At 39.6% G+C, this 72,089-nt stretch overlaps 2 protein-coding genes across 2 annotated transcripts; both read left to right on the top strand.

Annotated features, from left to right (window-relative positions):
• Nucleotides 1–3,956: 3,956 nt before the first annotated feature.
• Nucleotides 3,957–14,116, top strand: sostdc1a (sclerostin domain containing 1a). The gene is made up of 3 exons (XM_042490432.1): nucleotides 3,957–4,032; nucleotides 8,893–9,453; nucleotides 13,007–14,116. The coding sequence occupies exons 2-3, from the start codon at nucleotides 9,249–9,251 to the stop codon at nucleotides 13,450–13,452; spliced, it is 651 nt and encodes a 216-aa protein (XP_042346366.1). The 5' UTR covers nucleotides 3,957–4,032; nucleotides 8,893–9,248; the 3' UTR covers nucleotides 13,453–14,116.
• Nucleotides 14,117–15,214: 1,098 nt separating this feature from the next.
• Nucleotides 15,215–70,210, top strand: crppa (CDP-L-ribitol pyrophosphorylase A). Its single transcript, XM_042490192.1, has 10 exons — nucleotides 15,215–15,556; nucleotides 17,638–17,902; nucleotides 22,640–22,789; nucleotides 28,832–28,936; nucleotides 30,651–30,696; nucleotides 32,594–32,691; nucleotides 39,433–39,510; nucleotides 39,648–39,740; nucleotides 45,760–45,891; nucleotides 68,085–70,210. Exons 1-10 carry the CDS (start codon nucleotides 15,306–15,308, stop codon nucleotides 68,187–68,189), a joined length of 1,323 nt encoding a protein of 440 aa, XP_042346126.1. The 5' UTR covers nucleotides 15,215–15,305; the 3' UTR covers nucleotides 68,190–70,210.
• Nucleotides 70,211–72,089: the final 1,879 nt, after the last annotated feature.

The raw sequence follows: 72,089 nt of genomic DNA, 5'->3' as shown, positions 1-72,089 counted from the left end.
GGTTATAGATTTTAATTTTTAAGGCTAAAAATCAACCTCAAATTTTAGGCCACCTCTTTCTGCTTTAGGTTTTAAGGTTTCAAAAAATACAGAGGCCCTTTTAAATTAATTACATTTTCACATATAATTTTCACATTTGGGGCAGAAATTACAGATTCACCAGAAATAGACTTGATATAGTTGTTGTGAAGGTAAAGTTCAGTCAAGCAGCAGCTGAGCGAACGACAGCTGAGCTCTCTGATCTGAAAGAGACAAAATAAAAATCAGCCTCAAATTAAACTTTAAAAATCCCTCTTTTGCTGACAAACTTTAAGGTTGGTGTAAACAGCTTTACATCAACCTTGTTGTTATTCAGCCACAGCTTCCTTAGAAAGTGAAATCTTGAGAAGTCAGGGACACTGGTGAGTTTTCTGTTACACAAAACAAAAAAATCATCTAAATTTCCTTTTATTTGTGAAATTATGTAGCAATGGAAATTTTAATTTTCGGCTTTAAAAAAAAGTTTGTCTTACTTTGTAGCCAGACCGAGTTTCCAAACATCAGCGTTCCTCCTTATTCCAGACTTCTGCAGAGACTCCTTTACGTCCTGAATTTAAGGTCAAAGAGGAAGACGGAGAAAAGTTTTAACAGTTACATTTCTGCATGTTTGTAATCTAAAAAGTGTTAAAATAAAGCCGTCTACCTCGGCCACCTCCATTGTGTGCGCCATTGGATCCTCACACCTGTTGCCAGGAAACACCTGTTGAAATCACACAACAAACAAAAAATAATTATTCTCTTTTATTTTAAAAAATATGTCAATTTTATGTCCGTTTGTCTTCCATGAATAGACTGTGGTAGAATTACATAACTTTCCTGTTCAGTTTGGTACCAAACTAAAAATCTCAATTATCAATCTGCAGGGAGGTCAGATATCCAGCAGAGGGCAGTGTTTCACCAAAATTCACAGGCAAAAAAAGTTCAATTTAGTTTTTTAGGTTCATTCACATTGTGGTTCCAAAACATGTGCAACAGAGGCCCAAAATGGTTTGTCTTTGCACTTAAGACAAACATTTAAATTCACAAAAAAACGACACCCAATACTGGAAATAGAGGAAGAACATCAGTAATTCTATAAAAGTAATCCATCCAGACTTTATTATCACACAGGCGAAGTCTCCAGAGGTGGACCGGCACTTCATACATTTACTACTGTTTTTTATTTTCCAATTTTGGATTTCAAATTGAATATCAAAGAACAAACACAGAGACAAAATTAAAGTTTAAAAAAAAGTTTTAGAAAAAGAGATAGAAAAAAGTTAAAACAATTTTTAAAAAAAAAGAAAAAAACCTAAAAAACTAATAAAATCAAAATTAAATTATCATATTAACTTTTTTTTGCTGAATTTTTTTTAAAAAAAAAAATACTTGAAATAAAATAAGTGTGGCTAAAAAATCGATACGCAAAGAATGATAGAAAAATTCAGTAAAAATACTATTATTTATAGTAACAGTGAAGACTATACATGTGTTTACTGTCACACATACCAGTGTGACCATATGATGAGTACACAAGATAATTACGCTAATCAAGTATCAGTATAGTTTTCTTGATTTTTTCTCCCCTTTTTATTTGTTTTCTTGTCACCTGTTACTAATTTCTTGCAATTTGTTTGACATTTCTTGACAAGTTGCTCATTGACTTTTCCCCCATGTTTTTTTTTTTTTTTTACAGAAATCAAACCAACTGGATCGGTTTCAGAGGTTTAAATGCTCGTGAAAGGCGTCTCAACACGCCACAAAAAGGGATTCAGGTAAAATTTTTTAAGCTAAGAACTGGATTAAGGATAACACCCAAATATTTGAATTCATCCACATTTTTGATTTCTCCTCAGCAGGTGAGGCCAGTCTGTCATTAAACTTCACAGCTCCTGTTATTGTTTCCTCTCTTTTGTTGTTGTTCTCATTCACTCCGCTTCCGACAGGAAAAAAAAGGACAACATGACACACACACACACAACACTGCTTACGCTCCGACGCCCCTCCGAGCTCTTTATGGGAGCGGGCTCACTGAACGCAGGAGAGTGAATGCGATCGGCTTTCTTTCCTTTCAGCCGCAGTGAAACCCAGCAGCAGGAACTCGGTTGCCCCTAACCCTCATGGGAAATGAAAGGTGGCTGGGTTAATGGCGTATTGACATGCAGCATGGCGGGAGAGTGTGCATGATCAGGAAGTCCCGCATGCAGTAATGAGAGGTGTGACGAGGGTCGACCGGAGGGGAACAAAAAGAACGCACAACAAAAAGCCGAGAGACAGAGAGAGAGAGAGAGAGAGAGAGAGACATAGAGAGAGAGACAGAGACAGACACAGAGAGAGAGACAGAGAGAGACAGAGAGAGAGAGAGAGAGACAGAGAGAGAGAGAGAGAGAGACAGAGAGAGACAGAGAGAGACAGAGAGACAGACACAGAGAGAGACAGAGACAGAGAGAGACACAGAGAGAGAGAGAGAGAGAGAGAGAGAGAGAGACAGAGAGAGAGAGACAGAGACAGACACAGAGAGAGAGACAGAGAGAGAGAGAGAGAGACAGAGAGATACAGAGACAGAGAGAGACAGAGACAGAGAGAGACAGAGACAGAGAGAGACAGAGAGAGACACAGAGACAGAGAGAGAGAGAGAGAGAGAGAGAGAGAGAGACAGAGAGAGAGAGAGAGACACAGAGAGAGAGAGAGAGAGAGAGAGAGAGAGAGAGAGAGAGACAGACAGAGAGAGAGAGAGAGAGAGAGAGAGACAGAGAGAGACAGAGAGAGAGAGAGAGACAGAGAGAGAGACAGAGAGAGAGAGAGAGAGAGAGAGAGAGAGAGAGAGAGAAGAGAGAGAGAGAGAGACAGAGAGAGAGACAGACAGAGAGAGAGACAGAGAGAGACAGAGAGAAGAGAGAGAGAGAGAGACAGAGAGATACAAAGAGAGACAGAGAGAGAGAGAGAGACAGAGACAGACACAGAGACAGACAGAGAGACAGAGAGACAGAGAGAGACACAGAGACAGAGACAGAGAGAGAGAGTGATCGAGCCTTTAATATTAGTACAGCATATATACTCATGGGACACAGAGACAGCAGATTTAAAGGTCCAGTGTGAAGGATTTAGGATAAAATAAGATAATCCTTTATTGGTCCCACCGTGGGGAAATGTGCTGTATCACCACGTTTCATCGTAGTGTTTCTACAGTAGCCCAAAACGGACAAACCAAACGCTGCCTCTAGAAAAGGACATTTTTCCTGTCTGTCTTCTTAGTAGTTAGCATCACCTCCGCGATGAACAGCTTTACAAAAACACTGATTTTTTTAACGTGAAACTGCTTTATTCTTTGTTTTTACTGGTTTAAATCACCAGGTTCGTTTGTTTTGGAGAGAAAAAGACCTCTGAGGAAAATTTTTCTTAAGTTCTTAAGTTATCAAAAAACAGATGAACACACATAAGCAGGAATTGGGCTGGCGGCCTATTTCTGACACGTAAAACAACATAAAAAAAATTAAACATTATACATATTATTATTATTATTATTATTATTATTATTATTATTAAATTATTATTATTATTATTATTAAAAATAAGCAATAATAATAATAAATCATCTCCCACAAAAAACATCCTGAAAAATTAACACTGAAGGATTTTGACCAGGTGAGAAATTTTATTTGATTGCAGTCTGCATTCTTCACCACTTAAATCCCCTTAAATCTGACACACAGGACCTTTAATTATAATAAAGTAGAGCTGACATTGTTATTTCATAGCATATAGCACAACAGAATAATTCTGTAAGTTTCTGTCCTGTCTTGTTGCACTTATATCTTGGGTCTTCCATCTAGATTTTTCTTTTCATTAATGTTTTTGTAATTGTTTTTATCCTTTTCACAGGGGATTGGCTGATGAGTTTCACCAGGTCAGCTTTACCTGCTTCCACACCTCACAATGAGGACGTAGAGATGAGTTTTGTTGAAAACTTTTAATCAGTGCTCCATGTTCTGAAAGGAATACAAAGGCCTAAAAGTAAGTAAAGTATATCTATATTTCTTTTCCTCATCTTATATTGGAAAACTATGTATAACTTTCTGTTACATTATTGGCTTTGTGGAAGAAATCAAGTCAAGTCAAAATACTTGTTAAAGTCCAAGAAGTTTGCAAGTCTTGTTTGAGTTTTTTCAAGTCGAGTCTTAAGTCTTTAAATTTGTGACTCAAGGTTTAGTCACATGCCTCCGGTCGACACCTGATTTTTCACACCACACTAGGAAAACAGTCTCTTTATGTAACCCAATCACCAGAAAAATGTTGGCATTGAACATTTCTGCAAGTCTTGTCACATTTGTATGTTATTATGTAGCAGACCTTTATGTTTCAGCAATGCTGTGGTTAACATGTGGTGAGGTTGACATTAAAACTGCTCGGATATAATTAGAAGAAAATCATGTTTTGACATTAAGTGTCCAGTTTGGGGGCCCGATCCCCACTGGAAAAGCAATGATTGGTATAAAACAACCCCTTTTCATGCCACTATTCATGCTGGAAAAACAACGATGGTTCAGTTTATGTTTTGGCTTAAAATATCCTTTTTGGGGAAACAATTCCTGCTGGAAAATCGTCAGTGTTTTGGTAAAAAACAAATAATTTTTGTGTCTAAATTACTGCAGCGAAAACAGCAACAGGTAGCAACAAAACATCCACATTTGGTGCCTCAAAATCCCGCAGCTTGGCAGGTGTCTCACCTTAGTAACACGCCACTCAAAATCCCGTCCACCTCCCGATGACAAAGTCACTTTACAAATGTTGATTTGATGCATATGAAACATGCTAATGTAACATATTTGTGGTTTGCAAAAACGTGCAATGCCAACATTTTCCTCTGTGAATGTTTCATGGAGCTGGCTGTGTTGCACGGAGGCAGCGTCACGCTGAATAAGGACAAGAGCCAAACGCAAACCACGAAACACGGCCCCAGACCAGAAATACACAAATGTTAGTTGACAGGTGTGTCCACATAGTTTTGGCCATGTAGTGCGTCACTAATTGAACTTTGTTACCTCCTTACTTTCTGTCCTCGTAACTTTGATGCAGTTACCGTTTTTTCCCTTTATTCTTGTCCCCAGCTAGCAGGGAACATTTATTGACTAATGTTACCTACAAACAGTAATAATGTTTTAAAGAAAACACCGTTTAAAGAATGTTTTAAGGATGTTTATCAAATAATGTTTCTGTAAAAGATGTAAAATGTAAAATAAAACATCCCCAGAGTGTTACATGAGAACAAAGAAAGAACATTTTTACAGAAACATTCAGAGCATGTTTTCAGTATGTTATTAAGGCCTGAGATTTCAGAACATGTTTATGAAACTTTCCTGTAATGTGATATGTTAACAAAAAAACAAACATTTTTACATTTGACATTTTTTTGATGTTTATGAAGAATGTTACCTGAACTTTAAGAAGAACATTCAGGGAACTAAAAGAAAACTTGCTACTGAAAACATTACTAAAATATTGCATTGTACCATTGTCAGAACGTTTTAGAGCCAATAATTGTGAGCTGGTTTAATTTATTTCCTCTTTTGTTATTCCTTCCATTTTTTGTCCTTTCTTTCTACTCTTCCCACCTTCATGTTTCCTCTATTTCTTTCCCTCTTTCGTAAATTATTTATTTTCTTTCTTTCAATGTTTTTGTGAAAATAACCAAAATTGGAGGTATTTCCAACTGACTGAGAATTAAAGTAGTCATTGTGAAGCAATTAGGTTTTTCAGATATTGTGTACTTTTAACACCGTGGTATTACTAAATTTGAATTTGTCCTCCAAAACTGATGAGAACAACCTTTTGCTCAGGAAAGACAGACTTGTCCTCAGGCATGCTCCGCTCTCTGTCCTGAAAAGGGACCACAGTCCTAAAAAAAAAAAAAAAAAGTGCTCGTGTGATAATAAAACCAAGTGATCTGCGTATCAGCTTTCATTCACACGAGCAACAATTAGTGTCTCTGCACGACGCTTCTTTTCACATCAGTAAGACGAGCCAGGAGTGAATGTTCCCCTCAGAGGTAATTACACCTCGCCTTGTTTTGCACAGCGGACACACAAAGACTCCAGTTAGTCTGGGCGCTCAGATCATTAGACGTGTAACTGACAGGGACCGAGAGGCAGCAGGCAGGGCGAGGATGGCGCACACACACACACACACACACACACACACACACACACACACACAGACAATATCAGCTTTCTTTCTCCAATTAAACAAGAGAGAAAGAGGCAAGTCACAACGTGGAGAAGATCCAACAGGAGAAGGTAAAACATGCGTCTGTGTGTCTGAAATCATCAGCTGTGAACACACGTGTGATTAATGCTCCGTCACTACTGATTAATGAGCAGCTGTGGGCTGATCACAGCCAGATAATGTTTGCAGTAATGTCTCTGATTTGTCTGACAACACAGCAGATGTCTGAGAGACTTTGGGCTTTAAACTGTTTCAGCGGAAACGCAGCAAAATAACTCAGTAATTGATCATCTGAGTTTTTCTGCATTTGTGCTCATTTGGCCTGAAAGTACAACATAAGAGTCTTTGTAATCGATCCAACAATAACGTCCTAGATCTGTCTCTCTGTCGCTGTCTACCTTTATCAAAATGAAAACAGCCAATCAGTGTCAAATTTGGCAACTAAAAGCTGGACAACTGAATGATAAAATCAGACAATCATACGTATATTATAGTTATTTTGCAATGTTTTTCTGAAGTTAATCATGTTTATTGAGCACAGGAATGTTCTTGCATAATAATCAGAACAAACTCTTTTCCGTGTGCATGAGAAAAGTTGTTTAATGCTAAATATCATCTTTCAGTAGGTGCACTTGATGCTCTCCAGCCCGTTTTCACTCTGAATTCATCACATGGTGCCGCTCTGCTCTTTAGGCGTACGAACATGACGCTAAAAACCACCTTCTGTGAAAACGGCTGGACGGCGTCAGATGAGAACACACTCGTACAGAGCCGCTGGTGTTGAACGTCACTGACAGTGTGGCACCATGTGACGAGTTTGGTAGAGAAAGTGTTGCAGCTGTGCTCTCTGCTGTTTAAAAAACAATGTGGATGGAGACGTCACCGTGTGTGATCTTGCACCCAAATTTCATCAAGAAAACTGAGAGTATTCTAAAGTCATTTTTAAACCTCCGTATTAGCAATAACCAAGGCATCATAGTTTTGAGTCGTCCGTCTGTCCCTCCTCTCTTAAACACGATATCTCAAGAACGCCTCGAAGGAATACTTGAGATATGGCACAAACGTTCTCTTCGGCCACGTTAAGATGAAAACGGCCCCAATAAAAACGGAAAAGGCTCTCTTTTGCGTTTATAAAAAAATCCCAGTCATACGATAACATTGTGAAAACAATCCTTGTGTACACAGATCCGCAAAAACAACTGGAAACTCTGTAGTGTGCATGCCAGGCCAGAAGTTGGTGGTGTAACTTTATGATTACACACCATAGAAGAACACCGCACGCGTGCAAGAAGTGCGGCTGTGAAGTCAGCGTTTTCACGGGATTCGAGCACGGCCAGTTTACACGCAACAGCAGAGGTTGCGTTTTCAAAAGATTACACTCTGTAACCCGGTTTCAAAAGTTTGCATTTTCAGACCCCAAAAACACAGCTGTCGTATGAACGAAAGGCCAAACCGCACAAAAGTTTAAAGTTTCATGCAAGAGTAAACGGCCCCTAAACTTCTGCATTCTGATGAATGTCATCAATTTTAATTATAATCAATTTTAATTTTGTCAAAATAAAATTCCTTTGCTAGTATAATGTTTTAATTTGGAGGTAAAATTGCACGTTTTGAATGATGACACAGACACATCCCCACTTGCCCCGCCCAAAAAAACTACACCCATCTACACATCCAACCAGCACACTGATCGTCCTTTTTTGGAGATAATTGATGCAGGTGGACCTAAGAGGTCGCTGCAATCAGCTTCAGCTGCTGCTGCTCTGAGTGTGAGGAGAGCAGACAGTTTGTGACCTCCAGCATTGACTGATGCAGAACTTTATTTTTTGTTCTTTCTTTCGAGTGTTTTTGGTTTGTTTGATGAAAAAAAGGAACAAAGGACAACACTGGAGCAGCAGGTGCTGAACTGTAAACAGCTGTCTAGCAGGCTGAATTTTGTACTTTTCCTACATCAATTTATACTGGAAATAACTTTAATTTTGTTCAAATAAAAGTCCCCTGCTACTTTCATGTTGTTGCCAGAGGATAAATGCACAGGTCCAAATTTGAGTAGTACGTGTCCACTGCTTCCACCCTAAAATCTACACCTGACATCATGAGAGGCTCATAGAAAAACTCCTCACTGGTTTTACAAAGTGCTGCTGAGTGTTGAAGACATTATTTTATTCCATAGTCGCAGCTAACTGAGCAACTGCAGATTTGATTTTGAGTTTAGTGAGGGAGGGAACATTTAATTTAATGTGAATTAAGCTAATTAATACTGAGATTCAAACAAGCAACATTTGGGTCACAGAAACTCTGCTACTGTAACAAAGAACTACTTTAGATTTTATATGAAAACCAGAAGGATGAGAAAAGTAAAAAGTTGCTGTTGTAAATATAAACAAGGCAGACTGTGCTTTGGTAAAAAGTAACATCTGAAAAACTAAAAATACAATCCAAGAACAGCAGGAGTCACCAAAGGCAAAGTATCACCAGACACCAGCTGCAAAAAATGACTTGAAAAGTAGTTTAGCCAATATGCTCAGATATCAAAGGGTTAATGTCAGATATTGACTTTTTGTCTTCATCTTAATAAAGGTTGATGGACTGTAAAAACAGCAACTGAAAAAAAGTCCTAAATTTTTCTCTTTTCTCCCTCTGAAACATCAGATATTTTAAAGGCTACCAAGAACCAAAAACCACGTGTTAATGTGCCAATCGCACGCGCTTAATCTCATCATCATCATCATCATCATCATCGTCATGGGCTGAGATCTCCTCTACAGCATCTAGGATCAAATTTGAAACCCTCCACAATAAAAGCAGTGGGCGGGGTTATTTTAAGAGCGTACATTGGTGGCGACCAATCGCAGCCTCCCAACAGATGCGCACCTGAGTAGCTGCCAGAGCGCGAGGCGGGCCGGCTCTATAAAACCACCAGTCTCACATGCCTCTCATCCAGCATCAGTCTGCTCCCCGTCGGACCTACACCTCCCTCCTGTCTCCCCCCTCTCCCAGACACAGCCATGCACCTGAGCGCGCACGAGTCGTGCCACTGTTTGGTCGTACTTTGCATCCTGCTGAGGAGTTGTCAAGCCTTCAAGAACGACGCCACGGAGCTCCTCTTCTCGCACGTGAGCGCGCCGGTGCCGGAGGTTCAAAGTAACGTGACCCTGAACCGCGCGCGGACCGGCGGGAGAGGACCGACCAGCGGGGCGCACGAGAGAGGCGGTGAGGACCGGAGGATGCTCCGATTTATGATTTACTCTCTCTCTCTCCCTCCCTCTCTCTCTCTCTCTGTCTCCGTGTGTGTGTGTGTGTGTGTGTGTGTGTGTGTTCGTTTGTTTGCTGCACTTTTAAATAAGCCACAGTGACCTTGTTGTACTTGAAATATACTTTTAGGAAAGTATTCTGTCACACTGTAATGTCTTTTTTTTTTTGCTTTAAACATAGGGGAAATCCCAATGACCAACTTGGTTAAGAAATGTTCCAACAACTGCGGAAAAAAGAAAAATATAATAAATTTTAGAATTATATATTTTATTTAATTTTTCAGAATTCTTATTAAGCACCTTTTCCAGTTCATTTCGGAAAAAAAACCCTTTTTGTGCTATTCTTTTTATTGCAAATTTTTGGGTAATTTCCTCACACATTGCCTTCTGCCCATGTTTTTGAAAGCAATCAAGCCAATCTGCTCAGGTTTCAGAGGGTTAATAGGCTACTATCTATCTCTAAGATCTGGCCATCTGTGTAGATTTCGGGGCGGGGGGCACAGGGGCACCTCCCCCTTACTATTTAGAACTTGCAACTAAAGTGCATTAAAATAGCAGAGGGCTTTTACTTTGACAAAATTAAAAACATTTCAAGTATTCATTCACGTGATGCAGGTAAGGCACAAATTGGTGCATAAAAATGATCCAGAATGCAGGAAATCAGTGAATGTCGCTCAAAATTTTCTTGTGGCGAACCTTCAAACTGTGTCCATCCAATTTTTTAACCAAAACTTATGCCCTTGCCTTTTCAGGACACTGTCACTTCACCAGTTCAGAAAAAAGAACAAATTGGTGCATAGCGACCTATTTCACATTTTAAGTCATGCCTCCATTATTAATATGCACATGTGACTGTTATTGCCACATACAATATTTGCATGTTTCCATTAACCCTCAAATTTCACAAACTGAAATTGCAAATATAAAATACGTCAATTTAAAAAACAAAAAACTATTTTGTGAAAGCGCAATGGAAACACATTTTTAGCTCTTATATGTCACATGATGCTATGGCTATGTGCTTTTCACTAGGAACTGGCTCCCACATGATGCAGCAGTTGGTATTGCATCGCATAACTCTTCAAAGTTCAGATTGTCCCAGAAATCCCTCATACATGGCCCCTCCCAAGTATAAGGGGCTCGTAGCCTAACACGCCTACGTCGATTTTGATTGGAAACAATGACGGCTAGTCTGTTGGCTGTAATAGAAATTAACCTGCCAATTTTTTTGAACATCCATCGTCATGCTGCAGTTGCAGATTATCACTAAAAGGAAACGCAGTCATCTTCCAGTTGTGTTTTATCAACACTTCGGAAATATCGCTTAAGTTTTGCACAAATCTGTAGTGGAAACCCACCTACTGAGATCATACAGTGCCCCTGCAGCTGTAGTCGTGACTCCTCGCCTATCACCACAGTGAGCTGAGGCAACACTCAGTGTATCACACACACACACACACACACACACCTGGCTCTGGTCCAGGCAGGTACAAGTAGCCGACTGCAGCTGAATGGAGACGAACATGAAGCCTCTGATTTTGGTTCTTAGCGCTCCCAGCAGAGAAGGAGGGAAGGAGGGAGTTAATTCATCAAACGCTGTCACAGAGAAGGGTGGAGGGAGGGGTCGTTGTCACTGTCGCTGTATGAATGGACCTGATCTTGGGTTACAGTGATGGAGGGGCGAGTGGGGGACACTGTGTGTAGCCCGCAGCTGAATAACGCAGTCGTACCTGCCGCTGCTGCACAGAGCTAATCCTCCTGTTAAATCCCTGCCACACTGATAAAAAAGAAAGTTTTTCCTTTTCACATGCAGTAATTCCTCTGCTTTTTTGAAGTCGAAAGGTCAAAATGATATTGTGCGCCTCGCCGAAGGGGCTCAAAGCCAGCGTGATGTACAGTGTAAAGGGCTGGGCAGTAATCCTTCACTATTATCATGCATTAACCTTTCAATATCGTGATGATATAATGACATGGAGTTATGTGATGTGTAATTTTGTTGTCTCATTAGTGGTTTAGTTGACTTCGAATTTAAATCTCTTAGAGACCAAACCGTCGCAGCTCCAGTGTAAGATTTAGTTGATTAATCACAATGGATCAACAGCTAATTTAAAGGGATTGTTGGGATTTTTGAAGTGTCAGTGCTTCACCTTTCAATCAGACAGCCTGTTCCAAAGGGGACGCTATTTAATTCCACATCCCGGCTCTTGTCACAGCCACCAGACTCCTTTGAGAAAAGCAGTAATTTTAGCTCTCTGAACACAGGAGCTGCTGGTCTACTGCTGCTTCAGTTAGTTAGTTTGTGTTATTGTGTGACTTTGGTGAATCTGAACTAAACCTTTTAAACACCAAAATCACGCATAACTCAAACAAAGTAAATGTTTGAGGCAGCAGTAGACCAGCAGCTCCTGTGTTCAGCAATGTTAAATCACTATTTTTCTCAATGGAGTCTGGCAATGAAGGGCGCGATATAACGGCTTCTTTTCCTGTTGGAAATCCCTGCCTGATAGTAAGTAAAGCAGAGAAAATACTCTAGATATAGCGTCCATTTACTGGTATTTTTAAAAAAAAAAATTTTAAGGTTGGACTTTTTTTAAGTGGCTGAAATTAGTTTGCTGCTGCCCCCGACCACAGCAGTGGACTGCTTTGCCTCCATGTTGGACTTCAGCCTGGTTCTAATTGGATGACGGACATCACTGTATATAATACATAGTTTATGCACAAGAAACCCATATAGCCACACTTTAAATCATCTGAACCATTCCTTTAATAATCCGATCATTGTTTTAGTTGTGTTATTAGTCAACTTTCTCTTGTTTCAGCTTCTTGAATGTGAAGATTTGCTGCCTTTGTTTTTTATACACGATGGTCAGCTCAGTATTTTTGGCTTTTGGACTGTTGGTCGGACAAAACAAGACATCTGAAGATTGGCCCAAGTTAACAGGCTTTTTTGAAATTTTTTACTGACATATTGTAGACAAGATTATTACTTGATTAATACAGAAAATAATTAGGGATGCAGGATTATATCAGCACGTCATCAATATCGGCAGATATTGGCTGTAAAATTAAGTATTGGAATTGGCCAATATGCTGATTTCTACCAATATCACACACCAATATATATATTATTAACAGAGTAAACATGTACAAAACATCAACCCATATTTGAAGCATTTTCCTGATTTTGCACAATGAATGAATATTTCATACGTTGTAAAGCATTGTATTTTGTGTCTCCATCTGCTGGTGGGCCATCAAAATAAAGAGTGTGTAAAATATGATGTTAATTCCACTTCAGAAGAGACTTGAGGATCACTAAAATAAGGTGGGAAAAAGTGGATATAGCGATATCAGTTATAGACCAAATGAGCTATATAGGCATATCGGATATTGGCAAAAATCCAATTTTGTGCATCCCTAAAAATAATTGTTTATTGCACCCCTATCTAAAATAAGGATTTTCCATCCTATGCAACAGCCAGATACTCAAAATTTTTACTATCTTTCCACAGAACGAAGCCAAATCGGATGCAGAGAGCTGAGGTCCACCAAGTACATCTCCGATGGCCACTGCACCAGCATCAACCCCATCAAGGAGCTGGTCTGCGCTGGCGAGTGTCTCCCAGCCCAGATGCTCCAGAACTGGATCGGCGGCGCCTACGGCAGGAAGCTGTGGGGTCGCCGGAGCAGCAACCATGACTGGCGGTGCGTCAACGACAAGACCCGCACCCAGCGCATCCAGCTGCAGTGCCAGGACGGCAGCACGAGAACGTACAAAATCACTGTGGTCACCTCCTGCAAGTGCAAGAGGTACTCAAGGCAGCACAATGAGTCGGGCAACAAGTTTGAGGAGCCGGCTCTGACGCCCCCGCAGCTCCTGCACAAGCACAAGTCCAAGAGCAAGAGGAGGCTGGGGAAGAACCGGCTGAGTGAGAACTGGCACGACACTGAACCCTGAGACGTTGAGTCCACATGAACCTGCAGGAGTTTTGTCTCGGTGATTTGGAGACATGGCATCCAGAGCTTGTGGATTATCTCTCAGAGTGACTGATTTTAGGTGAAGCTGGTTCCTCACTATCATGAAGAACTCCAGAGGGCACGCTTAAGACTTTTCTTGACATTTGATCCATGTGGTTAAAAGATAATGTGAACAGAACTGGGGTGTGCAGTCTGCAGAGCTTTCTGGAGCCCAACACACGTTGTCCCAGATCCATGTGCATGCGCTCCTATATATCCATTTAATATGCAGATGGAGAATCTGTACTTTAGGCACCAACACCAGTAAACATCTCAAACAGTCCTGTGTAAATACATGTACATATATCAAATTCTTACCTGCCTTTTGACATATGGCCATGTGTATAAAGTTTTACTATGTAAGATTTATGATGTATGATGTAATATATTTTCTGTGGCAACATGTAATATGAGTTTTGCTTAAGTGGCATGAGCAGGTGGATGAAATCTGGTTAAAAGCTTTGCCATCAGTCAGACTTGTAATAACTTTATATGAAATAAATATCACCTTTTAACACATGCATTGTTGTCAATGGAGACTTTGAAATGTATGATCCATGCAGAGAAATGTTTCATCAACAGGAGGGCGGACATTAAAACTTAAATCGGGCAATGTTAAAGTCCTGGTGAAGGCTGGTGTCACAATCATTGCAAAAATGACAACAAAATTGTTAGTAAAGGTCTTGAAATAAAAACAAAATTATAGTTTGAAAAAAAAGTTTAAAATCATAAATAATAATGAAATATTTACGTTTAATAAAGCATTTATATTCATTTGTGACTTATATTTTTGTTACAGACCAATAAAGTAAAAAAAAAAAAAAAAAAAAAAGTATGGCATGATAACACTTTTCTAATTCAGGGCTCATGTAGTATTGAGATATCGCGAGACCTGCCACTAAAATTTTATTTCCGCTATAAAGACAACCTGAAATCACGCGAGAGTTGAATTAGCTGAATTCTTTGAAGCGTCTTCAAAGATGCGTCTGTCAAGCGTCTACTGGAATTTGACCGGAACTTGAATAGTTAAACCTTTAAAACTAAAGTTGCAAAATATTTTAATTAATAATAATAATTTATAATTTTATTTAATTGTTCCTGCAGTGATTGTTGAATGATTTAATCAGCTGGTCCCACGAGTTTTAGGTTTCAATGCACCAAGTTATCTGCTATATTATCTTGTACAGTTTGTCCTTTAGTGGATTTTTGGCAGTCAGAACAGCATAGAAATAATACTTTTTTTTGCATTTTCTGCACAATTCAGTCGGAAGAAACAGGGTATTTATTTGTGCTTTTAATACAAATAAATAAATAAAAACCAAGGTTTACTCATCATGGCGCTACCTATAAAATCTTTTCTCTTACTACAGTTGTAGCTACAAATTCTCTGACAAAACAAATGAAGATAATAAACTGATAATTTATCTAAGTTAATTGTACTGTGGGGGACTATTAGATGTTAAATATTTCAATTGCAGTCTTACTGTTCTAACTTTTTAAGAAATGTGCATCAATACATCCCCCACCCCACCCCAACAACTACACTGTGAATTTGTTTAATATGCTGAATGGTATATAAAACAATAAAATAAATAAAATAAAATAAAATAAAATAAAATAAAAATTATATTAGAGGTTTTATTTTGAAAGCCTTTTACCGGAAGCACTCTATTTAACGGTTTTAGCTTAACGGAGCTGTTTTCCCAAATTTCCGTCCACGTTTTCCTCCTCCACGCCCATCATCTGAGAATTGACATTTTTGGAAATGACCTGCGGTGACCTTTCACCCGGTTGATGGAGGTTAACCGCATCAACATGCAGAGCGACAACCGTGACCCGGACAGGCCTGCTCATCCCGGGATTTTCCTAACCCGCGAGGCCGGGAAGAGCGACCACCAGCCGGCGGGACGCAGCGTGGACTTCCCGGTGTCTGTGGTTCTTCCTGCCGGCGGCACGGGAGAGAGAACCGGACTACAGACACCCAAACAGTTCTGCTCGTTTCTGGGTCGTCCGCTCATAAGCTACACTATCCAGGCTTTCGAGAGGTAGGAGAAGAATAAAATAAAATGGGAATAAAATGTTATAATCCCCGTTTGTAAACAAATCCAGGTACACAGGTGTAACGTTAGTGACAGCTGCAGAGGTAAACAGGCAGGACTTTACTTCCTCTAACGGTCAGTTTGTGTCTGTGCAGGCTGCTCCAGTACATATACTTGAGTATTTTTTTATTTTGGGAATCTCTCCACATTTCAGACATTTTTTTCAGTAAGAATTAATAGCTAATTTGTCTTTAATCACATATTACAACTATCCTAAAGCTTCAGTGAATAGCTGGGGCTATTATTTGCCTTGACACCTTGGTTGATAACAGTTTTCTTGTGCAAGTATTTAAACCTTTGAAATGTGAGAAATTTTGTTTGATTTATTTAAAAAATCATGGGAACAAAAGTCAGTCAGCAACGTTGCATGAAATGTATTGCAAATTGCAAAAAAAAGAAGGTGTCAAGAAAATGACCCAAAAGAAAGCTTAAAAAAGGAGAGAGAATCATTAGAAACTAATAAAATAAAAGAGACAAATATTTTTTTTTAAAAAAGACAATTGTTAAAATTATATATTTAAAGCTAGATTGCAAAAAGAAAAAATAATAATAATTTATTATTTTATTTTAGTTCTTTTTTCCAGGTCATTGTTTGTTTATGCTCTTTCACTATATCTTTTCTCCCTTTTAATTTCAGGCCATTTTCATATAACTTTGTACTGTTTTCTTGGCAATGTTTGGGTTATTTGTTGTTTACATGGTCATTGCGTTCTTCTCATGTTTTTGAAAGAAATTAAGCAAATTTGCTCTGGTTTGAAAGATTTAAATCACGAGACTAACCAGGCTCATATCTGGAACAGGCACCTATATAAAATTGGCTTTTACTTACTTTAAGACAAAACTTGCTCAACAAAGATGGAAATACAATCAAATAACGTATTTAACCCTTTGAGACCTGGACAAATTGGCTTTATTTAATTCAAAAATGTGGGAAGAAGGCAATGAGTAGTAAAAAAAAGAAATGATCCAGAGGTTAGCAAGAAATCTGCAAAAAATACAAGGAAAAAAAAGACCTAAACACAAATCTTAAGAATTATAATAATTCTGTAAAATACTTTTAATATAACTATGAATATAGTTTATTGGACATTTTCCTAGCTTTTTTTTTGAGTGAAAGAATGCACTTTTGAATGCAGGTGCTTTTTTAAAATCACATTTTGGCATTGACAAAGCTTTTCTCCCACAGACAGTGATAGTAATGACAGATTGTAGGCTTCATAACGATGAAGAGAAGGTGGATGTTTACACTGTGCGGGGATGACTGCCTGACCCTCATTACAACAATACAATAACAACCGGTGTTTATTATCTGATTTGTGTCCTCTTAGCTTGTTGTCAGTGTTTATGTATTGTCAGGAAATGAATGCGGCAACATCCTGGGCCGAGAGAGCAGGATGGACATGCGGCCTGTGTGGCCCCCGTCAATAACGGGCAGATTGTAGGTCACCGGTTCAGATCCAGAATTCAAGTCTTGTCACTTACAAGTAGGATCCAAGTTCTTGAACTTTGGGCAAATGTATCATCATGTCAGTACATGTCAGTACATCATGTCAATACAATTCCTGTCTGCATTGCATAAAAAAAACAAAAAAACAAGTTATTTCTGAATGCATAATAGATAAGTCAATTATTAATTATTCAACAACAGTTTTGATATATTTTTTTAATAATTTAAGTCATTTATTAAAAGAATAATTCAGTATTTTGGGATATGTGTCCATCGCTTTCTTGCTGTTAGTTACAGTCAAAGAATGATACCACTTTTGTGTCTCCGAATGTCCGCTCTGCTCTCATTCTCCGCCGGTGCCTCTGCCGGTGTCTCTGCCAGTGTCTCCTCTGGTTTCTCACATCTCAGCCTTTCATACCCTTTTTTTACATAAACCAGATTAAACAAGAAAAAAATAATCACTAGATTAGTGGCAGCCCTGATTCCTAACTGTGAGAAGCTTCAGGACGGCGTTATGTTCTGCCTGTCCTCCCTGGTCTTTCTGATTTCTCACCTGACTAAACAGACGTGTTTCTCGCAGGGTGTCGTGGATCCAGAGCATCGTGGTCGTCGTTGCCAAAGAAAGCATGGACCTGATGATGGACATCGCCCAGCGCTTCCAGCACGGGAAGGTTCGAGCGGTGCCAGGCGGCTCGACTCGTCACCGGTCGATATGTAACGGAGTCCTGGCTCTGGGCGAGGGGGAGGAGGGGCGGCCGAAGGTGGTCATCATCCATGATGCCGTGCGGCCTTTTGTGGAGGAGGATTTTCTGTACAAGATAGTCATGGCGGCCAAGGAACAAGGGGTGAGTATGATAGTTAGAATAAGTTATTCTGACTAAAGCAACAGAGTATTTGGACAGATATTTGTTTTTCTTTAGAAAAAAATCCCAACTGTTGCATTTACTGCTTTTTCACATCTTATATCAAGGGTGTTTTTTATTAGTTATTTGGTCATGTGAGAACTCAGTGACCAAATACTTGAGTGATATTAGTTGTTCCCGTTATCAGAATAGCTGCAAAACCAGCAGGTAGTTTCATCGATTTATTATTTGAATCATTTTTCAAGCAAAAATGGCCTTCATTCTCTGGTTTCAGCCCCTAAGATGTAAGGATTTGCTTCAATTCCGTATTTATTAGGGCTGCATTCAACAATAATATTTATTGATTATTGCCTAAATTAACCGCTTAATTGTGAAACGTATAAAAATCATCGGAAAATAGTGAAAAATTCCTGTCCCAGTTTCCCTGTGTCCAAGTTGACATCCTTAAATGTCTAATTTTGTCCAGCTGACATTCGAAAGTCCCAAAATATGACGTTTATTATAATGTAAGTTGAGTAGAAGCAGTACATTTTCACACTGAAGGGGTTGGAACCATCAAATGTGGGATTTCTTCTGAAAAATGATTCACAAGATAAGCTGATTATCCATATAGTTTACAATAATCTTTCTGTCAGTTGACTTGTTGCTACAGCTCAACCCAATTACCTGAAACTTTTTTTGGCACTGTATGTTTCAACAAAACATGAATATGTGACATTTGCATATTGTGAAGTTGTCAAAATCAAGTTTCAACTTTGCTGGGATGAGTTTAAAAAACACTGGTTAACTGAAGTGGTGTTTAGGAAAAGATTCTGTTTTGTCTCATAATGCCTGGTTTTATGGGCACAATTTTATCAGGAAATGCAGTAATGTCTCTGTAAAAAAAAGCAAGCGCTTTTTCTGCCAATATTTGGTCATCACGAACGTCTCGCCGAAGTGACACATCTACTGTCACTTCAGAAACGAATGTATGAAGCAAAACTAACGTATTTATGTATTTCAGTCAGCTTGGACTCTGGGAAACTGATGGGCATTTTCACTAGCTTCTGATGTTTTTTCAAGACCAACAATTGATACATCAATAAAATAATTGCTAATGACAATAACCATTAGTTGTAATCTTACTTAAGACAAAAAGTCTCCAGAGAAAATTGCCATTGGTCTCTATTTTCGGACATGTCAGAAAACACGACGGCTTGATTAATTGAAAAAGGTGTCAGATTAACTGATAATGAAGACTTCTTAGTTGCAGCCTTATGACAGGTCATTAGAAGCCCAGATTTGCCCCTTATTCATTTGTGATTTTAGACTCTGAAGATATCTGGAGGATACAGAAATGTATTTCAGACAGAAATAATTTTGAATGGGGCCTTTGCTCGCTGCAAACATTCAATTTCTGCCACGAGGAAGCGTTCAAAGCTCTGTAAATGTCAAACTTGGAAATTATATTAATTAAAACTATCTCCAAAGCTCTCGTTTGTAAATATGGCTTGAAGATGTGAAACCTCTCTGGAGTGTCAGTGTTTCCAGTAGCACACTGAGGCAGGATGTGTCTATTTCCAAGAGAGCAGTAGTTCAGAGACAGATCGCAATCCATCTGCAAATAGAGGAAACAACCTCAAAATGCCAGAAGTTCCTCATGCTTGGAAGGCGTTGTACAGTTAATTAAATCTCGACTGCAGCTCAAACTTCTTTTCTTTAAGCAGAGAAGGTCAATTACGTCGCACAGTATATACAAATCCATCATAGTTAGCTGCAGTCAGAGCAGCTGGAATCAAATCTTTCACCTGGTGGGATGACGGGTCACCAAAAGCAACACGTGGCTTTTGTTTGTGTCCCCGTGCTTCATTTTTCTCTGTGAAGTGTGAACATAAACAAACCAAACACTAAAAATACAACAAAGTCAACTTTTCCAGTCTGGTTCGGTCCAAAGAAGACAAACAGCTCTGGTGTTCACACCTTAAAGGAATGTTTCACCCCCAAAACGACCAAATGTATAATAATATATAATTACCCTCCCACGTGTTACGGTATATCTGTGAAGAAAACGTTTTTCTGGCATGCCTCCACGCCGAATGAAGAATCCAAAAACGGGGAAAATTCTTGATGAATTGAAGTAATCATGGTGTTAGAGCCATTTTTTGGGTTATGTGTATTTGTGTTTATTTTTTTTTTGTTTGTCTGGAAGCCACAGTAGGTGGCGCTCTGCACTGTGTGGGCAGGAATGATTAAATAGAGCAAGACGTAATTACTCAGCAGGTGTGCTGCTGAATGAGAGAGCAAACAGTTTTTTGACCGTCACGTCACGTCACGTCACGTCGGATCGTGGTCGTCGACTTTATTTATGCGTTGTGGCAAATATGTGAGCCCTTTTGTTTGTATGTGCAGTTCAATTATCGGCGCATTGTGTCAAGAGCGTTTATAAATAAATGTGGATGATTACAAGAAGTGTTGGATTCATTGGACCCGGAAGACGACGGACGCGTCAATTATCAGTCTCAGCAGGTAGCAGCAGCCCCTCAGTGGCTTAGGTTCGTTTTGTTGTTTTTGTTAAGAACAAGTCACTATACATGGTCTATGTTTAACAACTGCAAAACTATATACAAACATCTGTTAACAAACTCACACAGCTTCACCAAAAGAAAACTTTGTTTTAATAAAAAAAAAAAAAAATCTGTGCTTTTGTCTTACTTTAATAAATTTGACAGCGGCAATATGTGTCTAGCAGCTTGAAAAGCAATAGATTTTATTATTACAGTAATTTTTGTAATAATTTATGTAATAAAAAAATTATGCGTGGCATCCGTGTATTGATACAATATTGCAATACTTTATTGTTTCATTTTTTTTCCTAGTTAATTGTAAGGTTTTTATGAAAATTGTGTGTTTAGGAAGCAGCAGACAAATGATAAATGAGACTTGGATCATACTGCACAAGTTGTGTGACAGTTTTAATATAGTTTTGCTGTTGTTAGACGTGGACCCCGATCACTTAAATTCATCACGAATGTTTGCATTTTTGGATTCTTCGTTAATTGCGGCGGCATGCAAGAAAAACAAAGTTATGGTAACAAATTCAAGGTAACACTGGGTGAGTTACTGATGTACAAATGGGGATTTTGGGGTTAAAATGTTCCTTTAAGGTTTTTCCATCTTTTTAAGAAAGTGTTTATCAGGGTGACAGATCCATCACTCCTGGTGGTGGCCTTTATTCTGTCAGCGATAGATGGAAAACCTCTGGGCTGCTGTGACAAACACGCTCACAGATTAGTCTCGTAATGATTCATGGCCGAGCCTCTGATCGCAGGTCACACAGGTTGTGAAGAAAGCAAGAGCTCCCTGACACGAGGCCAACATTTATGATGTGTTTCTGAGCGTGTGTGTGCTTTGTGATGAACTTCCACAGCAGGCGGTCTGGTCCTCATTATCTCACCAGTGTCCACGCTCATGGCAGAGAGCCTGTCTCTGCCGAAAAGCTGCAGATTAATTTTGATTTTAACAGCATGTGTAACACGCAGAACACATGTTTGCTTTCCTTTCATTTATGAGACGTTCCTCCCGCACACGCTCTCTGACCGCCCACTCCTAAAACTGCCCTCAATCAGTCGTGATTTACTGAGATGAAAATATTATCTCAGAAATGTTGATTATTTTATATTTCCAAGAAATACAAGCAGCGTGTGCTCCAGCTGGGCCGGTTAACATGGATTTATTATTACTTTGTGATATGGCTGCTGAGATCAGGGAAATATTCTCTCTTTGAAATGTGCTCAACAGAAAGATTATTTGACATAGAAAGAAAATCTTAAGATCCACTCAAGTTTTTTTCCAGCTTTCAGCAGCATCCCATGATCCTTACTTGTGTTTCGTGATTATGCTGTTTGATGCTGTGATCAAAGTTGTTGATCCTGATTATTAGTCTTCCAAAAAACATCACAAATGTAACATTTTATGCAACATTTTCATCAACAGTAGCCATCTAGAGTGAAAAGAAGCGTCTCCATCGGACATGTGACATGACTGTATATAGTAGTTTTGGTACAGATGTTTGCTGTGACAACAAATGTGAGTGATTCTTGGGTTAAAAGTGATTCTGTATGTAACAAATAGATTTCTTCTGGTTTCCTCTCTCCGTACTGTGCATTTGTTTCCTCATACAGTTTATGATTGTCACAAACGTTTGATCAAATTGATGCATTTTCTAAGTGGTTTGATGCACCTTCACCTCGTTTTATGCTGCCCAGTGAGATCTGTTCACCTTTCGTTTGTGTTTGTCTTGTGACCTAGAATTTGTTCCACCTTTAAAAGTTTCCCCACAAAAATGTAAAATCCATCTTAAACAGGAGGGTCCATCATATTCACTTAAGAAATTCATGTCTGCGCCAGTATCAGTCCTTGTTCAGATATTTGATCTTTGTCTTAATGAGGACTTTTTTATTCTTCTGTAGATTTTTCTGTACAAATGTGCTCGTAAAATCATATTAAACTCTATAATAAAAACTATTAGAAACAGCTAAAATTGGTAAAACTTAACTTTTGCTAGGTCGTTGAATTTGAGGGAAAGAATTTGAATTTGTATATAATTTCACAACATTATATATGTGTTTTTTGTGATCAGCTTTATGACTTATGCCATCTTTTAAAAAGCTTGTCAAGGTGTATAATATGTCTATTATTGTATTCCAAACAAATGCTCAAAACTCGTTTTGTTTGGTGCAGGCAGCGGGAGCCATCCGACCTCTCGTTTCCACGGTGATAGCCACCACATCAGAGGGCTACCTGGATCATTCTTTGGAGCGAGCCAAGTACCGAGCCAGCGAGATGCCTCAGGGATTCACCTATGATGTCATCCATCAGGCCTATCAGAGGGTAGGGGCTGTTGTTTATTTTCATTAAACACACAAGAGGGCGTTCCTATGTTACATCCATCAGTGATGATAAGACAGCAAAGACACACAAGGACAACATCACAAGGGACATTTAAATTTAAATAGTGGTTTTGGTATTTTTTCAACCGGAACCCTATTTTTCAATGTTTTGGTGTGTAAGTGACCAATTTTTAAATTGGTAGTAAGCGAGAGGGCTTGTTCAGTATTTGCCATTAATTAAACTTCGGATTTGCACGGATCATAAATTGATCTCCAGTTACTCCAAGAGGAAAAATTGCAATGCTCGCCATCGTACAAGTCCACCTTTATGCATTTAATCTTATCATTTATTATTCTGTTTTTGTGTTGTACTGCATTGGAACAGAGTAGGATGGCTGTTATATTTTTTCAGTGCAACTGAAGTATCGAGGACTGAAACTGACAAAAAATAAATTTATAAAAAACTAAAAAAATAAATGAATGGATAATATAATGGGAAAATGAATAAATAAAAAAAAATAATGAAAAAAATAAATGGGAATATGAATAAATTTTCATTTCATTTTAATGTATTTATTCACACATTTATTTATTTTTGATTTTGTCAGTTTCAGTCCTCCATACTGAAGAGGTCCAGGATTTATCCAGCTGAATTCCACAACAACAGCTACATTTATGGAAAGAATACATAACATCACAGGATGGACAAATCAAGCACTGCAGGCGTGCGCTGCTCACTCCTGGTTTTGAATAATTGCACAAAAAGTCTCTCAAATCTTATGAAACGACAGCCAGGTTGAGATTTATGCTCTAAAAATTACACCACTTAGATGACAAAGGACTTTATGGCTCTCATACATCATAACAGGCCTCCACAGTCCTTCATTGTTGGGCTGATGTGCCAGAACCTGCAGGCTGTCCCTCTGAAGAGCTTGTGGCGCGGGTGCTATCACTTTCACTTGGCCTCTGCTGCGTCTGGGAAAGAAATGACACGTTAATATATTCTACTACACAGCAGCAGATTAGTCTGTGGAACAAATGTGAACAAAGGCTCAGTTGGAAAAACCTGGTGAGGGAGCAGTGAAATTACATGCCACATTTAGGTGGAGTCGGATTAATAGTCTCAGCAGTTGAGTGCGTTTTAATATGTGTACCTGAAAAATGGAAAGAATTTATCCGCTGACGTAAACTGTAAATGTGTTAGTTTTCCTTTGAAAGCGGGGACTTATTGCTGAGACTTGGCAGGCCAATTTAATTTGAAAGTCGAGTTGCAGCAGTTGACCTTATTTATTTGCTATTTCATCTTTGACTCCATTAGATGGTTGCTCCGATAGCCACGTTTTCTGAAGGACAAACTTTGAGCTAAGAGCTGAAAAATGTCTCCAATTGGAGCCTCATTTGTCTGCAGTTATTTTTACTCCTGGCACATTCGGATCTTAAGATTGCTCTGTGCGTTGGCGATGGCCTTTTCAGAAAATGAGCTCACATTTATGCTGCAGTGTCAGGGCCAGTCAAGTTGCAAAAATGAAGAAAAACTTGGGAGGTCGCTGGAGAAAGAGAAGGTTGAGGAGAGAGCGTCCCCCTCTCCTGTTGTTCTCCTTCTCTTAAGCCTTTCAAACGACAGGCAAAGTGTCAGGTTAGGACTTTAGGACATGCTTGTGAAAAATCTCTAAGAGCTGCACATTTGTAGCTTGACATCCATTGATAGTAGGAGAACTTAGGGCTGAAAAGACAAAGGGGGAGACACTTTATCCAGTCCCCAGTGAAAGCTTTTGTACCGGGAGAAAATACTAAAGGTTAAATTACCTCAAGACCGAGAGCGTATCTCTGTTGTAATTTCCCCCTCAGTTCCAGGGTCCGTGGAATAAAAGACCCCTCTCTTTTATAGCTTGATAAAATATTACCCAGGTATAATCTCAGGTAGCATGGACCTGTCTTTGTAGTCCTGAGTGTATTTTAAACCAAATGAGCTCATCGCCTCAATCCAAACTTCCATGTGATCTACATGGACTAAGCTTTCCCAGCTGCGAGCCAAAGCTCTAATACAAAATATAGAAACTCACCTTAATTAACCCTTAGGGACTGTTTGATGCATTTTATGTGCTTTTCATTCTTAATTTTTTGATAATTTGTGTTCATGGATATGGCATGCATTTCAGCTAGGTTGTTTATTTTTGGCTAATCTTTGAATTTCCAGCTCAGCTCCTACAATAATTTTAAAATACACTTGTGTGAACAAAATTGTTACATTCATTGAAACCCATTTAAACTGCAATTCTCGATCCCAAAACCATCGAAATATAAAAATTGTCTTTCTGGGCTCTTGCCTTGAAATTTATAATTTTTTCCTGTTTTTCGTGTGATGATGTCATTCATACCATATTTGGCATATGGAGAAAATACATGTTATTTCCACTAGGTGCTGTGTCACAATCAATGTTGCTGTAAATCATTGACAAATAGGCTATGATAATCAAAAAAACTTTGCATGTAGTATATTGAAAATAATTCATTTTTTGTGGTTTTTTTTCTTTTCATCTAAAAACATTGTGGCATCATGAAAAAAATCTGTCATTAAAGTGTTACAATTCTGTTGATTTATGATTAGAACTGATTAAAAAAATCATTTAATGCAAGTAGAAAATAACAAGCTCAATTTTGAAAAGCACATTTTGTGTGCAGAGACATACAAGTGTGTTATATTAAAGCGTGCTCTAAGGGTAAAGGTAAGTTCATTGACTCAGTGTTGAACACAGCTAAATGCATTCAACAGATAGTTCCTTCAGAGTTAGGAGAGTGAATATTGGACTTGTATATAATCAAAACTTTCACCCTAAAAATAGATCCATGGTTGGTTATTGCTACTGCATACCTTTAAGGTATCGGCTGAAATAACCCAAAACCATGTAGTATCAAAGCTTCCCCAGTCAAATAATACCTGCAGTCAATCTTTTTTATATCCAGATCTAGAAAAAAATGACCATTTGTATTGCTTTGCTCGTAGCCAATCACTGCAAATTTTCTTCAAATATTATGTTATTATATTATCATATTGTATCCTGCAAAAACAAGCGTAGACATTACTGTGCGCAACTTTTACATCTGGAGTTTGGACTTCAGGATTAACATGCACGTTTACGCTCACCAGAAATTAATTCTAATTAGTACAATTAGACCTTTGTTTCCTCTTGGCTCACCAAAACATTTTTCATACCTTTTATAGATTATTATTTTTCTTTCCAAATTGACATTCAGCTGATTATAACAGACCTGCCCTCCCTCCCTCTCCGAACATTTGCAGCCAAAGTCATGCATGTTTTTGTGTAACGGGCAACACATTTATGTAAGCTGTTTTTAAAGTCCATAAAAGCATCAAATTTGCATGTGCACTGTTTCCTTCCAATGAAATATACTAGAAACACATGTTTTTACCTTCTAATGAGCCTTGGAACCATTACTTGAAAACGAGGGGAAATAAAGTGCTGGAACAAACAATGTCACATTTCTGCTGCTGGAAAGTAAAGTAAAAGACCCATTTAATGAGTATCTGGTTTATTGATAAAATTAGTTAATCTATGTTTGGAAACATTTTTTTGGTCAACCAACAGAAATAAATTCTCTTAACACTGTCGTTAAAGCGTTTAGATTGAGAGTTTGACAGTTTTCCAATGGAGCAAACAAGAAGCAAAGGTTCCCCAACACCACCAGCACCAGGCTCCATGATAATGTTTTGCTATTTCTTACATTTATTTGTGTAGCATCCAGTTATACAGGAAAGCACGTCACATCTTATTGAACAACACGGAAAAATGTCTTACGACCCGATGAAACCAAATTCAGAAAGATAAGAGAGTTACGGGGCCGACAGTCCATCAGCCAAAGAAAACAGAATCCTCTGAAGAGTCTCCTGAAAAATGTGATGATGGCAGCATCGTGTTACGAGCCTGTTTCTCTTCTGTTCAAACACCAGCTCCCATCACGATACAGTGTATGAAAGGCTTCAGATATATTTGCTGAAATATGCGCAGAAAGGTAAAGTTTTAGAAAAATTCAATCTCTCAAGGAGATGACAATATGAAGCACAGAACCAAACTATCTCATGAATGTCGGAACAACAGAGGAGTTTTTTTGAACCAGTGTTAAATCAGTACACAGCAGCTCGTGTTTGAACTGTTGTGAAAATACTGGGTCTCAGCCACAAACAATTATATGCACAAATCTGTGCTTAAACCATGCATTTGCACATTTTATTGCACAAATTCACTATTTTCTGACCTGAGTTTGTTCGTACTCTGCAAACAAATTGAGGACTATCTCTGACCATGCAGACACACAAATAATGAGGGACTGTCTTAGGAAATGTAAACACATAACTTTAAAATTAAATACATAGCATATTAAAAAAAAATTTAATGGACAACAATATTAAAAATTATCAATTTTCTGATGTGCTAGCTAATGTATTTAAAAAAAAATGCATCTTTTCATCCCTATCAATTATTGTCAGAATTAAAATATTCAGCCATAAAAACTTGGTGTCCGAGACTAAGCTTACAATAGAGTACATGAAAATGTTCGTATTAAAATATAACTGTTTTGGTTTTCGTTGTTTTTATTGACTTGGTCTGTAATAATCAGCTGCTCCCACTGTGCAGTGAAAGTTTGCATAAACTGTATATAAAAAGAATATAAACGATTCTGATTTACCTCCAAGTAGGTGTTAAGATGGCAAATATAACCTCGCTGAAATATATCGCAGCCTATGCCACCAGAAAACAATGTGTTTTTAGAGACTGACATAATAAGAATTAAGAGAATAACGAGCAAGTTATCAGCTGTCTGATTGCCAAGAAATTTACTTTATGTGAACAGAAACAACTCGACCTTTTTCTCCATGATGCGCCTCTCTGGAAACGTTTATCCTTATATAGAGAAACGAGGGCGTGGCAGTGTGCTGAGCACCAAACGGGTATGACCAACATCAGGTGCTGCACATGTTTTATGAATCACATGGTAGTTTATTTTGTGAGCACATATTAGTGAATGAGGCGCAATATGAGGTAATTCTTAAATGCAGGTTTACTAAGTAGATAAAGATCTTTCTAGGCATCCTCATGCTGATAAAGGTCTTAATACATATTTTTTTAGATAGATATTTTGGGGGCCTAAAGATGGTTAAGTTGACCCACTGAAGACTTTGGAGCTGAAGAAAATATTGCCATTAAATGTTTAGATATTGCAAATCCCTGGAGGATGATTCCTTATGAATTAATTGACCGCCTGTGACCTTTCTCCGACCGCCATCAGGCCAAAAGTTCCACATGTAGAAATTTAAAAATCTAAATTGCAGACTGGTGGGAAAGTTTACTGAGCACATTCATGTTCCATTTGGACTTTTCATGTTGTTTTCCCTTGCAGCACACTCAAACCAAAACCTCAAAATTGCGTGCAAGACAATCTGCTGGCTCTAAGAAGTAGAGTTTTATTCTTGTTATATCATCATTAGAATAGAGTAGGATTTTTTTGTGTGTAAAACATCTGGAAAACAATGAACTTTGGTTGTGACAGTCATGTTTACCTCAGGATGAATTGTAATAAATTTAGTGATCCCCCAGTGTTTCCTCTGGCGCCACCATGAGGTCCGTGTTTGTGTTTTTGATGGAAATGTCTCAATATCTAATGAGTTAATTGCCTAAACCTTACCCTGAAGGATTAATTATCTCTCTGGTGATTTTACTTTTGAACATTTGGCCTGCCAAAGATCAGCCTTGCATTGTCACTGTTTAAGAAAGGAAAGTCTAAAAAATTTCAGAGTATGCTTACAATTTTGACGTCTTTTTTATAAAATACACACACTATCATCACATATGGTATGTCAGTGAGTTCATATATGTAACAGGGCATCCAGTTGGTTGCAGGCACTGGTGCAGTTCCAGCTCTGCAGAGGAACATGGTGTACCACAGCTCCACTGAGTGTGATGGAAATATATTGTTGTCAACAATTGTCCACAGCCGCTCCCCTCTTGTTGTGTCCCCTCTGCAGTGCAGTGAGTCAGACTTCGAGTTTGGCACCGAGTGTCTTCATCTGGCTCTGCAGTACTGTGGCACCAATGCCAAGCTCATCCAGGGTCCGCCAACACTGTGGAAGGTGAGCTCGCCAGGGTTTGGTTTCGGGGATTGTGGATTTGGTGACATTTTGGCGTGCACAGCTGTGTGCCCGCCATTGATTTATCATATGGGCACAAAGAAAGCCCGTGAATTGGAAGTGAGGGGTTCTGGCAAACGAGGAAGCACTAATATATTGAATGTGACATCCAGGATTAGCATGTAGAAATGACTTTAAATGTAAATGTTCAGTATTTACCTCTTTATCAGATCATGTAACGTTCTGCCTTAAACAGTTAGATCACCCAAATTACAAAAAGATGTATTTTTCAAGTTACATTGTGTGTTATCTTGCCATGAAGATCGTTTTGATTTTATGTGCTGAGGTTTTGAGATTTATGTCCCCACCTCAACATAATGGATGGAATTTAGTTTGTGGTGTTCGAAGCATTGAAGAAGCATTTAAATAATACTTGAAGAGCAACTTCAACCTCTGTTAGTCTGGATAACTCAGAGTGCTGGTTCCCAAACTTTTGCTTGTGATAAATATGAAGCCGTGACGCCACAATGCAGTATGAATGTCTATGAGTTTAGAGCCGCTCAGTTGAAGAGTGATTGTTCCATTTTTAAAGCCGTTTTTGACCAAATAGCTCCAGGATCTATGGAGCCACAGGAACTGAATCAAGAACTAAACGTCCCCTTGAGTTTTCTGCTTCTGAGGAACCATGAAGATTAGCCAGACTAGTCTCATCTGTCCGTGGGAAAGGAAAAAAACAATTGATGTGGCTCTGCAAAAAAAAAAAAAAAAAATCACGCAAGAGTTTGCATCAATCTTTTTGAGTTAGGCAAGTTTTTTACTGTATTTCTTAAAGAAAAGCTACAACTAGAGAAAAGTCTTGAGAATATATAAAAGTTTTTTTGGAGGTGTTCAGTTCATATGGATTTGGCTGTTCAGTAAGAATATTAGACTATTAGTTCTTTTTTCATATCAAGTTTGAGAGTTTTGACGGCATTCAGTGGGACATTCATGGTGACAGTAAAGTTTCCATAATATAGTAAACAAGTCAAGTTAGCCCTCCAAGCTAGTGCATGCTAACGATGCTACTGATGGATCGGCAATGCAAATTTTTTGCCAACACTAGATATCAAACAAAAGTAAGAGACTGTATCATATGAAGTTACTGTGATCTACAAAGTCGACATTTCTAAGTGGACGGCAGAAGATAACAAAACGCTCTCTTCTCCCGGTCAACAGCCCCGTCACCCTCAGACTCACGCTGGATCTGGGTCTGCAGCTGCCTGTAGTAAAGAACAGCGGAAAAGTGAAGCACCAAAACATCCCCAGAAGCACACTGCTCCCTGACTGACCAAAAAACAAAAACTGAATGCACTAACTGAAGAATTTCAGGCAACTGAGAGATCTCCAATTTATGATTGTAATCTTCTACTTTCAGAGAGCAGCCCTAAAATTTATTTCTTATTTCTTTCTTATCCTATTTATATTTTCCTGTTAATTATCTCCTGATGCTGGAGGAACCATTGATCAGAGTAATATGTTCAATGCTTTGAGGAACCCAAACAAAATTCCATTCACCTTCAGTATATTTGGATAGTTTGTTTTTTTCAGAGCCAGATATCTTAAAATCTTGGCACAAAAACAAATCTACATGCACTGCCAGACACCTCTAAGGATAGATGATATTTTTTTCTAATTTGGGTGAACTTATCTGTTAAAACCATGTTATTTTTTCCTCCAGGTAACCTACAAACGGGATTTGGCTGCTGCAGAGTCCATTATCAAAGGTGAGTTCAACTCTTTTCAGTTTAACATGCATCACCTCCTGCGTGCTCTGTGTGAACTTTTTCATCTACTTATGTTATTTTCACACATGATGTAAACATGCACACATGAAAGGCTGAAGTAAGAAGGTCTTCTCAGACAGGTTAAATGCTCAGAAATGAGCAGTGTAAGAGTGTTTGTCTCTCTTGGTTGAATATAATGAAGCACAGTCACTCCTCGCTGTACTGAGACGGATAAATTCTTTGCGGTATTGTTCAGCTTCGGTTGGAGCAGGACGGCTCTAAGCAGTCTGTGAATACTACAGAGAGCAAGTCAGAACAAGGGAGACTATCACAATCAGAGACATTAAAATAAACACAGCCCCATATTTCACCCCGCCGGCACCTGGACCAACAGTCACCTGTTTGATGATGACATAAGGTACACGGTGATTATTCCCATAAACTGATGTGAATGAATTCATTGTTTGAGTTCCTTTTTTTTCGAGACGACGTTGAAGAAAGTTCTCACATCTGTCAGTTTGACAAACTGTCGAGGGTTTCAGTTTGTGTGTGTTTGTGTTTCTGTGTGCTCACACATACTTGATTACGCACCACTGTGTGTGTGTGTGTGTGTGTGTGTGTGTGTGTGTGTGTGTGTGTGTGTGTGTGTGCGCACGCAGACCAACACATGACTGTGTGCATTCTGGTTTGAAGTGTGTTTGTATGAACACTTATGAAGCAATTTCTCAGTGGATGGATTTTTAAGTGAGGCAGCCGCTCTGGAGGTCCTCAGTTTTTTGCAGCAGTGGCTGTGATGAATTGATGTAGTTTTATGATACAGACGATTATTTTTGGTTAAAGAAATAGTTGAATAATGTATGTTTTCTGTTTCTGACAGACCTTTCAGGGGTCTTTTAGGACAAGCAAACACTGAAGAAAGACTTTTCAGGTGACCAAAACATTACAGTTAACTTTAATAAACTCTAAACAGGTGAATTATGGAAGAAATGTACTTCCCCAACAGTTTTGAATGAGAAAATTAGTTATAGAGACTAAATCTGGTTTTGTACCGGACTGTTAACATATTTATTTCTGTGTGTGGGGATTTATGGCTGAAACACACGAAATACAAACACATCGCGTCACATAGTCAGGGTGGAGCCAGGGTTTTTATCTGTTATCCAGACTCCGGCTTTGTAGTGTGTGGCTGCTGCCAGCTTCACAGTGTGTGTGTCGAGTTTTGCTGAGTGATGATGCAGTTGGTTCTGCAGAGTTTTGAAGCATTGAGGCTAGATTAACTACTACTGAATAAATTTACTGGATTGTTTTAACGACAGGATTGATTTGATTGATTTATTTGAATGTGAAATTAAAAAATACCGACAAAGTTATGTTGCATTTGGTCTGGTACAATGAAGCATTTTATTTTAATCATTTTAAAACCTATTGTGTTTTCTGCACTTCAACCCCCCTCTCTCCCTCTTTCATGCTTAAGCTGTCCTGTATAATAAAGGCAAAAAAAAAAAGATATACCGTAGTTTTGCAGTTTTTACCTGTTGGAGGGCAGAGCAGTGAGGGGAGGAAAATAAATAGACCAGCTGCAATAGCATCGAGCAGCGCGATGCCTGTATAGACAAGTGCATCTTCCATGGTCAGTCAGTATAGCAGCTGTAGTTAATTATCATTGGCGTGCTCTGCTGTGGGCATGCTGCAGCCGATATCTTGCACTGCTTCCGTGTCCCATGTATTTTGATCGTAATTCGCTTTTGAAGTCAAGCATTGGCTGTTCATTTTTCAGCCCTGGAGGTTTCTGCTTGTTAGTTTTCAAAGTGTCTTTTTTTTTTTTTAAGCCTGTATCGTGTCTTTTCTGGAGCCATTATTTCAGGAGTTTTCAACCAGTCCCATCTTTCTCTTCCAGAGACTCTATCGAGGTCGGCCTGTGTTGTCACAGGTGGATCTGCAGAAGCTGTGACGCTGGCCGGTGCTCTCCAGAAGGCTTTTGGAGCTCTCAACATGGTAAGACTGACAGACACAGCTGATTAAAATGTTGGTTATAATACTGACAGCATTACTGAAGATCCCCATGAGTTTGCCATTTTTATTTTCCTCTGCCTCTCCATCCCTGCACCTCCAATCCCTCCTCAAACTCGATGTGAGCTCTACTTGGGTGGCCTTGGTGGTGAGACTTACCATCTGAGCTCAGACCTCTAATGGATCCTGTCTGGGAGATCCACTCTGCATCTTTCCTCCTACTCATTTTCACCCTCCATCTCCGACCTCTACCTCGCACTCCCCTGCACGCAGGAGAGCAGATGGCCGTCATATTTCCTGAACTGTGGGAGTTTGCTTGATTAATTGAGTGTTTAGTGATGAGTTCTTACCTCCTCCTCCGCCTCATCCTCCTACAACCTCTGCTCAGTCAGACCTGACGAGCTCCCAGTTTCCACCACAGTTCACATCCCTCCCTTTCACTCTTAATCTTTTTTTGGGCACATCAAATTCCCATGTTGCAAACATCCTCCATTTAGTTTGTGAAATTGTTCCTAGCAGACAATGGAAAACAGTATCCATATGCAAAACAGTAAGGAGTGACAGCCTGAGATATTCGGTCAGACGGCACAGACCACATAGAGGTTCCACATGTGAAATTTTCTCCTTTACCTCAACAACTGTTGGATTTCCCTTCAGCAAGCCACGTAACCACTAACTCAAGCACCCTTCCCTCCTTCTTCAAAGAGAAAGAAGAAGAATGGATGTCACGAAAATTAGCTTTGTTAGGCCCTGTGTCCATATAGCATTTTTCTTTTTTGGCAGAAAATCAGTTGCAGGGTGTTGGGGAGCGCTGATACGTTATGCGTGGTTTTTGCATTTTGTTTATCATGTCAGCAAGGAAGCTAAGCTAACACTATGTTAACAGAGTTGATTACACAAGGCTGGTTTTAGAAAAAAAATTATAACTAGAGATCAGAGGTCATATTTCCTAGTTTTTGTCAGGACCTTAGCAGCGGCATTTTGAATAAGTTAAAGTTGTCAAACAAGGGATATCTGTAGCTTAAAAAACAATAATTTGCACCTCATGCAATCCATTAAGCCAGGAAGCAAACTAGCAAGAAAAAAACAGGCAAAATTAGGAACACCTACTAAAAACCAACCAACAACAAACAAATAGATAGATACAAATTTCAATTAAGAAAATTAGATAAATAAAAAGAGGGGTTAGTCCTACAGATCATGAATGTGCTATCTAACTATATCAAGTAAACATATGTCCTTAAAAACTTTTCAAACCAGTCTTGCAGGATGATTCACTCCTCCTTTGTTGTTAATTGTCTTTCATGCATTTTTAGTTTATCCGTAGCATCGCGAAATGCACATTTGGGGTGGTTTGGCTCAGGAGGTAGAGAAGATGATCACTAATCAGAAAAACAGCAGTCAGGCCCCTGCATGTCAAAGTATCCTTGTGTAGGATACTGAGCCCCAATGTGTAGTTAATAGTACACATTCGATGTGTGACTGTGATGGTTAAATAGGTAGCAGGTGGCACATTGTGTGGCAGCCTCAGCCATCATGGGGCAAAGGCCACTGAGTGAACTACTCAGTGGCCTAGTGAGACATAGTTTTAAAGCACTTTGAGTGGTTGGAGGACTAGAAAGGTGCAAAGTCCATTTATCATCCAATACCATTTATTTTAGTGTTATGCTATCACCTCTTCATGACTCAAAAGCTCTTTGAGAAATTGAATATTTTGCAGATATTTTATTAAGCTTCAAGAGTGGTGTGAGCAGCTTCTACTGACATTTACTTTTTTTTCCTTAAATGTTTCCAATCATAATAATATTTCTATGCTATTATATTGCTGAAAGTTGTTCATGCAGTGTGGGTGGAAGATGAAGCACTGTCGCTTAATGTGTTTGTTTTTCTTTTGTTTTTCTTTAACAGTTAATATAGAAACATACTAGAGTAGATAGATAAATATTTCAAACATGTAAAACAAACAAACTAACAGAAAAAGCTAAAAAATTAAACAAAATGCCAATAACAAAAATGGACGATAACCTTTCCAAAAATCTCAAAGACTAGATTTAAATTAGCAGCAAGAAATTGCATCTTACATGTTTAAAAAGAATTAGGAGGAAGTATAAACTTATTATTTCCTTTGCCTTCTCAGCTTCCTAACTAATAGTCAAATATAATGCAGAGCTCCTGGTGTTAAATGTGGGAATGCAAACCAACCATTAATTATTGCTTTTACAATTAATTATAAATGAATGTAAACACAAGCTGTATCGTTCTCTTTTTTGTTTTATAAGTTCAGAGCCTCAGACTTCATTTTGAAAACAAATCTACTTAACTGAGAACAAAATTGCATTTAATAACGATGCAAAGTAATCCCATAAAATAAGACCAAAATAAAGGCCTCAACAGTGAGGTTAGAGTTAAATAACACAGATGTAATATCATTTTAAACTTCACAAAATGTTGCAGGTCTTTTTTATGTTGAATCACATGAGATTGCACAGGTGTTTATGATATTATGTGCGTCCCTTAATGTGCTTCTATTTCATTGCCATCACTGATTCCTCATCTCCAGAACAAACACCCCGGCTGACAAATCGCCCACACATGGCTTCATGTATAGAAACGTGTTTTCTGGATCATCCTGACGTGTATATATATATTCTCCAAGAGTAGGTGTTGAAAGTGGAACAGGGGAAGGCAGAGCACGCCGTATTACATGTTTCCATGTTCCTCCGTGATCCAAACAGTCCATCGTCCTTTAAACTAGCTCCAGGTCCTTCATCAGCCGGTGTCAAACAGGCGGATCTGGCTGTCCGGTGCTGGACCGGGCCCCACAGACGGATTGGGGTCGGTGTCGGCCCCTTTGGATCGGCTGATTGGAGCCATTCCCGTCTTTGCTCAGGTGGCCGGTGGGGGTGTGTTTTTCCGGTGCGTGTGTTTCGGAATCAGATACATCCTTTTCAGGGAGTTTGGGAGGGAGGAAGAATGGAGGGGGAGATGAAAGGAGAGTGGAAGGAGCGGAAGATGAAGAATTACCTTTGTCCCAGTGCCATTACGTGAATCTAATACAGGGGATAAGCAAGACTGGGCCAACCAGCAGAAAACTGACTGTGTGTGTTTGCATGTGTGTGCGTGCGTGCGCAGGTGGAGGATTTGGCAGCGTGTGCGAGTAGGAGGAAGACACTCGCAGTAAGAATATGATTAGGGGATTCACTCAGCAGGATGTTATCAGAACAATCCATTTGATAATGTTTAAATCCAGACTTACAGAGTAAAAGGAAAAGTTGATGCAAAATTTAAACAAAAATTAAGTTAATTACTGAAAATTCCACATTACAGGTAGAAGGAGTTGTTTTTCTTTAGGAGCATTTTAGGTTTTTTTTTACCTTTACATACATGTGAAAGCTGCCCAGTGAAACCATGTTAACTTTTGACCACTTCACTGGAACAGTTGGGGGTTGAGGTGGTTGTTCAAGTGCTCCTAGGTGGTAGTAATGTTTTTGTCTAAAGTTTGTGTCGCAGTCAAATTTCTGTCTGTTTAACAGGCAATGTATCAATATTAATTAAAAAAAAAAAGTTAATCTCGGCCAAAAGTATTACAATGTCACATATTCTTGATATTTGACATTTTGAAATTGTTTAAATACAGTTTTTCCTTCCCTAAATATGAATACCACAAAGTATCTCTTTTTAACATTTTTACATTTTTAAACCTATTTCATAGTAAAACATGAAACATAAATTTTCTGGCCTGTCAAATAAGCTTTGCTTTTCTAACAGTAGTTCAGCTTTAAAAAGTAGTTCAGCAAAATAATGTAAAGAAAACCAGGTTTCTCTATTTTAAAAAAATCCATGTCCTCTGCAAAAAATGGTAAAAGTTGATCTTTTGATCTGACTTCAAATACATTTCCTCCTCCCCATAAATATGAATACCACAAAGTATCTCTTTTTGACATTTTTAAGCCCATTTCATAGTAAAACATGAAAAACAAATGTTCTCACCTGTCAAATAAGCTTTTTTTAAACAGTAGTTCAGCTTTAAAAAGTAGTTTAGCAAAATATTGAAAAGAAAACCAGGTTTCTCTATAATAAGAAATTTGTGTCCTTTGCAAAAAATATGGGTCAAATAGATGTCTCAGTTAATAATATGAAAAAACGTTCAACGTTAATGTTTTTTGCCCCATTACAGATAAAAACAACACTGATTTATCTGCCCTGCTCTCAAACAGTAAAATGCAGTAAATTTGTGCAATTCCTGGTCAGAGTTTTGGTCACATCCTCTAACACCACCCAACTAAACTCCTGTAGCAGAATAAAGAAAAACTTGCTGCCATTTTTTCTCAAATGCTTAAAATGAGTACTCTCAACAAAGATGACGTTTTCCTTTTGACGCATAATTATGAGCCATCAGTTATTTAGGTATTCATGGGTTTGGATCAAAGACTAAACCCAGACAAGTGGATGTTTTATCGGCAGCTAAGTACATAAATGAGGAAAGAAGTATTTCATAAAAAAAAACAGACAAAATCACCTCCTCTGTTTTAACACTAACCCTTTTATCTTGATGTATGATAATATCCTCATTTTTAGCCCAGATCAAAGATGATCTTCAGACTCATGTATCAACTTAGTGAAGGATTTTAATGATTAACCTCAACCTATAAGACGATCTGTCATTTAGACCGACAGGAAGGAGTGTTGTAGCGCAGACACACCGCCAGAATAAGAGCTTTTCTCCTCTCAGCCACAGATACTGATAAGTAATGTGTTTAGTATTAGTTTATTTGAGTATAGAGTTGACCTTTAAATGTTGTAAATACAGTCATTACATTTCCAACAGCAGTAACAGCTGCTGTTAGCTTCATATCTCGATGCTTGTAGACTCAAATATTAACAATGTAAATATGTCACATTTTATAATTTCCTAATAAGTTTGAATCCAACCCATAATTTGTTTTTTTGTTTTTTTTTCTCTCCCATTGTTTAAATCTGCATCTGCTGATATTGTTTACCTAGAAACTGAAAAATATACCATGCTAAGCATGTATTTTTGGGCAGTCTAGCAGCATCCAAATTTATTTATAAAGCACATTTAAAAACAATAACTCTTGACCAAAGTGCTGTAAATCTGAGTGCTTTATTAACTTTGGTAACTAATGTTTTTTGGGTTGCTACATCATGGGTGATCGCGCAGGAGTGCAGCGGCTTCCTGAGCTCACAGTTTAGCTTCCAGTTTTTGTGATTTCTTGTCAGTTAGTGTGAAAGAAAGTGTGAGGGAAATGTTGTTTTATACCTATATTTACTATTCTCATTTGTTAAATTTGTAATGTTATTATCCTTTCTTAATCTTAGACTCTATTGTTTATTGTATTTATTTGTTGCCTCTACTAGTTTTATATTCTAGTGTAAAAATAATTTATTGCAGCTTTACTAGGACCTCAGTGCACAGTTTTGTTCACTCTCATGAATGTCATGAATGACAATAAACTTTCTTGAATCTTGAATCTCGGGTGTGAAGCCAAAGTTTGCCATAAACGTTATAAGGTGATAATGTTACAGCTGAATTCCACTTCCCCAAAGAAGCCAAAATACCAAAATATAACAGCTTTAAGTATATTTTTAGTGTTAAAACACCACATTGCTTTAAATTAGACACTGAAATGACCACATTTTGATCTCTTTTCTAACAGGTTTAAGACTTATTTCCGTGGGTGGCTCACTGCTGTGCTGAGCTCTTTGTTTTTCTTGCGTCCTCTGAGTGGTTTGGTCGTCAAAGCCTCCGTGGCTTCTTGGCTCTCCAGGCCATGCCTAAATTTAAATAAACATTCCTACTCTGGGATTTCATGCCCAACCTGGTTTAGATCATGTCAAAATTTTAAAACCCTGCAAATCTACATTTCGGACTGAAATGATTTTCCTCCTGAAGCCATGGGCAGTTATCTTTCAAGACCAATTAACCCTCCAACATATGTTTCCCATAACCGTTTCACATTTCCAATGACATTCTGTTATTTTAATGGGTAAAACAACTGGATCTAGATGCCAAACTCAGACCCTGGATGTTTATTTCTGTGTTTATTTCCTGCGTGTGTGAAATTGTAGTACCAGGCCGTAATTAGAAGCACAACAACAAAGATGATCGGACATGGTGGACACGGCGTGCTATCCGGTTGCCGCATGTCGTTCATGTGCCAAGGCTGACGCTGACTGGAAAGATCAGGACCAAAATGTCCTGGTTCTTTGTGCAAAAAAGCTTTTACGATTCTTGGCCGTACGTCGGCCTTTGACTCAATTTGCAGCGTAATGAAATTTAAGTTGGCCCGTGCCTGATCGCTGTCCCCGGCTTTTGCATATGACAGAATTTTCCTGCCAGTTCAGAAGTTTAAAGGAGTCCAGAAACAGTTTCTTTTTTTTTTTAAATCTCTTCCATTTGTCCTAATAAGCTTCTGATTACAGTTGATGGAAATGAGCCCAGTTGCATATGTACTCCCTGAGTGTATTTAGATTTTTTTAGAGTCATAAAATCAGTCATGGCAGTAAAACAGGTGGGTGTAATCTCACACTAAATGATTGAAGAAGTAGCTGAAACAAAAACCAGAAGCCTCTTGACCTTTAGAGCAATGAAGTCAATCTGTCACTCCACATCAGACGCAGCAGAACTGCAGCTTTTGCCTTATCACTCAGTAACAAGCATGATATCAAGTGAATATTTAACATCAGGAGATCTTTGTCTTGCAGGAGCTGGATCTCATCCCAGATCTGATGGGAGAAAACGCCAAATATCTGTTAACGGGGTCGAACTTCATCCAGGTTTCTGTAAGTGTCCATTTAAGCACAACCTTTCAGAGAAATAAAAAAAAAAACTGCTTTGAGCAACTTTTTTCTTGCTGATCATCATGGAGAAAATATCAACTTTATAAAAGTTCTTGTTTTTTGATGTTTTGGGATTCCAGGTCAGTCACTCTTGCCTTTCTGAAGTGGAGGCCATACTGACAGATTTGGAAGCAGCGAATCGGGCTCTTCTCCATCCGCTGGTCGTCATTTGTGTGAGTTCACTTTCAGATACTGCAGCCATGGTTTTATAAAAAAAGACTACACAAACTCACTGGTGGCTCTTTGAGGCCGAGATGAATATTTGTACCAAATTTCATGGCAATCTTCTCAAATGTTGCTGGTTTCACTCATAACCACAAAAGTCAACCTCATGGTGTCAGATGGAAAGTCAAGTTTCACCAAAGTCAGTAGTACACATTATCTGGGGATTATAAATAAATGTTGTGGCTATCAATTAGGGCTGTAACAATTTGTGTATTCGTGTCAAATTGTCATGGTACAGGGCTCAAGGTTGAGTGCACGCAGCTACATGCAGGGCACAGGGTTCATAGAGTGATGCACATAATGTGGAACCAAAGGCAAAAAGCGCGAGTTCAGCCTGGAAATTTTCAGCCGTACACTGTCAGCAACATATGCTGAGATTAGCACAATAAGCGTGAGTCAGTCAGATTATGGCAAACACCAGAGCTGAAACACCCGCCTACAGGTTCCCAGTCAGCTACAACAGCACTGGGAGAGAGAGCTGTGTTAATGTAAGGTCTGTTTTGGTGTTGCTCCACTTTTGTAGCAGATGTGAATGAAAACATATCGAATATGCTTTCATCAATGGCATCACTCCAGCTTCTAAATCCTGCAGCCTTTAGATGCAAAAGCAGAACGCGATAAAACTCAAGCAACTTGCATTTACACTGACTTATAGCCAAGGCATAACGAATTAAAACAACTCCTTCTAATGCACAATTTTTAAATTTTATGATTCTTATACAATATTTTCAATTTCATAGACTGAGAGATGCGTTTCAGTTTTGCTGCCTCTTGTGAGCTGTTGACTTTTTGGAAAGTTTTTGTTCAATGTTTGATCAGAAGTGTCTAAATGTTTCTCATTTTTATGATGAAAATAGTTCACCGAAGTTGTCAGAAGGCAAAATGTTACCTGTCACGTGTCCAAATCGTTCCTACACTCCTCAGGCTCCTGTCCTCGCTGTTTTCTGCCTGTGTGAAGGACAGATTTGTAAACCAGTGAAGAAGAATGAACACATTAAATGTTTGGAGTGAAGGAACTATTCTCTATCAACTACACAGCAAGTCAAACAGTAAGAAGCTCAACAGAAGCTGGCAAGCCTGCTCTCTATTCTTCGATGTGTGTTTTAACCAAAAATAACTTCCCAACAACTCAGTTTAATAAGAGCAAATGTCACACAGCATTACTTATTATGAAACCACTGCCTTGATTTGCGTGTGGTTCTCCAGCATTTTAATAAAGCTGTAAGTCCACACACAGCAGGTTTCATTAGTGCAGGATCGACCTGTTTCTGTCACGCCACAACAAAAATATCTGTGTAAATCTTACTTATTACTTTTGGTTCTTCACTTGAAAAGGAATAGAGGTGTTCTATGATTTTTTTAAGGTTTTGGCAGCTTTTGGTGGGTGAAGTTCAGCACAAATGAATACAAACCAGTTACATACAATATATATAATACATACATACATACATATACATATCAATACAGACAAGGAAAAAAATCCAAATATACAAATAAATATGCATAATAATAAACCATTCAGGAGAGTTCATAAATTATTCAGAGTTTACAAATCATTCAAAATTCATAGGTTGATAAATAAAGTACTGTCATGTTACAGGATATCTTAAGGTTATGTACTTATCCACAATGGATCTTGGATAGAAAGAAAATAGTTCCTACAGAATCTGCTCACAACGTCTGTGGATTATCTTGAGGACAGAGGTCTTGATTGCTGGAAAGAGACTTTGCTGTTTTTAAAAAGGATTTGCATGTTACTTTCTGTGTGGTGATACATTTGGCGGGTGAACTGTCCCTTTATGAATCTGCACTTATTGCAGGTTTTGTCATCTTCTTCTACAAGTTGACAGAGTGGTAGAACAGCCTGCAGCAGGTTTTTATCAGACTTCTTGAAAGTCTACTCTGTGGCTCTGTGTGACTGATGCAGAGGTAAACATGTCTCAGTATCATTTCCCACACTTTGAATGAACTTTTCTTTGCATGTCGGTGAATACAGACATCTGGCAGAAGGACGGATTCAGTTTCTTCGAGGTACATGTTCTACACAGTGAGCCAAACCTTGTCTTTTTTTCCGCTTGTAAAAACGTCACCTGTAGTCCACCTCGGGTCCCCTGATGAGCTCTGTAGCTGTTTGGAAACCGGACACCTCTCGGGGGAGCGCTGCAGCTCGGCCTCGCTTACTGTTCGCCCACTAACAAAGAAACGCTGACCTGAGAGCTCACCGGGAGAAAAAACTCAAACAAACTGATCAAATCTTGTCAGAGAAACTTTTAAATATTTGTTAAAAGGCATGTTTAACCTCTGCTTCAATCTGAAAACTTAATCTCTTCAGCCATCACACAGAGTGAGTGCCAAAACAACAGCAGGTAATAAGAACCAAATAAACCCACAGACGGACGATTTCTGCCACAAAACAAGTTTCAATCACTGCAGCTCGTACTGAAGCTGCGCTCTTATCTGTGTAAGTTTTCAATAAAGACTGGAACACACACACACACACACACACACACACACACACACACACACACACACACACACACACACACACTGAAGCTGGTTTTAGTGGGATTGACTCCCCATAAGATAATGTCAGAGTTCCCACAGTTCGCACTGTCAGCATGTTTCTTTTCTACTCCTGTCTGTTCTATTCTGTTTTTGTTTCTGTTGTTTTTTTCTACTCTGCTCCAAACTTTTCTGTCCTATTTCACTGATCTCCACCGTATTGTACTAAATTATTCCACTCAAGGTGTTATATCTATTTCTACTGTTATATTTTTACTCTGTTCTACTTTACTCAGTCCTATACTACTGTACTTTAATGTACTGTAATGTACTGTAATGTACTCTGCTCTAATCTACTCTACTCTGCGCTGTTGTACTGTACTCTACTGTACTGTACTGTACTCTACTCTACTGTACTGTACTGTACTCTACTCTACTGTACTGTACTGTACTCTACTCTACTTTGTCCTGTCATATTGTACAGTACTCTACTGTACTCTGTGTTGTCCTGCTCGACTCCGCCTCTGCTCTACCCTTTTCTGCTCTATTCTGTTTTCTATTCTGCTCCTTTTTGTTCGATTCTGGTCTATACTATTTTAATTCCTGTAACATTAATTTAAATGAAAACAAAATGTTACCGCTGAAATAATTAGTTAATTGATTAGTCAATCAACAGAAAATAAATCTACAATTTAGATTTGCTGTTATTTGTGATAGTGTGTCATGTATGTCATTGATCAAACAAATTTGTGATTGATTTACTGTTCTTTGTGTGAGCTGAATTCTGTTCGGTTCATAGACTAAAACCAGTTCATCAGCTGAAAAAATTAAACAAAAAGTAATTAATGATGAAAACATTCCTTGGTTGCAGCCCACAGAAATCAGATACGTCTATAAGTCTACGAGTTTAAGGTATACAGTGTTTCAGAAAAGGCAAACAATCTATAAGACTCTGACAGATCAGGGGGAGTTTACGTCTCCCTCCCTGTATAACCTGATTTCATGGTCACGTCAGAGTATGTGTGAAGTCAGTTTGAGAAGTTGTGACTATGAGAAACGTGAAGCAGAATCCCAGTTTCACGCTATAAGTGAAGACGCTTTGTTCAGCTCCAAACTGTTTTTCTTACCTTTTTTTAGGCTGGGGGCTTTTGTTAGATTACACACACAGTCTGTTATTTAGCACAGGTTTGATCACATGGAAGTGATCAGTGGAGGGATTACTGAGTTTGAAGTGTAGGTGGTAGCCTCGAGGGCAGAGAGGCAGACTGGCTGATGGACGTCACTGTTTCAGATCTGTGAAAATGAGGTGCTATGACCTTGAGCATTGTATCAAAGACAGAGCCCATGTTGTTCATATTAGCACCTTTGTGTCTCATGTTGTTAGATACCATAAATCTGTGATCTGTGTGTTTTGTATCGTGTAGTAGCCTCATATTTCTCATTACTTGGCAGTTAAAATCACACGTGAAGGCACTACATGTATATTTCTGGACAGCAGCTTAACCACATAACAACAACTTTTATGTTTTTCACAGTAATAACATTGATTTTCAGTTGAAACTAAACAACTAAATGACACACATGTAACTGTTCATTATAAAAAGTGCAATAGTAAACCCCCACTTAAACAAGGCAACTGTCTTTGCCTACAACCTGTTCATTGGTTTCTTTTATCAGAACTCCGAGCCATACATCTTAAACTCAATGAAGTGTATTTTTTTTAAATGGTATCCGTTTTCCTGCCTGGCCTTCTTTTACTTAAAGATCTTTTTTTCTGCAGGAAAATTGTGTTTTTATTGTCATTTCATTTCTGCACTGTCAGTGCAGAAAATAGATGCATATACTTTTGAAATTGGTGCTACATGACCAGAGAAAACACAGAAAAGGACTGTGTGAAAAAGGTTTCTGAAGACAGGTTAGTATTTGATCATCGCTGCCTTATTGTGCTGTTTAATCCAAGATTAAGTTAGGCTGAGAGAGGCATCTCTGTCTCATGATCTGTTTCTATACTCTTTGTGTGCCGAGTGATGGCAGGCATACAAAAATGTGTACAACCTGTAGTTCAAGCAACAGCTGAAGAGCCAGAGAAAATCAGACAGATGATGCGAATTGCATTATCTGACAGATTTTCTCTAGGAATTGAGCATTTCTGTTGGTAAGATGTAGAAAAGTTTACCACACTTCATCTGCACATACTATATGTTACATAGATGGTTAAAAATTGAAAAAGTATCCTTTTATCAAGTTTGTGTATGTTTTTGAGATGTGGGTATCACCAGTGAGCTACCTACAGCAACAACTACTCTGTAAAAATCAAGTCATTTCATTCTGTTCTTTTAAAGGCTACTGATGGAGGAAATTTTGTCGTATTTTTCCTCTATGGTGGATGTCTTTTAACACTATTAAAAAGCCATCACACCCTCATAATGAGGAACTGACTCCACAAAACCTGACATTAACTGCAGATGTTTCGCATCAGCTTAAACCATTTTTGACACTGTAGTTCTCGCTGTGCTTGACGTTATGTGTTTTTGTAAATAGCAAAAAAAAGATAAAATACTGTATATCTCCACCAGCTATTTTGAATAGTTTGTCACATTAGATTTGTCCTTTAATTCTCCCAGCAGACCAGTCCAGTGGCCAGAGGTATATGAGTGGTTTTAATGGGCAGTTCCAACATATTAGTGTGTGTAAGAAACGTTAAGAAAGTCACCACCACAAGACACATTGTGGATTATTTAAGTAATTCTGTGTGCATGTGTGACAGTTTATATTTTGGAACTGAATAATTCACTCTGTCAGCACAAATATCACTCCGTCAGTGTTTCAGTGGCCTCGCGTGAACTGGTGGCCTGGAGGTTTAACACCTGCTAATGTGCTGAATAATCACTCTTACAACCGAATGTCACCTGATGACAGCGAACGTCTGATTGATATTCAAGCAGAAGTGAAATAATTGCGCATTTAGAGCCGACGTCTTGGCACATTTGAGTCGATTCTCCTGACTATCACGTCTCACTGCCACGGCTTCTGAGGATATATGACAAAATAATTGCAGGGAATAAATCACGAGTTAAGTTTCTGTCAGCGGGACGGTTATGGAAATCGGTTAAATTTTGGATTAGGGATGACACAGTAATGTGAACCAATGTGTCTGGATTATGCTGCTCTAATTGGAGAAAATAAACCCCAGAGGCCCTTAAGATTTACAGCTGAAATTAGAGCATCATTATATCCTCAGACAGGACCGTGCATCAACCAACCCCTGTTTACTCTCAGCGCAGCAGATCCCTGAACACAACCTTAAATAAACAGGCAGATTGAGTTGCAACATGTTTTAAACGGCTGCTCGAACAATGAACGGTAATTGCTCCAGAAAAAGGGGCATAATTGCTGTTCTGGTAAGAGATCCTCGCTATTGGCAAGCATTTTCTGATTGTACGCGTTGTCTTTTTGTTTTGATAGGTGTATTTGAGCGGTTCAGATGAGCTGTCCGTCAGCGGGAGAGTGGCAGAGCCAGCAACTATCATGGACCTGGCCTCAGCAGCAAAGCTCCGAAATATCCTCCTCTATGGCATCCAGCTTCATCAGTCAAAGGTAAGCTCTCAGATTCTCCCCGTCTTTCTTTTATTTCTTCCTGCAGTGACCTCAGAGTTCCTGTGCTGTGAATGTAAGAGCCGCCAAACAAAACAAAATGGGAAATGTCTTGAAGTGTTTCGTTCCAATGTCTTGTCAGGCTTTTATGCTTCAGGCGAGGCTGCTGTCTTTTATCACACGTCTTTATGTGTGCACGCTTGGACGGGCGTGAACTTTTTTATGTGCGAGCGGGAATAAATGTGTGCCCATTAGTGTGATTAAGGCAACATCCACACTAGTGTATTTCAGGGTTTATTTATTTATTTGGCCCATCATCAAAACATCTGCCGCCACATATTGATTTTACATTTTCGGAGCTGGACTGTTCATAAGGAGCACTGTTGGAATATATAAACCATTCAGTTATACATTGCACAACAATCCTGAATCACAAAGTGTGCTATGGGCATAAACATAGAAACAGAACACCAGGTGTAGTAAAAGTGAAACTTTACTGTTCATTGAGTTGAATCTAAAAGTTTGCTTTCACTCACTTCTGCAGCAGCTGCTCCTCTTATCAATCGATCTGATCTGGTCAGCTTTGACTGGATCAACAGATCAATTATCCTCTGGCAACTCAAACTCCTTAAACTGCTGCTGAGAAAAAAAAAAGTCATGAACAGCTACACCTGTGCTACGGTCATGCAAAAAAGGTCAGAATTTTGAGAGACAACATGACTATTAAAAGACTTGGGTGCAGCAATTCTCCTTTTTTTACTGAGCAAATCCTAAGAAAATAAAACGACACTTCAAAGATGACATAGTGTAGCCACCTGGTAGCCTGCAGCTGCACTTTTGGAGTGGAAAAAGACAAAGTCCTGATAGCTTTTAGTTGCAAATCCTGGCAATGAGCCAAAATGTCCATCGTATATAGCTCTGTCCTCCAGCAACTTTTTATTGTCCACTCTTTGTCCTTCCCCCGGGAGCCAACTGCAGCACACATCAGCAGGTTATGGAATTCACTGTGGTGTTCTCAAAGCTTTGTCAAGGCATGACTTGGTTGTGTTTTGTTGGCCAAATTTATATTTAGTCTCAAGCTGAGTAATTTTAGGCTTCTCTTGAATAGGTAATATACATTTACATAGACCTGACCATTTTAGAAATATGTGAAAAAAAATTTCAACTCCAATGTCTGAATAATTTTAAGAATCAAAAGTTCATTGCTCTTTGAAAGAGTGTAATTTCATTATTATGCTGTTACGTTATCATCATAAAATTGTTTAAAAATTAAAATATTGTTTTTTGCAATTACTTCTGGGACAATATACCATCCAACAAAAGCTGTTATTGTGATAGGCCTATGAGTGAATAAATGTGTTTCCACTGGTGTGATTAAGAGGGGAAGATGTCAACTTTCCGACTTCTGCAGTACATGTTGTTCAGTATTATAAGTGAATGCCAGAGGGATGTAAAGGTTGCAGAGGTGTTTTTAGGTCTTAAGCAGCTCTACCCACTGCACATGTAGGCCGAACATCCACAGTTAAGCTGTGTGTCACGGGAGTCCACAGCGAGGCCCGCCAAGTGTGCACTGGAGTCATCAGGATGGATGCGGTTGACCTGAAATCCAACTGACTGCCTGGTAATTATAGGATTATCTAAGGTGGAATTATTTATCCAGCGCAGTGAGAGATGTCAGGATTCATGCTACCAAAGCCGTCGAGACAAATCACAATATTTGGGCCAGATGTGTAGGCAAACCGAAGACAAATGTTGAATATTCATGGTGTTGTTGGCCTTAATGCGACATCCGTCACGATTTATGTTCATGACTGACTGCAGCACTGCGATAAATGAGGTTACTTGGCGGCAGCATCACTTCACAAATCAATTGTAAAAGCCTGTGTGCCTCAGGCGAGAGGATGTCTGAGCAGGTCGGCTTTATTCACTCCTCAGGGCTTGTACAGTCATGAAACACCTTAAAAAGTCATGGAATTTGCAAATAGCAATTCCAAGGCCTGAAAAAGTTTTGCAAAAAAATACTTATACCCTGAAAAGTTTTGGAAAAGTCATGGAAATCTGACCAAGGACAGTTGGAAATTTGAAAATCCAGCTATAATTTCTGTTTTCATGGTTTCTGGCCAGGGGTACAATGTGTCATTTTGGTAGTTTTTTTCTTCAAAATTGAAGAAAAAAAAAAAAAAAAAAGCCAAAACTTTTTTTTTTTCTGTACAAACTGCCAAAGACTTTGAAGAAAAAATTCCAAGATCTTTTAAAATGATAGAAAATATAAAATAAATATCAAATGCAGCCAAAGTAATAAAATGTAAGTCTCACCCAGTCTTTCAAAAAAAAATTGACATGCCTCCCTTTTTCCCACCACCCCCTCCCCTTGTCATAATGAACATACCATTAGTTATATTTAAATATTCAGTTCTAAATATATATATATATATATATATATATATATATATATATATATATATATAATTAAAGTTATATATTTAAGTTACATCAAGCTATTAAGAGTAATGAAAAAGAACCAATAAGGAGAATTGACGGTTGTTTCAGCGCATGTATGATCTTTAACATTTGCCCCAAAATCCGGGAAAAGTCAGAAATATATTGGTAAAAAAGGTGTTTGAACCCTGAATACTGCAGAGGAGAGAGATGAGAGGGATAAACTGTAGGTGGAGGCTCGGCCCTCAGCGGTCAGCGATTCAGCATCATGCCGTGACATAATGTCTAATTAAAACGAGATGCTTTGTGATCCTGATAATGAAGCATGAGGTACGCTGCTCAGCCACATATGAGTCTGATTCAGCTATCGGATGTTGGACATCATAGTTTTCCTCTGAATTATGGAACTAATGCTGTTAATTAGTCATCCTGGTCCGACAGAGGAGAGGGGAAGGGAGTGGACGGAGATAATGTGTGTTTCATGATAAAATGCTTATCGTTATGAGATAGTGGAACAGCAGAATACAGCCGCGTATAAATCACTGTTAGCTTTTTTTTTTTTTATAATGAGGATAATTCCTCCCAGATGGCCTTATTCATACTTGTGGAGATGCCTGCCAACACTTCCTCTGTAAGCCGCATAGTATATATGAACATTGCTCACAAATTCTACGTTTGTTTTTTTCTTTGGCTTTTCTTTTTTTTAAAGATCTCACAGCAGGCAATAATGCACACATAATGAACATTTTTAGGCAATCAGTGTGATTGGTGAAAGATGCATTAAATGTGTGCGGGTGGCTTAGAAATGTACTTTTTCTTTTATTTGTCCTCTGAGTTTGTTGCTTTAGTTAAAACATGAAAACAGCCCTGTTCAACCATAAACATCTGATATGGCACCGTGATTATATGAGCAACAGTATAACCGAGCACCACAAGTCTTTGCCTTGAAATTCAGTAATTTCAACATCCAGAGGTCACATGAAGGCTGACATGTTGTGTTTTCCCCAGCGACAAAACAGCCTGGATTACATTTTCTGTTCCCTGCAAAGAGAGGTCAAGTTCTTCCTGTTTTGGAAGTCTCAAGTTATCTTTGTAAGGGAAGAACGCTGAAAACATTTAGTTTTCAACATGTGTTCTTCCTGTGACCTCTGATAGTCCACTTTCTACCAATAAACATTCACTCAAGTCATATTAATAAGATGTTAACGCCAATACATACTTTAAAAGAAGTGTTTATTCTTCTAGATGCATGTTTGTGAGTGTGACTTCTCAGATATTTCCTTTATTGTGTAAGTGTGGCGATGTGTCTCAACACCACCGAGAATGAAAAGAAAAAAACTCCATCACAAGGCGGGTTTCCATTACAGATTTGCACAAAACAAAACAAAATTGCGAGATGAATGTGTTTCCACTGAGTGATGTTATATGACTCCTCCTCTTGTGATAATATTCTATGAAGCATGGTGATGGCTGTTCACAACATAAGCAAGTTTATTTCTATTGCAGCCACCACACTCGCCATCATTATTTCCAATCGAAGGCGATGTAATCTGCGTGTTATGTGAGCGATAATGGAAAGGCAAGCCCCTTATACGTGGAAGCAGCCATGCATGAGGGATTTCTGGGAGGTGATAGTCCACAATTTCACAGAGGAATTTTGGATTCAAAACTTAAAGGTGATCTACTCAACTTTTAAAGAGATATGCGATGCAATAACAGCTCTTGTAGCTCCTTCTGCATCACGTGGGAGCCAGTTCCTACTGACAAGCACATAGCCATAGCATCATGTGACCTAGAAAAGAAAAGAAAAAGTGTGTTCATTGCAGTTTTGTGAAAATATGGCTTTTTCCAATCGCCTGAAATATCACCTCATCTGAGCATAACTTTCTTTTTCCCGTTATCAACGTCTTTCCATTAGGAATTCCTTTCAATTTGTGCAATTTGAGTGTTAATGGAAACCCGCCTAATGACTCTGTTCAGGTCAAAGCAGCTCGATATTCCATATCAACACAATGATCCAGTCTCTGACTTCTGGAGAGAGTTTCCATTGTAGTCAAACATTGACCAAACCCGGGCTGCCCCCGTAAAAGTCATCAGTCAAAAAGCCCCTCAGTCAACTCTCATTTTGTCACTTAAATCACTGCACTTTTTTTAGCTGCATCATTGTACACAGAGGCAATGCAGGAGAACAGCATGGTAGGTTGTGAACTTTTCAAACCTTGTGTTAAAATGACCTCACCACAAAAGTAACTGTGATGGAAACAGGGAGCAGCAAGAGGCCGGGCAGCGTGACCGTCATTAAAGTTGGCTAAACTGCTTTTGAACCAGACACTGGCTAAAACTTGTCAAGAGTATGATGGCTGATTTCTCCATTAGTAGAGATGCTCCATAGTGCGATGTGATTTTAAAAGTAAAATGTTACTGTGTAAATCTGATGTTTTCCCATCATGGATGACGAACAAAAGCATTAAAATGTGGCTCTTACGGGTAAAACATTTAGTCTGTTTACATGGCAACGGTTCTTGCATGAAACGTTAAACTTTTATTGCAGTTTGGCTTTTTGTACACACAACAATGGCATTTTGGAGGCCTAAAAACATAAATTTTTTAAACCGGGTTCCAGAGTGTGATCTTTTTAAAATCACAACCCCTTCTGTCGCCTTGTAAACTGGCAAAGCGTTGATCCTGTGAAAACGGTGACGTCACGGTCGCACTTTGCATGCACGTGGTGCTCTTCTATGGTGTGTCATTACAAAGTTACACCACCAACTACTGGTCTGGCACGTATACTACAGGGCTAATACTGAACTGGGTAAATATAATGAGAAACAATCTCAGTTTTAACTCAGCATCAGTGAGACTTTGAGTTATGAAAGCTAAGAGTACCATCATCGAAACGTGCTTCCAGTATACACAACTTTAATATCATAATCAGAGCTGCATGTCACTGGAAATATTTTGAATCCAGTAAACATTTTCTTAGTGCATGTCCCAAAGCAGCACTGATTCTGTGTTTCTTTGTGTATTTGTTGTTCGCAGTTTTTATAATGACCAGAAAAAACTGACATTGTAACGAGGTATGACATCAATACTTTGTATATTTTCTTTGTTAAAAGTAATCCACCATAAACTCTAAGTCCCTTTTTGTTCCTCCCTAAATGATTTCATTCTCTGCTCTGACACGACTGGTTGTTGTCAACTGGACACCAGTGAGAAGAACAACCGTGTGGAGAACATTCAAGTGTCCCTTGCCCCTCATTATGTATCACTCTAAAGGAATTACTGGACGCGCCCACCTCTTTGGAAAAGTACGGCCATTTGCTTAATTGAATTTTAACCTCTGACAGTTAAACTGCATGAGCACATGGAATGGTGTTTGTCCCAGAGAGGTTGGGAAAACAGTCCACCTCATTGACCTTCAGCGATGTCTTTTTGGATAAAGCGTGGATTCTCTCAAATGAGGCCTGACTGTGGTTTCACATTTTTCGCAGTAACACTGAACCGCCGAGGCACAATGTATCCAGCAGCGGGTCGCCATGCGTGCCACTTTGCTCCGTCGAGAGGAGAGAGTGAAATGAAGTCACGGACAATGAACAGCGGTCTCTCTGAAAGGACTTGTGATCAAAGCGCTCCTCTAGAGCCTTTTTCCGTTTGTGTTGTTCCCTCTCCGAAGATGCCCACAAGCCAAACATCAGGTGCGATAATGTGTGAAAACCTCAGACTGATCTAAAGACGCTGACCGAGGATGTGCAGACACCGGATCCTCATAAACTGACACGATGTTGTGAAAACGGTGACGATATACGCTATCAGTGTCTGCAGTGGCGATAGGAAGTGTCATTGGATCCCTTCTCGCACAGGGTCCTGGCGACTTGTCAACCGTTGAAAAGGGAGTTGTCACGGTGATATATGGGTGTTGTAATCCCCGCAGTGAGAGCCCTGATGTTTACCCAACCCCATATTTCCTCCTCCTCAAAGGGCCCGGACCGGGAATCCTAAACCTGAGAAGAGATTAGCCGGCCTGGAAGAAAAGAGAGGCAGAGAAAGGAGAGGAGGTAGGGGAGGGAGGAAGAAAAGGAGCGGACTCTATAGGTCTATTCTCCTCTACCTGTTCAGATCTAGCTCTGAAAGGCAGACAGGTGAAACCAAACACGACCCAGAGAAGCTCTTGCTGTGACACTCGTGGAGTTGTACCCTCGCAGGGGTCAAGGGAGATCAGGGAGGACGTCTCTGTGGTTTCAGCACACTCCAACTTTTCTCAAGCTAAATCCAACAGTTGTTCTCTGCTGAAGAAACAATCCTCCTAAAAGGGAGCACAGCACTGAATGGAAAGAAATTTATGGGAAAGGTGTGGATCTGATTTATCTGACACTGATTTAATTTAACGGACCAGTTCACTCCTGTAGTGCTATTTATCAATCTGGATTATTTTGGTGTGAGTTGTAGAGTGATGGAGATATCGGCTGTAGAGATGTTTGCTGTCACTTCAATATAACGGAGCTAGATGGCACTTGGCTTGTGGTGCTCAAAGCGCCACAAAAAATTAGTTTGAAAAGCTCAAAGCAATGCCTCTTCCTAGAAATCATGACCCGGTTACACAAAATAATGCACAGACCTTGTTGTGAGCCATTTCCTACAGGAACTATTTTTTTTCTACTGAACTACAACCGTCAACCATATTTCAGCGCTGAGGGTAGCGTGTATCTACTGCTCAGTCATCTAGACCCACTGAGCTGGATAACGTGGAAGCTCATCTGAGGAGGACACCATTGATGTTTACATCTCACGCTGCCTTTTGCGTGGTGACACAGTTTGGGAAAAACTATTTGGCATTTACTTTGAGTTTTTAGTGTGGCCTAAGGCTTTATGACCTTTAGAGGTTGAAAAGCTGTGCTTTGGGGGAACTGTCATGTTGTCTGTCTTTATATGTTTGGTTAGAACGCATTAGATCTTACACCACAAAAGACGTTGTCGTATGCGTCCCTGACCACCTCGACAAGTGGTTGGAGTGATCAGATCACAATGCGTCTTTGTGGTTGTTTATACTTGGATTTAGTTTTGTGCACTTGTGATCAGATCACCCAAAACGCATGTTAATACCAGGTGTGAAGAGGACCTGTAAGTGAAAAGACTGACCTGCTTGTGACACTAGGTGAAGTCAGGGGATCACCAAAGACAGCAGGATACGTCCTTTTAGGGACCATTAATGTCTGTGCAACATTTCATAGCAATCCGTGGAATGATTGTTGAGATATTTCATTTTGTACCAAAGTGGCGGACCTACTGACATTTCCATCCCTTAAGCTTCAGCTAGCATGGCTATAAAGAGTGTTTAAGTGAAGCCAAAGTTTATAAAGTCATAAACAATCAGATTTCACTGCAAAGTTCCATAACTGAAATCTGCTACTTTAGTTAATTCCTTTTAAAATGAATTACGCACTCCTGGAGAATTTTCTAAATGAAGCGCCAAGGGAAAATTATTTCTCCAGAGGTCTTTGTCCACACTTCTGTCTCTCACAGTACATTCGTCAGGCGACATACGCAGCTTATCCTGCTCAGGGCAGACAGGTGAAACCCTACACAAGCAACTGAGCCTCTCGCTGTGACACCTATGTATTGGCACCATGGCGAGGTCAAGGGTGATTTAGGATGGCTGCTGTCTCAGCAAACTCTCAAGCTTTCTTTGCATTAATCCAACAATTGTTTTCAGATGAAAGAGCGCTGGAACCTTTAATACGCTCTGAGAGAACTATCGTCATTCCAGTATCTAAAAATGAGGACTTCTCTCCATTACGAGACAGATGTGATTACCAAAATTGCATGCATTAGCCTCTTTGGCAAGTCAACGTGGATTGACAGCAGAGGAGAAATTTTAAGTAAGGTGGAAAAAGCGCTCTTGATGCTGAGATACTGAACCGAATGAACACTAGATACATTAATCAAAACATTGCAGGGAGCAGCTCAGATAAGGAATGACGTGGCATTTCGTAAAGCTGTTTTCGGTTACCGCTACAACGTCTCTGGGAGGGCTGACGGATTTGGCGAGTCTTTTCGTTGATCCAGTGCACTTAGCGTCCAGCATCCACCCAGCCCCTTCACAGTTTTTCCCCTGTCGTTTGCCTAAGTGCTTGTCTTTTGTTCTGACAATTACGTCTTAAAACTTTATCTAAGATCCCCCTGGAAATGTGGATGAGAGCACTTGGCTCCCTGTGTGGAATCCTGACATCTCCATACAGACAGAAGCCCGCGGATGGCTCCCCTCCGCAGTGATGTATTTGTAGAGTGTTAGGGTCAGAGCTTTCGGGAGAGACTCGCACCGCCGCAACATGTGCAGGATATCAAGCTTGATCTTCCACGCTGAGAGAGCTCCAGATGTGTGTCGGTATGTGTGAAACTTGACCGCTGGAGTTTGGCTCAAGGAATTAGACATACCAAAGCGGTGTTTACTCAGCTTTGATTTCTTAGATTAAAAAGACCAGCGAGCGCGCTGTTTGGGCTGATACGACTTGACTCCGGCTCTTACAGGCAATTTGGAAACGACATTCCAGCAGAGAATTAGTGTTACAGAGCATACGTTCTTATGGAGGATTAACGTGAGCCAGCTCCTCACAATTAGTTTGTAAACATTCAATCACTCAGAGTAAGAGCAAAACATACGTGTGTGTTTGCTTTGCCACTTGGTTTTGAGCTGTCTCTGACCACCCACAGTAGTCCTGGTTTGAGTTTTCCTGCAGCTCTTCAGTTATGTCGTGGGTGAGCGCGGCTCTGTAGGGATTATGCTTTCATTTAACAGGCCTCATCAAAGATTGTTTTTGCGGCGCTCACCTTCCTGCTCTGCTTTTATTTGCAGGGACCTCTCGGTACACATGCTTGTCTGGTAGGGTGTGGTGGAAAATAGCTGTGGAATAGCACAAAGTGTATTCAGAGGAGGGAAAATACCACCAGATGCCCCAAAGTGCTGGTAAAAACTTCAGCTCAGGCTGGTAAATGTAGGTGTGCTCCTCCAGTCTTTCAGAGGATATCAACCTCTGCCACGCCTACACAATATCCAAATAATTCAATTATTTCATTAATAGAAACATTCGAAATCTGCAGATCTTCATTAAAATGGTAATAGACAATCATACTGTTTGGCAGACTTGACTTGTAGAAATCAAAAATGATGATGATTTAAGATTCATTGATTACCGTTTTATTATTGGTGGATAAAGTACCTGAAAGCTGTAATTGAGTAAAAGTACAGAAATCTTACAAGAAAATGACTTTGGTAGAAGTTAAATTCACATATAAGAATACTGCTTGAGTAAAAGTCTTTAAGTATTCAATTTTGTTTGTACTCAAATAATGATATTAAATGCACTCAAGCACTGAAAGTATAAGTACAAGTACATGCTGTTAATAAATGGTGCCCAAAATTTTAGGAATTATGAAGTTTACACTATAAATACACTTGAAGAAAAACAAGGTCTTTTTTTTTACAACTTAAAGGATTTAATGAAGAAAAAAATCAAGTTTTTCATTCCCTTCCATTCCTTCATTTCTCTGTCTGTCCCCTCCTCCCTTTTCTCCCGATTTTGTAGTAACTAAAATGTGTGGGGGGATGTAGTGAGTAAAAGTGAAATTTGACAGATATATAAATATTCAAGTAAAGTACAGATACTCCCCAAAAATACATAAGTACTGTAACTAAGTAGTACTACTTCATGACATAACGCCTCTGTGTTTTAGAATCACATTGCAACCGTCTGAATTGGTGTCAAATTTTGAGGTGCCAAAAGATTTCTACCCCTATTTGTTTGTTGGCTCGTGTTTTCACAAAATTTTGGAGAACTAAACAGGCCTGAATCAGACTGAAAGCACAACTTAAGTGAAGGTAAAGACCAACCAAGTTGTCTTGAGGTCAGTCAGCTGGTAAAAAAAGTGAAAACGGCTGGCAAGTTTTAGGATTTGGGCCCCAATGCTAAAATCAAATTTCCTGCTCCGATGGAAACCCCAATTGGAAGTTTATAGTTATAAATAACCAGATTTCACGGCGGGACTCAAGAACTTAAATCTGGTCTTGTATTTAATGTCCTCAAATGAATCTCACAGTCCATGAGGTGTCATGCGAAAAAGATTTTTCCTCACAGTCTCTCGCCGCGGTCCCTTCTTGTTCTCACACTACATCTGTCAAGCCACACGGCCGGCTCTATCCCCCTGATGTTGAGTCTGCGGTACACCGATATTTTGACAGCAGTACAAAAACACAGTGTTGCACCTATGTTTGTATGCTTATGGCCTACTGCGATTACCATCTCGTGCTTGTATAAAGGATGGGAGTGAGGGCACTGAGCTTTGGCCAGGATGTGCACTGATGAAAACCTGGCCTGTAATAAATGTCTTGTTTTGTGAAATATTCCTGCACCTGCGTCTGACCTCAGATGGCCCGGGATCCAGACTGTGTTTGGCTTCTCCGGTTTGGTGTAAGTGATACAGTGTGATAAGTAAATGAGGCATCCGTGGAGGGTGTGTGCACTTTTGGGGCTCTCTCTCTCACCGCATGTGGGACATGGTATGTCCCAGTTCATAAATCCCACCCATGCCTTCATGCTTTCATACCTCCGCAACTAAAGAGCCATTGTTCTGCTTACTGTTTTGAGGTATGTCTTTCGGTGAGTCGAATTCAAACAAAGTCATCTCTCAGCAGAGCTTGTTTGAAAAGTTTTCACTGAGGGGATGCAGTGGAAATACAGACCCCCTTTGGTGTCCCTTTCTTAGCAAGATTTGCCTTCTCTGAAGAGCAGAAAGAGAAGTCGAACATTAGACATGACTAACAAACTGCGATGTTTGCCCAATGGACGCCCCTAGACAGGATATTTTGGAAACCCGTGTTGAAAGAGCTTTATCAGTGTACCGTGAAAGAGTTGTGTGGCAGCAATTGTTCTCTGAATGAGTACTGAAAGGCAGAGCATCAATACAAAAGTTTGCTTTTTCTAAGGCTGGAAAGTCTCACAAAAGCAGGGTGGGATACAGACTTATTCATTTTCCTACATTATGATCCCTTTCAGATGAAGTGAGGCAGAGTGGGAACGACACGGGTATCTAAAGTACAGACATTCAGGCAGTGACACTAAATACCTCGCCGAGATTCAATAAAACACGTTCCCAAAAGTAAGAAATAATTCCCATGTCACTGTCATCTCTGTCAACCTCAGCTCTCAGTCTCTCAGCTGGGATCTAAACTGTTTTTATATTTATGGCTGAACTTTCGGTGTAAGCGTGATGTATACTCTCAGGGTTGTTTAGATCCAAAGCTCAGCAGTAAATATTAAAACTGACTGGATCGAAGTGTTTGGAGGTTTCCTCTCGTGGACTTAGAACAGTTTGGCAGAGTTATTGTTCCTTTGTTATATACTGTTCTGCAGTCAGTATCTGGCTCCTATCGAAAGTGGAAAGTAAACAAATACGTTTTCTGAAATACTGTTCTAAAGTCTTTTTCCCCTTTTCTCTTTCAACTCATTGAAAGCACCAAAATCTCCAAAACAAAATAAGTTTTCAAGAAGCAAAACGACGCTTTAGCCACCATTCTTCATAATGAGTACTTTAAATAAGAACAAAAGAACATTTCTAAGTTTAGAACTTAGTTTTATGCATTTTTTAGATTTTCCTCGCTTTATCTTCTCTCCATTCCTTTTATATGTTCTTTCTAAACGTGTTCCTTCTATTTTTCTTTCTTGAACGAATTTGAAATCATGAAGAAAAAATCATCATGCACATAATGCATCTTTTACGTCATAATCCTGTGCTTATGCTTGTATAAAACTTTCAAGGGCCTTGAGGCCAGTTGTACAGTGCCAGTTCTCATTCCGAAGTTGTCAAATACTGCTGTTTTTGGGGTGTAACATCCCGATGCCAAAAGGCCTTTGGCGTCGGTATGATACACCACTAGCTTGCGTCAGGGGAAAATGCAGCTGGACAACGCCGTTCACAGTGGAATTATACACTGGCGGCCAGCCGGACGGCACACAGCCATATGACACGCAGACGGTCAGTCTTTGCACGCGGACAGATGGAACCCGTTGTGTCTGCATGATACACTTCAACTGCGTCAGGTTGAATCACTGCCTGTGATGACATAAAATAAGGAGCATAAAGTCCCCTATAAAGTGGGTGGGCAGGAGGGGCAGTGGACGGATCCAACAAACCTCGGACTTCCATGCAGGAGTCCGGTGTTTGCTTCCCGTCTGAATTTGATGTTTTTTTCGACACCTTATCATGTGTCCTTTTACCTAATTCTAACCATCCATGCCTGCATGTGCTTTTGGTTTAGTCCCGGCTTTGGCTGCCATGTGTTTTTGTTGCCTAAACATATCCATGTGCAGCGTAATCCCACCATGTGCTTGTGTTACTAATACAACTTCCCCTTCTCTTGATTGATCTGAATCCACAAATGTTCTCCCAAACTACAGAAAAATAAAAGTTTTCAACTAACAGGAAACTCTTAACACTCTTAATCACAATTACTGCTTTAACTCATGATATTTGAGGATATATTTAATGTTTTTCCTTTTTTACATCCCATTTTTAATCAAATTGACCCGCTGGTTTTGCAGTCATGCTGTGCAGCTAAACATCATCCAAACCCACAAATCTTTATTTCAAAGTTTAGATGGAGAACATTTCCAACGTTTCCAAAGATACCAAACATGTCAGACTGAATTTAGAGGGAAATGGGTATAAAATGATGCACAAGACATTTAGAATATTTCCAGCTATAAAATCTTGGAGTCTTGGGTTTGAAAATTTCCCTCATATAACTTCAGTCAAAATCTGTAAAGAATCTATGTGATACTGTCATGCAGACTGGAATATCCCATCTTTAACCTTAGAGCTGCTTAAGGGGAAATAAAAGGGGGCAATAGATGATAAGGAATTAAGGACTTTTTCTTGTTATAGTGTGTTTTCTCTCTGTGGCAACACTACATTTCCTAAAGTCATTCTGCCACCATTCTTCATTGTGTTGAATGAGTCTCTGCAGCGCCTTAAAGGTTTAAATTTGTAGCTCTAATCAGATTTTTGGACCAGCCAGTAATTGGACCTGTTACCCTCCTCTGTCTTTGCAGTTTAGCCTTGAGCTACTGCCTGTCTTCAATGATACACAGAGGGGAGTGAGGGCAGCAGGACCACAATACCCACTCAGGGACGAGCTGTCAGAAGCCCTGAAACTCTATCCTCTCTCACACCAAAGCGCTGGGTGTTTTTAGCAGTATTGTATCACTGGGATTCTACACGCAGGTCATTTGGGGAGAGTTTTTCCGAGAAATTACTTCATCTATTAAAGGGCAGAAGTCGCAGTAATGCTCAGTGAGGTTCATGTTATGAGGGTTCAGCTTTTAAGACTCCCACAGTGGAGAATGCTGCCCGTTCTTATTGCTAGTAATGATACTGCCCTCAAGTGGATGCTCCAACTATTAGGACTTGCATGTCACAGACAGAAATACAGTGACAGTAAAAGAGGCCATAAAAACTTTCTAAATGTTCTTGGCCACCTTGGTTATGGTAGCTGGTGTGACTCTAACAACTCTTTCCAGTTCTCTTGGCTCGCGCTCAAGCTTTTCCATAAGCTGTTTTTCAATTAGGACTCAGTGCTCTTGGCATTTCATGAAGGGAGCAGAAGTGGAAGCTGCAGCAGCAGCAGCAGCAGCAGCAGCAGCAGCAGCAGCAGCAGCAGCAGCAGCAGCAGCAGCAGAGGCAGCAGAGGCAGCAGCAGTCCTCGGGGCTGAGGATGGCGACAGAATGACAGAAGCATACAAATTGTCACTGTTAAAGGTCCTAATTGCCTGAAACCTTTAAGCTTCAAAGCAAGCTCTTCTTGTGTGGCAGAAATGCTGCTGTGCTCCTCTCACATGGAAAGGTTGATCGCATCTGTGGCATTTAAGAGTAGAGAGAGAGGATTGCTTATTGTGTGGTCCACTGATGCCCCCCCCCCCCCCCCCCCCCCCCTGCCCCCCGTTTCAAAGACCTGTCGCCTCACGGCTTGTCAAAATCCTCCCTTTAAACAGTAAGCAAAAAATAGAAGCTAATGATTGAAGTTCCATTCCATAAACTTGTGGTCAGAGTTTGGAATAACAAGGCTGTTGCATGTGTTTGTGTGCTCATACACATGGGAGTGATTGAGAGCATTTTGCTTTCAGTTACTGCCCAGTCAAATGGTTATATATTGCACTGTTTATGCATTAAAACAATGCTGTCACTTAATTTCATAATATGACCTGTCACTTGGACTGTAATCTGGGTTTTTGGTGCATGAAGACAAACTGAAAAGCCCTAAAGCATGGAAACTCAGCTTGCTTTGCTTGGGTGCCACTTTTGCAAAATGACACGAGGTCAGGGGCCAGTCACAGAAGCCCTATGCATGTTTGCTAGGATTTTAGGACATTTTTAGGATTTTAGGAAGTATCTGAGTTTTTAGCAAATTTCAAAGATTTAAGGACATTTCTCCAATTTTACCATGTTTCGGGGATTTTAGGAAGTATGAAGGATTTTTGGACGTCTTGGATTTAAGGATGTTTCTGGGATTTTTGGATATGTCTCTGATTTTAGGACATTTCTAGTATTTTAGCATGTTTACAAGATTTTAAGACATTTCTAGGGTTTTAGGACATTTTGGGGGTTTTAGAAGATTTCTAAGTGTCACGATGTTTCTAGGAGTGTAGTATATATTTCTAGGATTTTAGGATGTTTCTGGGATTTTAAGACATTTTTAGTATTTAAGGACATTTCTAGGATTTTGGGACGTTTTCTAGAATTTTGGGACATTAGAGGCTTAGCGAGGACCTCTGACGGGGTTGCAGGGCATCCTTTACTGGCATTTTTTTTAAATCAAGCACTATTTGGCTGCTGTTTTATGCACTGTGGCACCTTATGCATACTAAAAGTACAAAAACAATTCCCCATGTGAATCATTTTATTTTATTATGAGGGCCAGATATGGCCTGCGGGCCGTAAGTTGAGCATCACTGCCCAAAAGTCTCCAGACTTCTCTCCAACTATGACTTGTATTTCGTGGTATTTGCCCCTTGATACCAGTTCATGTATTGTATTCTAGCAGTCTCTATTTTTACATGTGAAATCTGTCAAGAGAAACTATATAAATGCCATCGAGGCCACCAAGGGATTGGACGCGCCATGTGATCGATGTAGCAGAGGCTCTGGGGGAAAAAGAAGTGTTGTGTTTCAAAATGTAAATGTGTCGCTCTTCCATTAAACATGGCATACATTACCGGTGATTCCACTAATGCGAATAAATGATGATACTTTTGGCCTGGAAATCCTTTAAGTGAGGATTTGTGGCAGTTAATCATTATGAAGTGGAAAGTGAGGTTCCCTTATGTCTAATAATAGTCAAGTGAATCTCGTAAAAATGGGCACTTTTAGAACAGAATCAAATAAAATACCCTCCTGCGACTGCACTCAGACTTTGGCGCATGAAGAACTTTCTGTCTCTGGAACATATGAAGATTAATCCCACACTGTAAACAGGTGAGGAGCGCCTATTAGCTCAAATAGCTCCATCAATCAGACTAATCTGCTTGTGGTTTCCATCTCGAAGGCTCAGTTACGCCTTTGCTTCAGGTTTTATCTCATGTCTGTCCAAACACCCACAACTCCAGCTCTGTTTGTCTCAGCGCTGCCACAGAGAGAAATATTCAGCCCCGAGCGCTCGCTTGCTGGTTTCTCCATCTCCAGATTCTGCTGGAAGAGACACTGGGATAGAGACAGTGGAAACGCTGGAGGACACAGGCTGTGATGATGATGATGAAGATCTGGAGACATGCAAATCCCTCCAGGATCACATTCCAGGGTGCACATGTACGAGTACAAACACACGATGAAGTGTCTGTCTTTCGTATGTGTACATCATAGAAATAGAATCAGAGTAGAACGGACATTGAACTGTTTGCAGCGGTTACTGGCCTTCAAAAGACAGAGGTGATTGTTGGTAGTTGTTATGGTGACAACACACAGCATTTTGGTCTTTTCTCAAACCTATTTTCCTTATCAAACAGAAAAATACAACAGTACATCAATCCAGCTCTCTTTCTAAGACAATAGCTAAGTGTGCAGCCAGCACCCGTGTGTATGTGTGTGTAAAGAGTGTGGTAGCGACAATGACTGTATATGAAGATGGACAACATGTCTCTACTTCCTCCCTATGTATAAAAATGAAGCAGTAGACAATTATGATTGTCCACTTTTGTTTTGTTTTGTTTTGTTTTGTCACATTCAACATCATAACCAGGTCTGAAGCAGGTTAGTAAACAGTAGAAAGCAGCATGGAGGTCAGAGAAAATATTCTAGTGGTTACTTCTTTTTTCATGGCAATAAAAGAAACTGTTACATGAATGTTTTAAAAGTATTGAATTGCTTTTTTGATAATGTAAAGTTACTACAAAGGTGGAGCACTCAGATGAAACGAGTATCCGATAAAGATAATGTACTTCTCACAAATACGAGTATCACTAAGCACTGTACCTGACTGAATTATGCCAGTCGAATCTGATTGGGCTTTTCAATACAAATATTCAACAACTTATTTTGTTTTCATACAAATTTGAACAGGCTTCGCAGGACGCTCAGCGTGACAGCAACAATCATGTCAGCTAGTGAAAAATGTAGCTGTGCATTTTCTGCCGACACTAGATATTAAGAAAAAGGCAGAGAGTCTGTGATAATAAGTTGCTGTGAGCTGTAACCTCACCACTTTCAAGCTGAAGGTCTCTCCTTCTCTGTGCCACTGCCTGCATGTCCACAGCTCCAGAGTAGCGTAAAAATCAAGAGCACTCACTCTGCAGTAAAATCTGACACCGACTCGCAAAAAAACCCCAAAAAAACAAACGCTCGCCTTGAAGCAGTCTCAGGTCAACTGGGGGTGGTGAACCAATATTTCAAATCCCTGACTTACAAAGGGTAGCCCTTGTATCATCCAAGTAAAATGTGTCAATATCTGTACTCCTGATGAAGGGCAAATCCTCATTTTGGTAACTATGCTCAATCTCTTATTCTTGTAATTGAAAATAATCTGAACCTGAATACTGAGATTATGTAAAAAGTTGGTAGTGATTTAGTTGATTGAACAGATACAGAAAACCTCAATTCAGTGAGTTTGCAACAACTCTGTTTGTTTATATGGAAGTAAGCCGGCTACAAGTGTTACAATGGCAACAATAAACATAAAACTAGACGCCAATCTGACCGTCCTGCGATGCTTAATTGCATAGGAATGTCTGTTCTACCCTGATTCTATTTCTATGGCGTGCCTGCTCTCTGATGTGTCTCAACACATGTATTCCCTCTCATGGATGTTTGCGTGCCCATAACAATGAGCCAGCAAGCTGCTCATTAGCGAGCGGCTTTATTCCTCCTGGATGGTCCTCAGTGGAAAGAGGAGACACGAGCTGAGCGCAGCGCCACCCCCGCCAACAGCAGCAGAGTCCGGGTCAGGAGAGGTACCAGCTCACGTCTGTCAAGACTTACTGGAGAGAACTCTTTCCTGAGTGGCGATCAATCAGACTAAAGTCATATAGATTTCAGCCTGAAAGCACTTAGATATGCAAATGTCTGCGGAGCTTCAGAGTTTGTTGCTGCCGAGTAATCCGACCCTTTGTCGTGCTTTTTTCTCGACCACATTTGAAGCCTGAGTGGCAGTTGTGACTACTTAAAGCTGTGCCACGAGTCAATGAAGAGCTCAAGTCGTATTTGTGTTCCACTGTGCAAGCAACTACTTGATTTAATAATGCTGTTTTATGAAGCATGATTCATATTTCAAAGGCCGCATATCTGGAGTGGAAATAATTCAGCGCGAGGGCTTAGACGGTCTTAAAACTTTGATCCTCCTTGGTGATCTTGACTTGCTTTTTCTTATTTTCTTGTGTGCAAACTTAAGTGTTTTTTTCTTGTTCTGCCTCTAAGAAAACAGACCTCTAAAATAGAGTCATTAGCTGTGGTTTGATGGCTGTAGCTGTCTTCAATATGCCCGAGACACCCGGCGTTCTTTCCCATCGTCCTCGTCAATGCGCTTGGGTGGTAATCGACCGACGATCATCACATTTATCATCCCCCCATGGCCTTTTTGGCTCCTCCAAAACACATGTAACATCTCAAATACTTTCCGTGTGAACATGTAATAGCTTTTAGATAACAGTCGGAGGAATGCTTTCATCTGATTTTGTACAGCATAAACAATAAAAACATGCAATTAGATTTTACTTTGATTTCTCACCCCGAGCTCCTGACTGATCACTCCTGAATCTTTGCATATTCTCGAGGATGTGTGGACAACGTAATGCTGTCAGCAGCTTTGTGTTGACTGCTTTCAGATGTACTGGCCCATCTCATCGCCTCAGATTTGTGATTAAACCACAGAACAATGACTTGTGTACATCGTAAAGAAAAACAGGAATGCCTCACCGTTTTGTCTTGTGATTCTCCAAAGATTTGGCCGATTTTAAATCTAAAAGCATATTAAGAAAAGACCGTAGACACAGAACGCTGGAGCTCATTCAGAGCTTTTTTTTTCGTGTTGCTTTAATCAATAAGGAAGCTGGAGTCGCTGATCTGTAATCCAGTTCCTCCGTCAGTCAGTTTGGTGTGGAAAATCCATGTCATCTGACTCCCCCCTCCGCTGGTTCTGATTAGGGAGGAGTGCTCCGGGAGTTCTGGATGCCGGGTCTCTCGCTCCCATTAACCACGGTCAGGCCTGATTCCACGCTCATCGCTCTCACACCTCGTCACATTCCCGGCCAATTCCTGCGCAGGCTGTGCTCCGAGGAGCTGGCCGGTGGATTCAGGCTGTAAGACGGAGGAAGCACAGAGTGATAGAAAGTTCATTTTTCTCCCGTCGATCGTACCAAATGTGTTAAACTGCTGACACATAGTTGTGATGAAAAATGCATTTGGTGTCCAGATCTGAAGACATGTTAAATGGGATCACAAATCATTGCTATTTGTCATTTCAGTGGGATATATTTTTAATATATTTTTATGTTCCTCCCTGTGGACATTACAAGCTTTGTGAAAAGCCCTCCTAAATTATTTTATTTCCCTTTAAGCTAACCTGCCTTTTGAGAGACGGCTGGTAAAATGGATTATGGACCCAAAGCAGAAAGTGTCAGATTGGATGTTAAAATAAAAACGTCAGATCCAATGCTGTTTTAAAGGATCCTAACGATTTATGGCACCTTGGATACAGTTTTCGCAGGTTTTAGGCGTTTGTTTTTGTCTTTTTGATATCATGTTACACGCCAAAGTAAAAGGCCTTTTTCACTGCAGACGTTTTGACGTCTCAAAGCAGGAAAGGCAAAAGGCTTCATTCCAATTCTGTGGTGCAGCTCTAGGCGTCTGGTGTTGTTCATCCTGGCTCACTGTCGTGGCTTACTGTAGCAACAAAATGGAACAGAGCCATTGTTAATATCATTAGTTACACCTGCTCTTTTCCTGTTATGAGCAGTCAGAGTGACGGCTGCAAAAAATAGTTTTTCTGAGATCCAAGACGACAGAGACAAGTTTCAAAGAAAGAGGAAAAAAATTAATCGACAGTTATTACTCAAACTGTCCAATGAAAACATCCCTCGCAGCTCACAATAGTTATAGTTTTGCCCCGCCGTGTCCCGGATGCTGTCGAGATTACGATAAAATGGCATCTGTGTCTCGCTTTGAACAGGATTTAGTTTAGACTCCAGGCAAAATTACAGGAGATTGTGTGTGTTACATTTTCCAAATCCCTTAGTCTATTTTCTCCTTAAACATATTGAAAATAAGAATTAAAAAATATGAAAGCTATTGTTACAAGCCAAACAAAATTTTGTTAGAAAGAAATAAAGGTCTGATCTTATATTTTGGCCCGAAACTTATAGCTTTAAAGGGAAAGTTTGGATCTTTTAAAGTGGGGTTATATGAGCTACTTATCCACGCTCATTATATGACCAACCAACACGTCCGCATCCCAACTCGTCACATCGTGCCGCTCTGCCAGTGACCCTCTGCGTCTACTTTACATTTTAGGTATCCTTCTGTATCAGCTGTTTACACTTTGTTTACGCTTTACTGCATTATTTGCAAGAAGAAAAAGCTTGAGAGGCATAGCAACAGTAACTAAGGGGGTTGGACTTAGCAAAGAAGCAGTTACTATGATGAAAATAAAGTTATTTAGCCAAAAGATTCAGAGACCAAAACTGTGAAAATAAGATCCCAAAAAAAGGGAAAGAGAGTGAAAGACACACATCCTCTAACTTATTTTGTAAGTGTATTTTTGTGTATTTGAATGTAGAGTTAAAGTATGTGAAACCAAAATGTGTCCCAGGCCTTTTTCCTCTCTCTCTCTCTCTTCTCTGTGGTTATGTGTCCTTCTTTATGTTCTTGGTGGTTTATACTGTATCTTTACAAGTTTTCAGAAATGAAAATCTTTTCTATACTTTCTCCCTCATGCATGTTGCTACATCAAAAGCTCTGTCAAAAGCCTTATTAAAGTCCACGATCCATTTATGAAAAAGTCCAGGTAGAGCGTGGAGCATAAATCTGTGTGAGGAACGCGCCGGTGGTTAAAACAAAGCAAAGCTGCTGTGAACTGCGGAGCCTTTGAAAGATGGAAAACAGGTCATTCTCAGGCCTCATCGAGAAACTAAATCAAAGTAGGGAGTCGCTGCAGCCTCAGGAACAGAGTCAGGGGAGTGAAAACCATTAAAAGTGCATTGTGCAGGCGGTCTGCAGAGAAGAAAAAAAAACGTAGAAAAAAGAGATAGAGAAGAGAGGAATCACCAAAGCAAAACAACCACAACAGTGGAGTTCACGTTTAAAAGAAACAGACTGAGAGAATGAGAACATGTTCAGGCTCCTTTTGTCTAACGTGTGGTTTAGCGTCGCTCTGTCTAATATCATGCACCATATAAATCTCAAAGTGGGCCTTATTGGTTCACAAGCTTCAGAGGAATTGACGTTAACACAAATTTGTGAAAAAAAACGTTAATTCTGTGGCATTTTTTTTTCTTCCCCCTACTTTAGAAAATTGCTTCCGTCTGTTGATTTGAACGTAAAATAACACGCGAGTCACGAAAAAAATCCTTCATCAGATCTTGTGATTCTTACAATCAAATTAAATGTGGTGGATTCAGTGAGAGCTGAGCTTGTTTGACCTCACACGGGGAAGTTTCTCTCACGAGGAGCATCGTTGTGGGATTGTCAGAATCCAGGATATTTTTACGAGTGTCGTCATTTCTGAGGAAAATGGGAGCTGACTTTAAAATTTGGAAACTGGCTTTTTACTGTTTGTCAGAGATGTTCATGCAGCTCAGAGCGAAACTACAAAAGGAAAGGCCTTTGCCTCAGGGCCTTTGCTTGTAACAGAGTATTTCTGAAGTAAAAGTACTTCCTCCACCGCTGCGGCACATCATCGGTGTTGTAACTTCTGTTTCTTTTGCCATCACTACAAGTGGAACAGCATGGTTAAATTTTGTTTCCCGCTAGTTTGAACTGGTTTGCTAACACTAACTGGATGCTGCTGGCAGTCCCGCTGGTGGACAAACATTCGGATGACTCAGACTCAGAGTCGTGACTAGTGGGAGAGAAGTTAAATGTGAACAAATGTGAATCTGCGTGGGGATGTCTCTGTTTGTTATTGCAGGATCTTCTACTACTGAGCTCACGTAATGAGTGTCTGTCTGTAATTTTGTGTTGTTTAACGGATGACCACCTGTCTCTCCTCCTCCTCCTCTGTTTCTCAGGACGCAGAGCGTTGGGAGAAGTCGGTGTTGAGGGCCGCTGAGATCACGTCAGCCCTGATCCGTGAGAGGAGCCCCGCCCTGGTGGGACAGCTTCTGCAGGCGTGAAGGGAAGCAGTACCAACAGAAAATCCCCTCAGTGACTCATGAACACAACAGAGATCAGACAGTCGCTTTATCAAATACAGCAAAGTGTGAGGGAAACGCCCACATTTAAGTACTGGGGACCCCGAAGACTTACCAACTCAAAAAAACAATCATCCAAATAGAAGCAGAAGTTTGGCTCAAGCTCTAGAAGCACTGACTCCTACACATCCCATAATGCAACTCAGTAATGCTCTCCACCCTTGCCTGGTACAAATATACATCTGTCAATGTAACTCCATTTTAATGCAGACTTTGCTGAAAATTCAGCTGTGGCAGCAAGAAACCTCAATTCCACCAAGCAGGCTGGTTATTTCAGTTATTCACACGTTAGGACGGTTATTTCTGCATTTCCAGTGTCAAAATTAACTGTTCCACCCCAGCTCATACGGATCTAAAACTGAAAGTTGCTGCTAGAAACACAGCAGTCCGTTGACTGGTCGAGAGGGAATCAACACTACGATACGATACAAACCCGCTCTTTTTCAGTAGCAACACTAGGTGGGTTTCCAATCACATCTGCTCAAAACTTAGGCAATATTTTAGAAATGTCGATAGATTACTATTGCAAGATGATTGTGTTTCCACTGAGTGATGGTATGCAACGTCTTCTCTCACGATAACGCTCCAGTAACCATGGCGATGGATGTTTAAAATATTAGCAGGTTTATTTCGATTGCAGCCACCGCACTTTGTCATTATTTTCAATCAAAGGCCACATAGATGCGTTTAATGAGCGATAATGGAAAGGCGGGGGAGCGGCAACATGTAAGGGATTTTTGAGAGCTGATAGTCCACGATTTCACAGAGGAATATTGGATTCAAACCATCTGGATGATCCACTCAACTTTCTCAGAGTTATATGATGCCATAACAGCTCTTACAGCTCCTGCTGCATCATGAGGGAGCCAGTTCATACTGACAAGCACACGGCCATAGCATCATGTGACCTAAAGTGTTTCCATTGCAGTTTTGTGAAATACGGCTTTTTTCAAATCCCTTGAAATACCACATCATGCGAGCATTTGGACTTTGTTGCGATAAATGGCGTATTTTATATTCAAAGCTTAATTTTGGTTAATGGAAACATGCCTACAGACTCTAAACACTCCAGCCTGTTGTTTTTTTTATCCTGAAAATACAGCGTAACTCTGTTATGTGGACAATCAGCGAGATTTAGAGGTTCCTCTGTACCGTCTGTGAAGAGGATGTACAGCGAGAGCTGGATGGAGGAGTACCATGTGGTAACAACGCCGCCTGCGTTTAGGAGTACTGTGTGTGGTGGAAACGCAAAACAGATCTATGGATTAGTAACGTTTTTGGTACAGTTCAAAGGGTACAATACAAAAGTATTTGGTGGAAAAATGGCCAAAGTGTATGTTTTATGGATGTCAAAAACGCTTCTAAAATCACTGTGGGGATCGCCTGAAAAACACACTCTGACCACACCAACGCAGTGCTCAGGTTTGCGGTGGCGCTAATGGCGTAGCATGCTTTTTAAAAAGTAATAACACTGATATACCTACCAGATAACTTTATTTACCCCCATCTAATCAGTGCATATGCATTTTTCAGAAGTTAACTCTCAAATGTTCTTGCTTTGGGGACACAGTGATGCACACTGCAACACACGTACGGAAAAGCATTAAAAATTCAACACACGGGCTTTAAGATGAGACTGTCTTTGAGGAAATTGTCCATCCTCTACTCGACTCGAGAAATATTGCTTTACGATCTCAAGAAAGGGGATAGATTTGTTTTTCAGGTCGCAGTGCGACGACCTGAACGTCTGCAGGTGACTGACGAGTGTTTTGGGTGTTTTTGATCACAGTTAAAGTGCTGTATTGTGTCGTAACCATTTCTTTTAGCGCTGGAAAAAGCTGCTCAGGACTGGAACTGTAACCAGATGCTGCTTATATTTTTGTACTCCATCAAAACTGCTTATATAGCATAATAATAAAGATGTTTTTTTCATATTCTGCTTTATCTGCTAGCACTAATTTGTCTGTCTGCGACGTCGTGCTTCAGTGAAACTCTTAATGAAGCGGCTCAGCTCTGAGGAGGCTCCTGTTTCCTGCAGAGAACCGGCTCCAACATCACCAGAGCCCGCGGCGGTTTTACTGCACGGAGGCCGACGATGGGGAGAGAAAGAGATGATGTCACTCAGGTAGATTTATGTCATACTTTACTACATACACAGAGAGGCGGGGTCACTAGAGGTCATCAGGTTTTGATATGTGTTTAACCACCGTCTGAGCTCAAGCAGAAAAAGATTCTCACTTTTTGATTTGTTGGACAGTCGAGTTGTGAAGACATTTTTTTAACCCTCTGAAATGTGGACTGACACCAGTTGTCTTGTGCTGCGTTCACATGCTTTTCACATGCATGTAAACCTCTGAATCCAGATAAAATTGGTTTGATTACTTCTGAAAACATGGCTAAAAAAGCAATGAGCAACTTAGCAAGAAATATCCCAAAAACTGCAGGAAATTAGGGAAAATTACCTGAATATTTGTTTAAAGTGAGAAGATATTATTAAAAGATAATAAAAAGTGAAAAATGTTAAGAAAATGGTATTTAGCATTATTAATATTTTATTTTTTATATTAATTTCTATAATATATATACTAATCTGATTCACTGAGTCCACTGTCAGACAATTGACTCATAACTTTTTTTAAAATTCTTAACCTATATAAGATATTAAGAAAGGTAACAAGCATTTCCTTGTGACAGCTTCTGATATCTTAAATCCTGATCTCTGTTTCAGTCTCACGTGAATATATTTTCATTTTTCAAGGCTGTTTTTTTGTTTTTGTTTTGGTGCAAACATTTTGACCCAGCAGGAAAAAATCAGAGGTGTTACTGATGACACCAACGATGTCCCTGTTCTATAAAGGGGTCCCAGTGCGGGTCCCAGTGAGCCAGCATGCAGGATACATTCAACATGAAATCGTTTCCTCGTCTGCAGATCACCTGAGCTCTCACCTGTCTGCACAGCTGAGCCTCGTTTCCCCAAACAGCCTCCACACATAAACTCTGACGCAGCATTCAGTCTGTCATGATCATTGTTCATGTTGTCTAACTGTCAAAGTGCTCAAACAATACAGGTCACCTGAAACAAAGCAGGGCATCTCAAAGTTTTGATGACTGGAGGCAAATTTAAGGAGCCAGCATGTGATTGAAGGCCACACATGAAAAATACAAACCTTTAAAAAACTTTAAACTGTAGCTAAAAGCACAAAAACTAAAGACAGAACGTGATTCCTGTAAGACTTTGAAACCTGTGGCTTTCTACAAGCGCTCACTCCTAACATGAACGATGCTCACGGCTCAGTAGAGTATTAACCCTTTGACACCTAAACAATTTGGCTTGATTTCTTTCCAAAAAACGGGAAGGCGACAAGCAGCTTAACAAGAAATGGCCTTAAAAATAGTCAGACATCAGTAAAAAGTTACACGAAAATTACCTGAAAAAGGCAAGAAAAAAAAGTTTTAGAAAATTAGAAAAAAAAGTGAAAAAATGCAAATTAATATTTTTCTATTTTGTCCTGTAACCTTATTTTAAATATATAAGACAATTATTAATGTAATTTTCTGCACATTTTCAGTTTTTGATCATATCTAATCCATTCCTTTCCTTGTCACCTTCCACTATTTTTTTTTCTATTATTTACAAAAATATATATATATATTTATATATATATTTCTGCAGTTTGCGGGACATCTCTTGTCACATTGCTCTTTATGTTTTTCACCCATGCTTTTGAAAGAAATCAAACCAATTTTCTCAGGAAGTGACAGCACTGAAATGGGTCACAAAAATTTACTCAAATGCTTTTCTTGTCATGTTTTGGGGCCTCA

Source organism: Plectropomus leopardus, chromosome 7 (assembly GCF_008729295.1).
Source record: "Plectropomus leopardus isolate mb chromosome 7, YSFRI_Pleo_2.0, whole genome shotgun sequence".
In the NCBI taxonomy this organism is placed as follows: Eukaryota; Metazoa; Chordata; class Actinopteri; order Perciformes; family Serranidae; genus Plectropomus; species Plectropomus leopardus.
Note: the sequence above shows the minus strand (reverse complement) of the source record. Positions and strands in the feature narration are given on the sequence as shown.

Excerpts from the sequence above, each read along its gene's own strand:
- sostdc1a (XM_042490432.1), top strand. The coding sequence starts at position 9,249 with ATGCACCTGAGCGCGCACGAGTCGTGCCACTGTTTGGTCGTACTTTGC. Across the intron at positions 9,454-13,006 it reads CGGGGCGCACGAGAGAGGCG|AACGAAGCCAAATCGGATGC; the intron begins GTGAGGACCGGA and ends ATCTTTCCACAG.
- crppa (XM_042490192.1), top strand. The coding sequence starts at position 15,306 with ATGGAGGTTAACCGCATCAACATGCAGAGCGACAACCGTGACCCGGAC. Across the intron at positions 30,697-32,593 it reads TGCAGAGTCCATTATCAAAG|AGACTCTATCGAGGTCGGCC; the intron begins GTGAGTTCAACT and ends TTTCTCTTCCAG. Across the intron at positions 39,741-45,759 it reads ATCCGCTGGTCGTCATTTGT|GTGTATTTGAGCGGTTCAGA; the intron begins GTGAGTTCACTT and ends TTGTTTTGATAG.